The following is a 72,089-nucleotide window of genomic DNA, read 5'->3' on the forward strand; positions in this document are numbered from 1 at the left end:
GCTGACCCCCCCTGTGTATGACCTCAGCCTGGCTTTTGTTACGATTCCGATATTTCCCATTATTTGTATATACCATTGTTGTTTGTGGGTTTGGGTTGGTTGTGCACTGTTATATTCACTTACTTGTCACCTATGTAAATAAACACCATTATTATTCACTTACATGTGTTTCTGGTTTCCTCTGTGCAGTCCACACAGTCTGGTCTACTAATTCCCTGACACCAGGAGATTGACAATCACTTCCTTCATTCAATCCTGCTTGTATTAAAGAGGTTGCTAAACTTTGTTCAAACACCCATCTAACCACCTGCTACCTGGATCCTGCTCCCCTGCAAATGCTACGCTCATCCTCTGACTCTATTCTACACTCTCTGACTCACATTTTCAACCTCTCATTTCTGGCATCTTCCTCAACTCTCTAAAACATGTGCTAGTCAGCGCTATCCTTAAAAAGCCCTCCCTGGACCCCACTAATCTTAACAACCTACACCCCATCTCCTTACTCCACTTCTCCTCCAAACTCCTTAAAAGACTGGTCGACAACTGACTGAGCAAACATCTGACTATGAACAAACTTCTTGGTCCCCTTCAGTCCAGATTTTGCCCTCAAACAGAAAATGCTCTCCTTAAACTCACAAATGACCTACTAACAGCCAAAACCAACAGACACTATTCTGAACTATTTCTCCTGGACCTCTCTACCACCTTTGAGACAGTAGATCACCCCCTCCTCCTCAAAAAACTCCACTCCTTTGGTCTCTGTGACTGTACTCTTCCCTGGTTCTCATCCTACCTATCTCACCACACATTCAGTGTCACTTACAACTCTACTTCCTCCTCTCTTCTTTTCAGGGCTGGGCTCAACCCTTCCTTCTCAGAGCTCTGTTCTCAGCTGTCAGTTAATTGACCGCACTCTTCATTCCACAGCGACTCACCTGGTCTTCATTTCCTGCTTGTCTGCTAGCTCTGCTAGCTATTTAAACTGCATGGATCAGATCTTCTGTGCCTTCACATTGGTCAACATATATGGACTCTCTGCTGTGTTTTCCTGTGAAAGACTTTTGCTTGGCTGACTTCTCTTCTGGTTCCTGATCCTTTTTGCTGCACCTGACTTTGCTAATCTCTGGACTCCCATTTCTCTGGCTTGTTCTGGCTACCCGTCCTGGTTAGCAAACTCTGGCTATGTTTTGACTATGTTTGCTCTGTTTATACCATGTTACTATTTTATTAAATTGTGTGATGTTTACTGCACGTCTATCCAGGGGTCAAGTCCTGGGGAAAAAGGTGTGGGAACTCCCACCCAAGATCCACACCCCTACCTAAAAAAAAAAAAAAGTACGCTCATATGCATATATATTTCACAGAAAATACAGTACAACAGTTATTGTAAAGTGCCAGTTTACAAAAACAAATTAAAGCCGCGTACACACGGGCGGACTGTCTGGCCAACTAAGTCCGTCAGACAATCCGACGGACAGTCCGTCCTACTTTTGAATGAACGGACTTGACCACACACGATGAACAGACAGTCCGTTGAAAGCTTGTGCGATGACGTGTACAGCACGTACGACGGGACTAGAAATAGGACGTCCAATACACAGCAATGCAACCTTTCGCCGTGTAAATCCTTTCTGAGCATGCGCCATACTTAGTCCGTCCAACTTGCCTACTCACGAGCGGACTGTCCGCTGAAACCAAAGTTGGACGGACAATATTACGGAAATTCCGAAAGACTTAGTCCGCCAGGCTGTCCGCTGAAAAAGTCCGCTGAAGTCCACACACGAACGGACTGTCCGCTGAAATGTGTTTCAGCGGACTAAGTTGGACAGACAGTCCGCCCGTGTGTACGTGGCCTAAGTTAACTTGTCAAACAGAATAATCAACACAATGGGTGATGATCTTTCCCTTGCAGGGAATTTCTAACACAAATACACCCTGTTCCAAATTCTATGTTACACAGCCTATTAGAAAATATCCCACAAACTGGAATAATGTTGCCCTTGCCATGCAAGATTTTCGGCAACGGATCAAAAAACTCACAGATCGGATCGTTCCTCGGATCAGAGTCACCGATCGGATCATTTTTTGGATCAGCAAATAATAATTTAATTTGCAAAAACCTGTGAAAATGCCACCACCATATAGTCCCCACTGTAATATACATCTGTAATATCCACGTCATCTCCCCCAATGTAATATTGGCTGAGCATGGATGGGTATGGCTGGATATTGGCAGAGTAAGTATTGTCAGGGTAAGTATTGGCAGGGTATTGCAGAATATTGGCAGGATAAGTATTGGCAGGGTATTGCAGAGTATTGGCAGGGTATTGCAGATTATTGCTGGGTATTGCAGATTATTGCTGGGTATTGCAGATTATTGGCAGGACATTGCTGGGTATTGCAGGGTAAGTATTGCAGAGTATTGGCAGGGTCCAGGGCACATAATCAGAGGCTAGCATTCAATCCTCTCCAAAAGCCTCTGTCCCGGCTAGGTCTGTCACATGCCTTTAATACCAGAGCTGGCCATTATGGATACCTTGTAATGCTGTTTGGTCTTTGCAATGCCCCGGTAGTTTTCCTGGAATTTATCAACAATGTCCTCTGAGATTTGTTGCAGCTATGTGTGGTGGTTTATCTCAACGATATCCTCATATTTTCCAATTTCCTAGAGAAATGTTTAGAGAAAGTGCCAATTATTATCGGAAGTTTATTCGTAACTTCTCGTCTATGGTCAAACCCCTGACTGATATGACCAGAAAGGATGGTAAACCACAGAACTGGTCTCCAGATGCCATTAATGCCTTTGAGAGTCTCAAGGCTGCCTTTGCTTCTGCTCCTATGTTGGTACATCCTGATCCTCATCGTCTTAAAGAGGAAGTAAACCCTGATGAGTTTACTTCCTCTTTCATTCCCTGCAAAGGCAAAGCATAATGGACTACTATGCATCGCATAGTAGCCCATTATGTGTCACTTACCTGACACAAGAACCAGCGAAGTCGCCGCTGTCCCCTGTAGTCCTCCGCATCCATCTTGCTGGTGGCGTCTCGCAGCTCCGCCGCTGTCATTCGGCGGAGCCGCGATGACGTCACTCCCGCGCATGCGCACGGGAGCCGACACGCGCGGCAGATCCATTGTTGGAAATGCCGCGCTCAGTGCGCCTGCGCGACGCTGTCTACGGCGCATGCACCGTAGACAGCGGTGCCTGTCTTCAGGCAAACATCTCCTAAACCGTATAGGTTTAGGAGATATTTCTTGGACCTACATGTAAGCCTTAATCTAGGCTTACCTGTAGGTCAAAGTGGTTTGTAAGGGTTTACAACCACTTTAACTCTGAGAACACTATGCATCCTTGTGGCTACTTTTCCAAGAAATTTTATCCTGTGCAATGTAATTATGAGATTGGGGACAGAGAGTTGTTGTAAAATCTATAAGGTACCACAGTGCCACTTCTTATTCTGACCACCATAACAACTGGTCAGATCTCTTACCTTGGGCGGCATTTGCTCACAATAGCACTTCCAGATTGTCTCCATTCATGGCAAATTATGTTTTCCAACCATCCATGTTGCCTGACTCATTTGTTCCTCAGCATTCCTGAATTGGAGGAGCGTCTCTGTGGTCTCCGTTTCACTCGGGTACAGGTCCAACAGTTCTTGCGATGTGCCAATGATAGGTACAAACTCCATACTCACCGCAGATGCCTACTTGTTCCTTCTTACCAAGTTAGGGACAGGATCTGCCTGTCATCTTGCAACCTCTGACTCTGTGTTCCCTGTTCCCTGTTGCCTCATTAAAATGGGCACCATGGTTTATTGGGCCCTGCTCATTAGAGCTTACAATCTAGAATGGAGGGTCAAGTGATACAAAAGTGAATAACTTTGGGGGGGGGGGGGGGGGTTGGGTGAGCTGATTGAAAAAAGGAAAATACATTTGTTAGGTGTGGGGAGGTTAGGCTTCTCTGAAGAGGAGAGTTTTCAGGAATCATTCGAAAGCTAACAAAGTAGGAGATGATCAGACAGATTGGGGTAAGGAGGTTTATAGGATGTGAGAGGCTCTGGAAAATTCCTGAAGGTGAGCATGGGAGGGGGTGATGAGGGAGCTAGAGAGCAGGAGGTCTTGGGAGGAATGAAGAGAATGATTAGGTTGGCATTTTGAAACTAGGCTTGTGATGTAGAGGGCTGAGTTGTGGGTGGCTTTGTAAATTATTGTTAGTATTTTGAATTTAATTTTTTGGGTGACCAGAAGCCAATGGAGGGATTGACAGAGAGTTGTAGCAGACACGGAGCAATTGGTAAGGTGGATGAGTTTGGCAGTAGTATTAATGAACGACTGAAGGGGGTAGCCTATGTAAAGGTAAGCCTAATGCCAATGAGAAGGGAGTTGCAGTAGTTGAGGCGAGAGATGACCAGGGAGTGAATTAAGCGCTTTGTGGTGTTATTGTTAGAAAGGGGCATATTTTGGAGATATTGCAGAGGTTGAGGTGGCAAGATTTGGACAGTAATTTGACATGGGGCTTAAAAGATAGATCAGAGCCCAGGATTGCACCTAAAACCTTGGCATGCAAGGATGGGGTGTGCCATTGATTTTGACAGAAAGATCAGGGGAAGGGGCACGTGGGGGAGGACAATAATTTCGAATCATGTTGAAACCATTTCGAATGTGGTTGAAATAATGTCGAATCATGTTGAAATAATTTTCAATGCGGTTGAAATCATTTCGAATCATGTTGAAATAATTTTGAATGCGGTTGAAATCATTTCGAATCATGTTAAAATCATTTCGAATGCGGTTGAAATAATGTCGAATCATGTTGAAATAATTTCGAATGCGGTTGAAATAATTTCTAGCACCAAGTGATCCCGAGATACGTGGCCCCAAATTCGGGTCACAAAATGTCAAGCACTTTTCTGCAGCAGAGAATGACATTTTGTGACCCGATTTTGGGGCCACATATATCAGGGTCACTTATAGCTAGAAACCAAAATTTGGTATGCAAACACAATAGTACTAGCACTACAACATATCCAAATTTGGAGTTTCTAACACCAAGTGACCCCGAGATACATGGCCCTAAAGTCGGGTCACAAAATATTTTCGAATGCGGTTGAAATAATGTCGAATCATGTTGAAATCATTTCGAATGCGGTTGAAATCATTTTGAATCATGTTGAAATCATTTCGAATGCGGTTGAAATAATGTCGAATCATGTTGAAATAATTTCTGATGCGGTTGAAATAATTTCTAGCACCAAGAGATCCCGAGATACGTGGCCCCAAATTCGGGTCACAAAATGTCAAGCACTTTTCTGCAGCAGAGAATGACATTTTGTGACCCGATTTTGGGGTCACATATCTCAGGGTCACTTATAGCTAGAAACCAAAATTTGGTATGCAAGCACAATAGTACTAGCACTACAACATATCCAAATTTGGAGTTTCTTGCACCAAGTGACCCCGAGATACATGGCCCTAAAGTCGGGTCACAAAATATTTTCGAATGCGGTTGAAATAATGTCGAATCATGTTGAAATCATTTCGAATGTGGTTGAAATAATTTCGAATCATGTTGTAACCATTTCGAATGCGGTTGAAATAATGTTGTAATTCGGTAATTCGGATGCATCCGAATGTCCGAATAATGAAAATTCGTCCGAATTTCGAATCGGAACGAAACAAAATGCACATGTCTAACCCCAACAGAGAAAGGAAGAGGAGAGGAGGAAGTAGAATTGTAAGTAACGCTAAAGGTGCAGTTGGATGAGAAGGAAGAGAACCAGCAAAGAGTCATGGAGACCAAAGGTGTGGAGATTTTGAAGAGGAGCTGGTGGTCAAACGTATCAAAGGCAACAGAAAGGACCAGGAGTAAGAGTACAGAATAGTGTCCATTGGTTTTGGCTGTTAGTAGATTGTTTGTTAGTTTTAGGAAAGCAGTTTCTGTGGAGTGTTGAAGACGAAATCCAAACTGAAGGGAATCAAGATGGCTATTCTCAGTGAGGTGGTTGCTAAGTTGGTTGTAGACCAGACCTGGATAAAAAGGGGAGCAAGGAGAAGTTTTCTAAGATTGGTGAGGTGCAGTGAGGTCTTTTTAAGTATGGGGCTGGCTAGTGCATGTTTAAGAGAATTGGGAAAAGTGCCAGAAGAGAGGAAGAGATTGAAGATGTGGGTTAGAGAGTGTAGAATAGAGCCATAGGGTAAATTTAGCATTTGCGAGGGGACAGGATCCAGAGGGCAGGTGGTTAGCTGGATGTTAGCAAGTAGTTTAGCAACTATAGTGGTGGGGTTGAATGAGGGAAGTAATGATTGTACCTGTGGACATGAAGTGTAAAGCGTAGAAGGTATCTGTACAGCAGAGAACTCCTTATGAATTGTAATAATCTTATGTTTGAAGTGATTGGCGATCTGCTGGGCAGTGAGTGAGTTTGTGGGTGGACGAAGTAGAGCATTGAAGGTAGAGAAGAGTTGACGAAGACTGGATAATAAGTCTCTAATAACAGTGATAAAATAGGTTTGCTTGGCAGTGAGGAGGCTGGAATTGTATTTTTGGAGGGCAGATTTATATTGGTAGAAATCTTTCTGAGACTTAGCCTTATACCACAGTTGCTCAAGAGCACGGCTATGTTTTTTCAGCCTTCTAGTGTCATCTGCTTGCCAAGGTTGAAGAGGCTGGTGCCTGATTCTGTGTGTAGTGACGGGGGCCAGTGTGTCCAGGGAGGATAAAAGTGAAGCGTTGTAAACAGAAGTGGCTAGGTTTGTGCAGTAGGAGAGCAGAGAAGAGATTGAGATGGCAAAGGTTTCTACGGGTAACTATTAGTTGGTTGGAGGGAGAAGAGGTGGATGAGAGGAAGAGAGTGAAACTAATAAGGTAGTGATCAGAGAGAGGGAAAGGATAGTTGGAGAGGTTGAACGGAGTGCATAGGTGAAAGAAAAGAAGCTCAAATATATTGCCTTCAGAGTGAGTAGAATCATGAATCCATTTCTTCAGGTTAAAGAAGGAGGTTAGACTGAGAAGTTTGGAAATAGCAGGAATGTTACTATTAACAGGGATGTTGAAGTCACTGAGAATGATTATGGGGATTTCATAAGAGAGAAAGTATGTTAGCCAGGCAGAGAACTTATCAAAAAAGGTTGATACCAGTCAAGAGGGCAGGTAGATCACAGCTATCCTTAATGAAATTTGAGAGAAAAGACGAATGCAGTGTGCCTCAAATGAGGAGAGTGACAGAGAGGGAGGTGGGTGAAGTACCTGAAAGGTGCTATGTGGGTATATAAGGATCCTACTCCCTTTCCCTCAGGAGTTAAAAAGGATGGCTGGCTAAACAGAGCAAGATTCTCACTTCAGAAACAGAGTTACAAGAAGGCAGGTTATAAGGATAAGAACAGGCCGTAATTTAAGGTAAAGCCGCGTACACACGGGCGGACTGTCTGGCCAACTTAGTCCGTCAGACAATCCGACGGACAGTCCGTCATACTTTCGAATGAACGGACTTGACCACACACACCACTTTTTGAGCGGACTAATACGGCGTACTAAGTCCGACATACTATCCGCCCTACTTTTGAAATGAACGGACTCGCCCACACACGCGGAGGAAAGTCCGCTCATTTCGAGCGCGTCTCCAGGTAGGCGGGGCCCGCGAAGGAGACGTCGCTGACCCCGCCGCCTGGTATGGACTTAAAGGGGAATCCCAACGCCGACCAACCCATGTGACATAAAGCCATGTGACACAGCCCCTTGTCCCTATATAAGTGGCCGCGCAGTGCGTCCCTGGCATTCCGGCCGGAGAGATCGTCGAGGCAACATCTCCTGGAGAAGAAGAAGAAGAAGGAGGAAGAAAGAAGAAGGAGGAAGAAAGAAGAAGGAGGAAGAAAGAAGAAGGAGGAAGAAAGAAGAAGGAGGAAGAAAGAAGAAGGAGGAAGAAAGAAGAAGGAGGAAGAAAGAAGAAGGAGGAAGAAAGAAGAAGGAGGAAGAAAGAAGAAGGAGGAAGAAAGAAGAAGGAGGAAGAAAGAAGAAGGAGGAAGAAAGAAGAAGGAGGAAGGAGGAAGGAGGAAGGAGGAAGGAGGAAGGAGGAAGGAAGAAGGAAGAAGGAAGAAGGAAGAAGGAAGAAGAAGAACGGAAGGCGGCGGCGGCGGCGACAGAAGACCGGGCCACCGCCTGTAAAAGAGCTATAAGAAGGCGTGGTGGCCCGGCAGAAGAACCGAAGAGGGGGACAAGACCCCCGAAGTCGGGAGAAGAGGCCGGCGGCGAGGAAGAAAGCCGGACTCCTCCGCTAGCAAAAGAGCTACAAGAAGATAGCGGAGGAGTCCGGCGAGAAGACCCCCGAAGACGGAAGACCCCCGGAGCTGTGCAATAAAGTATTTTATCTCGTGTGTTGTGTTTTTTTTGGTACTTTTATTTTACAGGTGAATGGGTAGGGGTACATTGTACCCCATACTCATTCACATAGGGTGGGGGGCCGGTATCCGGGGGCCCCCTTATTAAAGGGGGCTCCCGGATTCCGATAAGCCCCCCGCCCGCAGACCCCGACAACCAACGGCCAGGGTTGTCGGGAAGAGGCCCTTGTCCTCATCAACATGGGGACAAGGTGCTTTGGGCTGGGGGGCCGCGCGGCCCCCCCTTCCCCAAGGCACCCCCCCATGTTGAGGGCACGCGGCCTGGTACGGCTGAGGAGGGGGGGCGCGCTCGCTCGCCCCCCTTTCCTGGCCGGCCGGGTAGCGTGCTCGGACAAGGGTCTGTTGTGGACTTGGGGGGGACCCCCACGCCGTTTTTTTTCGGTGTTGGGGTTCCCCTTTAAGTCCATACCAGGCGGCGGGGCCAGCGACGTCTCCTTCGTGGGCCCCGCCTACCTGGATACCCGCTCGAAATGAGCGGACTTTTCTCCGGGCGGGAAAAGTCCGCTCATTTCAAAAGTACGGCGGACTGGCATACACACGGGCGGATTGTCCGCCGAAATGCGAGTACGACGGACAGTATTTCGAACATTCCGAAATACTTAGTCCGCCATACTGCACGCTGAAAAAGTCCGCTGAAGCCCACACACGAGCGGACTGTCCGCTGAAATGTGTTTCGGCGGACTAAGTAGGCCATACAGTCCGCCCGTGTGTACGCGGCATAAGACATAGAGAGAAAATAAAGAATTGCAATGTGGACAGTCTACAGATGGTTAAGCAGAAATAACATACCATAGCTAAATACAAACTTAAGGAGAGAAGTTTTCAGTATCGCAGTTATGGGTGGAGTTGCAGCAGTAAGAAAATACCTGTGGAGGGACAGATGAGATGAGACATTCAGATGATGACTGCAGAGTCAGAAGTGCTCCCACTTATAGAAATACTCCCACTTTGAGAAAGAGCCCCAGCAGCAAATGTGACCCCCTTGCAAATGCTCCACCTTACAAACCGCTTGGTGTCTGCTACCCCTATCTGTCAATCCCTCCATTGGTTGCCACTCAACCAACAAATTAAATTCAAGATACTAACTATAACTTACAAAGTCATCCACAACCTGACCCCCAGCTATATCACTAACCTGGTCTCAAAATACCAACCAAATTGTTCTCTTTGCTCCTCTCAAGACCTCATACTCGCCTCCAGGACTTCTCTTGAGCTTCTCCCATCCTCTAGAATGCTCTACCCCAATCTTTCCAACTATGTCCTACTTTGTCCAATTTAAGACGATCCCTGAAAACTCATCACTTCAGAGAAGCCTATCTCACCCCCACTTTACAACTGTACATTTATTTTCTCCATCAGCACATCCCCCACAATTACCTCTTGTATCTCTTGGCCCTCCCTCTTAGATTGTAAGCTCTAAAGAGCAGGGCTCTCTGATTCCTATTGTATTAAAGTGTATAGTAGTTGTACTGTCTTCCCTCAAGTTGTAAATTGCACATAAACTGTTGGCACTATACAAATCCTGTATAATAATAAAAATAATACTGTATGCAATTGTTTTTAATGCTCATATGCTAATTAAAATTATTTATTTTATGTTGAAGTATATTATTTTGATATTAGGTAAAATCTATCATGGCGTGAGGATCTCAACACATTAGACATGATATGCCTAAAAATGGAGAGGCAGCAATCATGTTAAAGGCAGTCCTGCTTCACGAATATCAAATTTAATAAGGGGGCTAAAAACATTTAAACATACAATATCAGCATATTGCTGAAGGGCACCATGCTGTTCTGGGAAGGCAAGAAGGGACAACCTGGGCTCCACTTACCTGGTTAAGTGAGTTCAAGAAAATTCAAAGGGGTTTATTTACCAAAGGCTAAAAAACTCTTAGTTTTGCAAGGGAAATTGCATTTTGCTTATTGAATGAGGCCAAACTCCATCTTCCCATCATGTGCAAACAAAAAATGCATTTTTTGTTTGCTTCATGTGATTAGGTATTCTTTGCAAAGTGAAATTTCACAAAATTCACTAAGCTCTGGGGAAAATTGCCTTGAAAAGTGCTACAGTTTACCATCTGCATGTTGTCAAGGGTATATGCCCATCTGTCTATCTGAGAATAGAGATGTAAGAAGGTCATGTCTGTAGAATTTTCTTGATGGATACATGCCTATAATTCTGATGTGCTTGTAAACATTTTGCTGGATTTATTTTTAAATATAGTGTTATCTCAGGCGATGCATGAGGTGAGTGTGCTTTCTCTATTTGCCATTAGTAAACCACATGAAAAATTGAAAAACCTTTATCATGATTGAAACACTACTGCTTTTTTTCTACCAGTTTAATTGATACTTAATTAGAAAAAAAATAATGATATGGAGCATTGCCTTCTTTCTTCTGGGTCCCCCATCAAATTTTGATCCTAAAAAATAAAGATTTAAATATGAGAAAACAGAAGCTCTCCAATTAATTCTTCACAGCTATGAGCTCTGGAGAAAGGTGAATCGCCTATAGCATCAGACTTTTGGCTTGTTCTGGATGGATTTTATTTATTTATTTATTTTTTTGCCACATTTTCCAATTAAAGTTTCCAGACCACAATGATTATGGTATGTAAACAGTTTCAACAAACTAATTACCGTATATACTCGAGTATAGGCCGACCCGAATATAAGCCGAGGCCCCCAATTTACCCCCAAAAAAACTGGCAAACTTATTGACTCGTGTATAAGCCGAGGGTGAGACATGCCTGTCCATCCCTGTGTGTGTGTCCGTCCATCCCTGTGTGTCCGTCCATCCCTGTGTGTCCGTCCATCCCTGTGTGTCCGTCCATCCATCCCTGTGTGTGTGTGTGTCCATCCATCCATCCATCCCTGTGTGTGTGTGTCTCCATCCATCCATCCATCCATCCCTGTGTGTGTGTGTCTCCATCCATCCATCCATCCATCCCTGTGTGTGTGTGTCTCCATCCATCCATCCATCCATCCCTGTGTGTGTCTCCATCCGTGTGTGTGTGTGTGTGTGTGTGTGTGTGTGTGTGTGTGTGTGTGTGTGTGTGTGTGTGTGTGTGTGTGTGTGTCCAGCCTACCTTTGTCCCGAGCCTCCGTCCCGTGCCTTGCCTCCTTGCCTCCGTCCCGTGCCTTGCCTCCTTGCCTCCGTCCCGTGCCGTGCCTTGCCTTGCATCCGTCCCGTGCCGTGCCTTGCCTTGCATCCGTCCCGTGTCGTGCCTTGCCTTGCCCCCGTCCCGTCCCGTCCCGTGCCGTGCCTTGCCTTGCCTCCGTCCCGTGCCCTCTTCGTCGGCGGCCATTGTAAAATTCAAAAGCTGCGCCGCCGCCTTCGCCTGTGATAGGCGGAACACTGAATTTCCCAGCAGCCTGTGTTCCGCCTATCACAGACGTCGTATCATCCTCGTCCGTAGTACGAGGATGATACGATGTCCGTGATAGGCGGAACACAGGCTGCTGGGAAATTCAGTGTTCCGCCTATCACAGGCGAAGGCGGAGCCGGAGGCGCGGCTTTTGAATAGAATGGCCGCTGTCTGTCTGCTCGACACGCTGATCGAGCGGGCAGACAGCGATGACTCGAGTATAAGCCGAGGGGGGCACTTTCAGCCTCAAAAAAGAGGCTGAAAATCTCGGCTTATACTCGAGTATATACGGTATGAAAAAAAGATCCTTATTGCTGGAGGAATGCCAATGCCCATCTTTCTTTAGATGCATGCAAGAAGATTCTTACCCTCCCTCATGCTGCATGAAGATATCAGACTTGATAAGAAAGGAAATTGTGTCTAAATGAAGTAATTCTGTACGCCACTTATCACACTCCTTTTAACCTTCTGTCAATTAAATGCTTTTCTGTTTAAATATTTTTGAAGAATTTACAGCATTTTGAAATGGGGCATTTGACCAAATGATCTTACTGCCAACCAATTGAATCTGAAGCATTTGTCTATTGAGTGGTGATAAAAAAAACAACGTTTAATTTCTTTGTTGGATAACCATTTTTCTAAATAAGTTTTGCGTTTTCACATTTACACATTTAGTTTATTCCAATTTCACTTGCTACTTTTTTCCACAAGAACAAACTCAGTCTGTCTGATATGGTGGAGTGCAGAGCATTTTAACTGACAGCATAACAGATAATCACATACAAAATATTAAATTGTATCTGTTACTATCCTTTATATATCTATTCTAGGGTTTGGCAGTTGTTTAAAGGCAAGCAAATATAAATGCTTTGTGACATAAAATGAATGATCTCCCTGTATAGGGACAGCTTGGAGTTTGAATTGATGCATGGGAGAGAGTACCAACATCAGCATATCAGGAGGAAAAAAACAACAGCTTTTCCATGTGCATTGAAAAGTGGACCTGCAAATTCCCCAAAAGTGGATGATGGAAGATGATTTGTTTTGCAGATGACAGGGTAAAGTATTTTTTTCACACTATAATATAATAATATCTACTGGGATGCAGACAATTCTTTGATTCTTTTTGAGGCTGGAACAGTAGCGCATAGATTAAAGTGTAAAATTAATAAAGTGGCACATTTCTACTTATAAATTATGGTTGCTTTGTCATTGTAGTAAGATAGCAAAAACAGAAGTTGTATCAAACCATTTATAGAAGGAAGGTTTTGAGGAATTGCAATTGCTCTGTTAAACTGATGACACCGTCTATTTTTTGTCCCAAATCTTCAACAGAAAAATAAAATCTCTGTAGAATTCAACAAACAAGTCTATGAAGCTTCAGAATAAGACCACTAAACAGCCGCAAAAATAACCTTAACAGCAGCCTCAAAAGCTTTCTCATGGTGAATAAACACATTAAGAGGCATATCTTTTGCTTGGAGCGGTACAGAAAAACAACTTCTGATCGGCTGTAAACCTCCCAACTCAGAAGTGTTTTGCAAATGAATTGTATGTGAGCAATCACTTTTCCCACAGTGTCTTGAAATGAATCTCAATAGGACTGCTTAACAATTGCATCTTATGTAATTCAAATGTTTACCTAAATTCAGAGAATAGAGTAACTGTTTGTTTAAAAATACGCTTTAAAGTATGACACAAGAACAAAAAAATGCAAACTCTTTCTTAAAATATTTGGTTGCTACTTCACTGAGAAGTACAGTTTATTTAACAATGTATTTGCAGTTAAGACGTGTATGTTGATGGTACACTACATACATATACTACATTTTAGAAAATGTTACTACAGATGCCTGTCTCTTTCTATTCTGGCAAAATCAGTGTTCAAAATGAAAGTCATAAAAGGTTCTGCAGGGAGGATAAGGTGAGTACACAGCTCGTAAATCATTTAAACATACAATTATTACTCTCATACTTAACCCATCTGAGTAGTACTATATGGTTCTATTAGTTACTGTTCTGTCATAGACTGTCTCACATTTTACATATCATATGAAAATTCAATTAAATTCTTCCTGATGTGCAACAATGAGACACACCTTACAAACTCGAAAGCTAACTAAAAACCACCCAAATCACACATTTATATAGCAGAAGACGTAGAATAAAAATATTACATGGCTAATTTTATGTTTCATGACAGTTATACAAAAGTTTACCAAAACAATGTAGCCAACCTTTTCATGGCCAAATGGGAGGAGGATGCCATCTATACATATGCCAGGCCTGAACTTATCCTTTGGGCAAGGTATATAGACGACATACTCCTATGGAAGGGAAATCTTGATTTGTTAAAATACTTTATGACCGAACCAAACTCAAATGATCAAGGTATTTATCTTTCAATGGAAGCCAATGAGAGATCTATACACTTTTTAGATTTGGAAATTAACCACTTCAATACAGTGCACTTTTCCCCTTCCTGCCCAAGCCAATTTGCAGCTTTCATCTCTGTTGTTTTTAAATGACAATTGCACAGTCATGCTACTCTGTACCCAAACAAAAATTTTTTGGACTTTGTTCTCACAAATAGAGCTTTCTTTTGGTGGTATTTGATCACCTCTGGGATATTTTTTCTGATAAACAAATAAAAAAAAGACTGACATTTTTGAAAAAAATATATTTTTTCGTTTCTGGTACAAAACTTTGTAAATAAGTACGTTTTCTCCTTCACTGATGGGGACTGCTGAGGCTGCACTGATGGGCACTGATAAGGTGGCAATTATGTCCAATGATTAGGTGGCACCAATGAGGTGGCACTGATGAGCACTGGTAATGGGAACTAATACGCAGCACTTATTGGCACTGATAGATGGCACTGATGGGCACTGATAAGTGGCACTTATATGAAGCACTGATGGGCATTGATAGGTGGCACTGATGGGCACTAAAGGGTGGCACTGATGGGCACTAATAGGCAGCACTGATTGGCCCAATAGGTGTCACTGATGGACACTAATGTGTGACACTGATGTAAATTGATAAATGGCACTGATGGCATCAATTATTGACAGACACTGGTAGGCATTAGTGATGGATGCTGATTGACATCAATTGTGGGCACTGATTGACATCCCTGGTGGCCATGCGTTGCATACTTGGTGGCCGCAGGTGGTGGGCATCCCTGGTGGTCCTAGTGGCAAACCCGGTGGTCCTGGGTGGGCATCCTCAGGGGGGCTGTGCTAATAATCAACGCAGACCCCCCTTTTAGCAGCCAATTGGCTCTCCTCTACTCGCGTCTGACAGTGAGTGAGGAAAAGCCGATACACGGCTTTTCCTGTTTATAATGTAATTAGCTTTGATTGGACACAGCTGTTCATATGGTAAAGAGTCTCCATCAGTGACTCTACCTACCTGCTGACTGCACATCGGCCTTGTGTAGTGTGTCATTGCTGGCGTGTACGGAGAGAGAGTTAGCTGCAGTGTATTTCATATATATATATATATATATATATATATATATATATATATATATACTGCATACAGTTTTGCTAGATCTCACTGCAGTCCATTCCTGGTGTACTCACTGTTTCTACTATACTTCTGGCAGGCGATTCAGTTAGCATCAGTGTATTTCATATATATGAACAGTCAGTCTAGTGTGTATATATATATATATATATATATATATATATATATATATATATATATATCCACTACATACAGTTTAGTTAGAAACAGTACACCATTAGGTATATATATTCAGTCAGTCTAATATATATATATATTCACTGCATACAGTTTAGCTAGATCTCACTGTGGTCCCTTCCTGGTGGGGTTTCTACTACTTCTAAAGAAGGAAAAGCAAAAACTTATCCTGCGCTCTGATGTCAAGGTCCGTATGTGGTGTAGCCAGCTTCACATAGTAATGTCTATCGTCTTGCGGCCCTCCTCAGAATAATGGGTATTCAGACACTAAAAGGAAACAAAAAAAGGAGGGCACACCGACCTAGTGCATTACCACTAATAGAGCTTTATTCAATAAAACACAGAAAAATATATACTTACAAATGAGTATTGATAGAAGGCATAATCAATAAAGCAGGGTCAAATTTTCCGAACATCAACAAGCCTGGACCAGATGTCAAGTAGATCAAGCGATACCACAAAAGATGGCTGACGCGTTTCAGGGGAGAACCCCTTTCTTCGGGGCCTAAACGGGCAATGGTTTCTCACATACAGACAGCCCTATATATGTGTGTGTGTCTCAGTGTGCGTGCGGCCGTGCACCCCAGGCTCCACCCGAACTATCCCTACAAGCCACACCCCAAAAATAAAAAAAAGTGGAATTTGCTTATTAATTAACTACATTAAATTAGACATTATTGTTATATGGCAATAGAACCATTTTATGTATACAATATAATAAATTACATAATAATAATAATAATAATAATAATAATAGTAATAAGTAGTAGTGCATAGATACATCAATACTCAAAACTCAAGTCAGACATCACAAAAACTCACCAAACCTGATCTCTATGGTAATATGCATAGGAACACTATCATCCAACACCAGCCCATAGTGGAGTAGTAGTGTCATGAACCAGATGTGACCAGAACTGTGTGACTGCGACGAAGTGAACCAGACACAAATAAGTGAAGGTAAATTTATTAAGCAAACGCATACAAATGTGAACACACCACCAATACAAACTAAGTGAACAAACTAACAACCAAACAGTGCAGATAAGCAAATAAACCAGTATAATGTAACAAAGGGAGTACCAGAATCGTAGTCAAGCCAGGCCGGGGTCATAAATAGGAGGTAGCAGAATAGGGGGACAAGGAGAAAGGGAACAGGTACAGGAGGCAGGATGCAGGGATCAGGGATGCAGGGATCAGGTAACAGGGATCAGGTAACAGGGATCAGGTAACAGGGATCAGGTATCAAACAGGCTGCAGGTCAGGGCTCAAGGACAATACCAAGACGAAGTGTATATGAACTTGCCGGGTATTTATAATGGCTGCTGTCAGTCATGTGACGCCTGACTGCAGAGGGCAATACCTGCTCCATACTGCCAGGATCCCTCCGCTGGTGGACACCAGTACTGCGGACCAAAGATGACATAATTCCAGCAGGAGACACCTGCTGGTGGATCGCAGTACTGCATGCCAAATGATTGATAATACCAGCGGAGGGAACCTTTCCTGACAGTACCCCCCCTCAAAGGAGCGACCTCCGGACGCTCCAACTAGCAGTTGCTGGGGAAAGTCCACTGCGTCAAGCTGGGCTATGGGCAAAGTCACATTAGGTTGGGTAACAGACACTTCAAGCAGAGCAGCAGACAGAACCACATCGGGCCGGGAAGCTGGCACGTCAGGCTGGAAGGCGGGCAGCGGCACGTCAGGCTGGAAGGCGGGCAGCGGCACGTCAGGCTGGAAGGCGGGCAGCGGCACGTCAGGCTGGAAGGCGGGCAGCGGCACGTCAGGCTGGACGGCAGGCACATCAGGCTGGACAGCAGGCACATCAGGCTGGACAGCAGGCACATCAGGCTGGACAGCAGGCACATCAGACTGGAAGGCATCGGACTGCAATGCCGGGACATCAGACTGGAAGGCATCAGACTGCGAGGCCGGGACATCAGACTGGAAGGCATCAGACTGCGAGGCCGGGACATCAGACTGGAAGGCATCAGACTGCGAGGCCGGGACATCAGACTGGAAGGCATCAGACTGCGAGGCCGGGACATCAGACTGGAAGGCATCAGACTGCGAGGCCGGGACATCAGACTGGAAGGCATCAGACTGCGAGGCCGGGACATCAGACTGGAAGGCATCAGACTGCGAGGCCGGGACATCAGACTGGAAGGCATCAGACTGCGAGGCCGGGACATCAGACTGGAAGGCATCAGACTGCGAGGCCGGGACATCAGACTGGAAGGCATCAGACTGTGAGGCCGGGACATCAGACTGGAAGGCATCAGACTGCGAGGCCGGGACATCAGACTGGAAGGCATCAGACTGCGAGGCCGGGACATCAGACTGGAAGGCATCAGACTGCGAGGCCGGGACATCAGACTGGAAGGCATCAGACTGCGAGGCCGGGACATCAGACTGGAAGGCATCAGACTGCGAGGCCGGGACATCAGACTGGAAGGCATCAGACTGGAAGGCATCAGACTGGAAGGCATCAGACTGCGAGGCCGGGACATCAGACTGGAAGGAATCAGACTGGAAGGCATCAGACTGCGAGGCCGGGACATCAGACTGGAAGGAATCAGACTGCGAGGCCGGGACATCAGACTGCGAGGCATCGGACTGCAAGGCCGGAACATCAGACTGGAAGGCATCAGACTGCAAGGCCGGAACATCAGACTGGAAGGCATCAGACTGCAAGGCCGGAACATCAGACTGGAAGGCATCAGACTGCAAGGCCGGAACATCAGACTGGAAGGCATCAGACTGGAAGGCCGGGACATCAGACTGGAAGGCATCAGACTGGAAGGCCGGGACATCAGACTGGAAGGCCGGGACATCAGACTGGAAGGCCGGGACATCAGACTGGAAGGCCGGGACATCAGACTGGAAGGCATCAGACTGCAAGGCCGGAACATCAGACTGGAAGGCATCAGACTGCAAGGCCGGAACATCAGACTGGAAGGCATCAGACTGCAAGGCCGGGACATCAGACTGGAAGGCCGGGACATCAGACTGGAAGGCCGGGACATCAGACTGGAAGGCCGGGACATCAGACTGGAAGGCATCAGACTGGAAGGCATCAGACTGGAAGGCTGGGGCATCAGACTGGAAGGCAACAGACTGGAAGGCCGGGGCATCAGACTGGAAGGCATCAGGCTGGAAGGCCGGGGCATCAGACTGGAAGGCATCAGACTGGAAGGCCGGGGCATCAGACTGGAAGGCGTCGGACTGGAAGGCCGGGGCATCAGACTGGAAGGCGTCGGACTGGAAGGCCGGGGCATCAGACTGGAAGGCATCGGACTGGAAGGCCGGGGCATCAGACTGGAAGGCATCGGACTGGAAGGCCGGGGCATCAGACTGGAAGGCATCGGACTGGAAGGCCGGGGCATCAGACTGGAAGGCATCGGACTGGAAGGCCGGGGCATCAGACTGGAAGGCATCGGACTGGAAGGCCGGGGCATCAGACTGGAAGGCATCGGACTGCAAGGCCGGAACATCAGACTGGAAGGCATCAGACTGGAAGGCATCAGACTGGAAGGCCGGAACATCAGACTGGAAGGCATCAGACTGCAAGGCCGGGACATCAGACTGGAAGGCCGGGACATCAGACTGGAAGGCCTCAGACTGCAAGGCCGGGACATCAGACTGCAAGGCCGGGACATCAGACTGCAAGGCATCAGGCTGGAAGGCGTCTGGCTGCAAGGCCGGGACATCAGGCTGGAAGGCGTCTGGCTGCAAGGCCGGGACATCAGGCTGGAAGGCGTCTGGCTGCAAGGCCGGGACATCAGGCTGGAAGGCGTCTGGCTGCAAGGCCGGGACATCAGGCTGGAAGGCGTCTGGCTGCAAGGCCGGGACATCAGGCTGGAAGGCGTCTGGCTGCAAGGCCGGGACATCAGGCTGGAAGGCGTCTGGCTGCAAGGCCGGGACATCAGGCTGGAAGGCGTCTGGCTGCAAGGCCGGGACATCAGGCTGGAAGGCGTCTGGCTGCAAGGCCGGGACATCAGGCTGGAAGGCGTCTGGCTGCAAGGCCGGGACATCAGGCTGGAAGGCGTCTGGCTGCAAGGCCGGGACATCAGGCTGGAAGGCGTCTGGCTGCAAGGCCGGGACATCAGGCTGGAAGGCGTCTGGCTGCAAGGCCGGGACATCAGGCTGGAAGGCGTCTGGCTGCAAGGCCGGGACATCAGGCTGGAAGGCGTCTGGCTGCAAGGCCGGGACATCAGGCTGGAAGGCGTCTGGCTGCAAGGCCGGGACATCAGGCTGGAAGGCGTCTGGCTGCAAGGCCGGGACATCAGGCTGGAAGGCGTCTGGCTGCAAGGCCGGGACATCAGGCTGGAAGGCGTCTGGCTGCAAGGCCGGGACATCAGGCTGGAAGGCGTCTGGCTGCAAGGCCGGGACATCAGGCTGGAAGGCGTCTGGCTGCAAGGCCGGGACATCAGGCTGGAAGGCGTCTGGCTGCAAGGCCGGGACATCAGGCTGGAAGGCGTCTGGCTGCAAGGCCGGGACATCAGGCTGGAAGGCGTCTGGCTGCAAGGCCGGGACATCAGGCTGGAAGGCGTCTGGCTGCAAGGCCGGGACATCAGGCTGGAAGGCGTCTGGCTGCAAGGCCGGGACATCAGGCTGGAAGGCGTCTGGCTGCAAGGCCGGGACATCAGGCTGGAAGGCGTCTGGCTGCAAGGCCGGGACATCAGGCTGGAAGGCGTCTGGCTGCAAGGCCGGGACATCAGGCTGGAAGGCGTCTGGCTGCAAGGCCGGGACATCAGGCTGGAAGGCGTCTGGCTGCAAGGCCGGGACATCAGGCTGGAAGGCGTCTGGCTGCAAGGCCGGGACATCAGGCTGGAAGGCGTCTGGCTGCAAGGCCGGGACATCAGGCTGGAAGGCGTCTGGCTGGAAGGCCGGGACATCAGGCTGGAAGGCGTCTGGCTGGAAGGCCGGGACATCAGGCTGGAAGGCGTCTGGCTGGAAGGCCGGGACATCAGGCTGGAAGGCGTCTGGCTGGAAGGCCGGGACATCAGGCTGGAAGGCGTCTGGCTGGAAGGCCGGGACATCAGGCTGGAACTCCGGCTCTGGCACTCCGGGCAGGGACAGATTGGTAGGTGTGGAGGCAGGTTGGGTTAATGGTATGATCATTTTGGTTGGGAAAAACTTTCGCTTTTTCTTTGGCTTAGCTACTGAAGCTCTGTAGGTGACTGCAGGACTGTAAATAAGGGGTGCAGCAGACTGGAAAGGAGGATTGTGATATGGCAGGGAAGAGGTACCAGTAGCTGGGGAAAGAACTTGTGGGTTTGTAGACAGTGGAGAGGAGGCAGGTGGGTTGAATGCAGGATAAGTACAGGGAGTAGAGACTGGATATGAGTATTTGGTTGGGAGCAGCGTGTACTGGGCTGCAACTGAGGTTGACATGGCTGATGGGGAAACATACTTTTGGGTAGGCTCATACCTGATGGCAGAGGTGGATTGTTTGGCTGGGGCTGATTGCACCATGTCAGACCATGCTGAAAGTATGGGTTGTACAAACTGAAGTTTTAAGCCTCCCTGTCTAACCAAAGACTGAGCAGATACAATGCACTCAGCAATCACCTGTGGGGAACAGGCTGAGTAGTGTTCACAAAAATCAGCAGGATCATCTTCAAAAAGCCATACTAAAGATACAACCTGATTCATATCAAAAGGAGGAGTGAAATCATCACGGCCATCTGGGATACAGGGCAGGGCTAGCTCAGTACAGATCTTTATCAAAGGCTGCACCTCCCCAAACAATATATAACCCTGATCAACCAGGGAGTGAGCCAAACGCATAGCTGCAAACAACTGGTCACTAGACCATCCTTTCAAAGCCTGGCGGCAATAATCACCACTCTCAGATGCCAGCAGAGAAAAATAAATGATCTCATCAGCATTCATGTTTGCAACCAAACTGAAGCAAATGGTTCCCCTGTGCAGCCACTTCTGGTCAGGAATGGCCTTGGTATTCTGTCATGAACCAGATGTGACCAGAACTGTGTGACTGCGACGAAGTGAACCAGACACAAATAAGTGAAGGTAAATTTATTAAGCAAACGCATACAAATGTGAACACACCACCAATACAAACTAAGTGAACAAACTAACAACCAAACAGTGCAGATAAGCAAATAAACCAGTATAATGTAACAAAGGGAGTACCAGAATCGTAGTCAAGCCAGGCCGGGGTCATAAATAGGAGGTAGCAGAATAGGGGGACAAGGAGAAAGGGAACAGGTACAGGAGGCAGGATGCAGGGATCAGGGATGCAGGGATCAGGTAACAGGGATCAGGTAACAGGGATCAGGTAACAGGGATCAGGTAACAGGGATCAGGTAACAGGGATCAGGTAACAGGGATCAGGTAACAGGGATCAGGGATCAGGGATCAGGGATCAGGTAACAGGGATCAGGTAACAGGGATCAGGTAACAGGGATCAGGTAACAGGGATCAGGTAACAGGGATCAGGTAACAGGGATCAGGTAACAGGGATCAGGTATCAAACAGGCTGCAGGTCAGGGCTCAAGGACAATACCAAGGCGAAGTGTATATGAACTTGCCGGGTATTTATAATGGCTGCTGTCAGTCATGTGACGCCTGACTGCAGAGGGCAATACCTGCTCCATACTGCCAGGATCCCTCCGCTGGTGGACACCAGTACTGCGGACCAAAGATGACATAATTCCAGCAGGAGACACCTGCTGGTGGATCGCAGTACTGCATGCCAAATGATTGATAATACCAGCGGAGGGAACCTTTCCTGACAAGTAGCGAGGACTCTAAAATAGTGGTAATAGTAATAGTAGCAACAGTACCAATATTTCCTTATTGCTCTAATCATACGAGATGCCAGGGTCATGGGGTGGATGAAGAGGTCACATCCACATATTCCAAAATACCTACAGTGGAACGCACGCCGTACCCCATATACAGGAAGTGCGGGTGGAAATGCGTTCCGGCTGCCCCACATGTCACTTCCGCTCATGCGCACGCAAGCAGAATGCCTGCGTGCATGACTGCCTACACTAGCTCATGCATAAAGACTAGATGCATGCGCCGATAGTGCGGCCCGGAAGTGTGGATGCGTGCGTTCCACCCGCTACTTCCGGCCAGCACAATTATACAAGAAATGTACACAAAGGCACTGCCCGCAAGTGCGGACAGTGTCAAAACTGAATTGGCAGCTGGCACTAAGGGCATAAGGGGGAAAACAGAGGGAGACCAAATGGAGTAGGAAAATATATATAATATAATAAAGTTAAATTAAAACTTAAAAAAATAAAGAAAATAAAGAAATAAAAAAAAGTATATAAATATTAATTTTCTATAAAAAAAGGGGGGGCAAAGACAACCCCACAGAGGGGGCAATGGAGGAGCCCAGCCACACACACACACACACACACACACACTGATTATATGTAATAGCAAACCATGAATACAAATTAAAATTTAAATTAGTACTTAAAATGATTCAAACATTTTTAATTCAAGTTCAAGAAATTCTTTTGAGATTGAGGGACTAATTGATTAGTCAGTCCTCTGATTGATTCATTAAAATAGTAATGGATGTATACCTCGCTCCCCTAGAAAAAGGTATATAAATAGATAGATAAATAGCAAAAATAAAAACAAAAACAAAAATAAAAATAAAAAGAATTACATAATAGTAATAATACAAAAACTAGCTATATCCATATAGACATATATAATAATAATAGCACATTACTAGTGCATATAAATGACTCAGGGGGACTTATTTAGAATGACTCCCTGCCGAGAAACCATATACCCGTTACCAATTGCATAGAGTTACAGAAATACAAAAAAATATACAAATACAAAAATACAAAGAAAGAAGAAATAAGACAAGATAAAAACAGGACCAAAAACAAAACTGGTAAATCTCCCTAACCTGTTAGTACCTACAACTAAACCAAACAGCTGCCTACCTATTCAGAGGGATCCCTAGTAGATCCCAACTAAAGAACCCTATGCTTGACAGAAGCGATATTCTAGTTCTACACAGCACTAAATTATTGGATATAGTGCTAGACCTTATCAGAGAGATGGGGCCCTCATATGGCAGATGGATCCAGTAGGCAAGCCCGGTCATCATTGCCATTACCTAACCTCTCCCAAGGACTCACAGAAACAGCAGATCTCATAAGAGATTATGTAATTCAATTTCTTTGTTCAAGCCCTTTGGGGCCATAGTCCCTAAGGTAAAGATCCAGTGGGCCTCTCTACTGCACAGTAGCTGCTGTTTTTTGCCATTATCCAAATCATTCGGTATGGTCTCGATACCAAAAACCTTAAGGCCATCCACATGGACCACGTGGACCTCCTTAAAATGTCTCGGTACTGAATATTTATACTTCTTCATCAGAATGTTGCTTCTATGTTCATTCATTCTGGTTCTCATTGGCCTTGAAGTGCGACCGAAATACAGGAGGCCACATGGGCAGAGGAGGCCATAAACTGGGGTACCGCAATTTATAAATTGCTTGATCTTGTGGATTCTGCCATCAACACCCACTATATCCTTCTTTCTATGGCACATATGTGTACAATTCCTGCAATTGGTACTCCCACATTTGTAGCTGCCTTTTTGATCGAATACCGTTGTCCAAATGCTGCTTAACCAGTTGCCGACCGGCGCACGCCGATGTACGTCGGTAGAATGGCACGGGCAGGCATAAGGACTTACATGTACGTCCCTTGCCTCCCGCGGGTCGGGGGCCCGATCGGGCCCCCGCCCGGTGCCTGCGGCGGTCGGTTTTCGTCCGGGAGCGATCCGGGACGAGGGGGCGGCCATTCATTCATGGCCACCCCCTCGCGATCGCTCCCGACGAATAGAAATCCCCGGTGACATCACTTCCTCTCCTGTAATGTAAACACAGGAGAGGAAGTGATGTATTCTCTCCTCCGTGTCGGTATTTTTCATTCCGACACGGAGGAGAGCGGATCGGTGAGTTGCACCAACACTCTACACACACAGTAGAACATGCAAGGCACACTCACACCCCCCCTTTACCCCCCGATCACCCCCCCAATTACCCCTGCCCCCCAGTCACAGTGACACCAATGTCATTTTTTATTTATTTTTATTTTTTTTTGCATTGGTGTCATTTGTGACTGTAATAACTGTTAGGGCAGTTAGAGTTAGCCCCCTTTAGTTCTAATGTACCCCCCTAACCCCCCCAATAAAGGTTTAACCCCGTGATCACCCCCCGTCGCCAGTGTCACTAAGGCTGGGTTCACATTGCAGCGGTTTATGAGAACGAATGTGATTCGCACCGCACTGCAGTGCAAATCACATCCGATCTCTGTGCGATTCGAGTTCAGCCATTCGCCGCACCCGCCGCACCCGCCACACCCGCCGCACCCGCCGCAAATTTGCACGGGACCCTTTTTTTGGCCCGCAGCAGAATCGGATCGCATGGGTGTTCACACCATGCGATCCGAGTTTGCAGATCGCACTGCGATATGCAAACTGATCTGGGGGTGTCAGTAACATTTCACTGACACTCCCAGCAGTTCGCATAGGGCAGTGTGAACTGCCGCCGGGAGGCATGCGATGCGGGAACCCGCCGCGGATTCGCGGCGTTTCCGCATCGCTCCAGTGTGAACCCAGCCTAATAAGCGATCATTTTTCTGATCGCCGTATTAGTGTCACAGGTGACGCTAGTTAGGCAGGTAGGTATTTAGGTTCGCCGCAGCTTTTTATAGCGCCAGGGACCCCATATACTACCGCATAAAGCCCCCTGATTGCCCCCTAGTTAACCTTTTCACCAGTGATCACCATATAACTGTTACAGGTGACGCTGGTTGGTTAGTTATTTTTTTATAGTTTCAGGGCACCCGCCATTTATTACCTAATAAAGGTTTAACCCCCTGATCACCCGGCGGGTGTAATTTGTGACTAATAACTGTTAGGGCAGTTAGGGTTAGCCCCCTTTAGTTCTAAGGTACCCCCCTAACCCCCCCAATAAAGGTTTAACCCCGTGATCACCCCCCGTCGCCAGTGTCACTAAGGCTGGGTTCACATTGCAGCGGTTTATGAGAACGGATGTGATTTGCACCGCACTGCAGTGCAAATCACATCCGATCTCTGTGCGATTCGAGTTCAGCCATTCGCCGCACCCGCCGCACCCGCCGCAAATTCGCACGGGACCCTTTTTTTGGCCCGCAGCAGAATCGGATCGCATGGGTGTTCACACCATGCGATCCGAGTTTGCAGATCGCACTGCGATATGCGAACTGATCTGGGGGTGTCAGTAACATTTCACTGACACTCCCAGCAGTTCGCATAGGGCAGTGTGAACTGCCGCCGGGAGGCATGCGATGCGGGAACCCGCCGCGCATTCGTGGCGTTCCCGCATCGCTCCAGTGTAAACCCAGCCTAATAAGCGATCGTTTTTCTGATCGCTGTATTAGTGTCACAGGTGACGCTAGTTAGGCAGGTAGGTATTTAGGTTCGCTGCAGCTTTTTATAGCGCCAGGGACCCCCATATACTACCGCATAAAGCCCCCTAATTGCCCCCTAGTTAACCCTTTCACCAGTGATCACCATATAACTGTTACAGGTGACGCTGGTTGGTTAGTTATTTTTTTATAGTTTCAGGGCACCCGCCATTTATTACCTAGTCTCACTAGTGTACCCCTAAATTTAGGGGTGTCTACTTTCCAAAATGGGGTCATTTGGGGGGGGTTTGTGCCATCTTGGCATTTTATGGCCTTCAAAACTGTAACGCCCTTAGAAAGCCTGAAGGCGGTGCTTGGTTTTCGGGGCCCTGTACGCGGCTAGGCTCCCAAAAAGTCCCACATATGTGGTATCCCCGTACTCAGGAGAAGCAGCAGAATTTATTTTGGGGTGTCATTTCACATATGCCCATGGCATGCGTGAGCAATATATCATTTAGTGACAACTTTGTGAAAAAAAAAAAAAAAAAAAAAAGTTTGTAATTTTCCCGCAACTTGTGGCAAAATATAAAATATTCCATGGACTCAACATGCCTCTCAGCAAATAGCTTGGGGTGTCTACTTTCTAAAATGGGGTCATTTGTGGGGGTTTTGTGCCATCTTGGCATTTTATGGCCTTCAAAACTGTAATAGGTAGTGAGAAGTGAACTCAAAAATTTACGCCCTTAGAAAGCCTGAAGGCGGTGCTTGGTTTTCGGGGCCCCGTACGCGGCTAGGCTCCCAAAAAGTCCCACATATGTGGTATCCCCGTATTTAGGAGAAGCAGCAGAATTTATTTTGGGGTGTCATTTCACATATGCCCATGGCATGCATGAGCAATATATCATTTAGTGACAACTTTGTTAAAAAAAAAAAAAAAAAGTTTGTAATTTTCCCGCAACTTGTGGCAAAATATAAAATATTCCATGAACTCAACATGCCTCTCAGCAAATAGCTTGGGGTGTCTACTTTCTAAAATGGGGTCATTTGTGGGGGTTTTGTGCCATCTTGGCATTTTATGGCCTTCAAAACTGTAATAGGTAGTGAGAAGTGAACTCAAAAATTTACGCCCTTAGAAAGCCTGAAGGCGGTGCTTGGTTTTCGGGGCCCCGTACGCGGCTAGGCTCCCAAAAAGTCCCACATATGTGGTATCCCCGTACTCAGGAGAAGCAGCAGAATTTATTTTGGGGTGTCATTTCACATACGCCCATAGCATGTGTGAGCAATATATCATTTAGTGACAACTTTGTGTAAAAAAAAATAAAAATTTTTTTTTTTGTCATTATTCAATCGCTTGAGGCAAAAAAATAAAATATTCAATGGGCTCAACATGCCTCTTATCAATTTCCTTAGGGGGTCTACTTTCCAAAATGGGGTAATTTGGGGGGGTTTTGTACTGCCCTGCCATTTTAGCACCTCAAGAAATGAGATAGGCAGTCGTAAACTAAAAGCTGCGTAAATTCCAGAAAACGTACCTTAGTTTGTAGATGTGACAACTTTTGCGCAAACCAATAAATATACAATTATTGACTTTTTTTTTACCAAAGACATGTGGCTGAATACATTTTGGCCTAAATGTATGACTAAAATTGAGTTTATTGGATTTTTCTAATAACAAAAAGTAGAAAATATCATTTTTTTTCAAAATTTGCGGTCTTTTTATGTTTATATCGCAAAAAATAAAAATCGCAGAGGCAATCAAATACCATCAAAAGAAAGCTCTATTTGTGGGAAGAAAAGGACGCAAATTTTGTTTGGGTACAACATTGCATGACAGCGCAATTACCAGTTAAAGCAGCGCAGTGCCAAAGTGTAAAAAGACCTCTGGTCATTTACCAGCAAAATGGTCCGGTCTGAAAGTGGTTAAGCCACTATTTTTAATCCTCTTCAATGTTACTCCTCAGATCCTTGGGTCTCCTGAAGACCACATTTGGGCATGGAGCAAGATTACTCATCAGAATGGGGTCTGATTCTAATATCTTCCAGTTCTTTTTAAAGGATTTTTTGTATTGCAGGGGCCTGATTGCTAAACCTAGTACATGATCGCCATGGGGTTCTAACTTTTTCACCCCTTTCCGCCCTGCCATTGTCGTACAATAGCAAATATTTCAGACAGGCTTCCTCAATATGCTCCTCCTTGTATCCCTTTTCCTTGAATTTACAAGACTTTGTTCTTCATAGTCTCGTTTAAGGGTACAGGTCCGCCTCAATCTACAGAATTTGCCAAAAGGGACATTTCAAATCCATCTGGAGTGGTGATGACTATGAATAAATTCTTCCCTCATCATTAGCACGCAACACCAAATCCAGGAAAACCAGAGACACATCATCAACCACATGCGTAAATGTAATTCCAAAAGGATTTTCCACACAATGTGTTAAGAATCCTTCCAGTTCTTCATCAGTGCCACTCCAGATAATAAGGACATCATCAATATATCGGGAATACAGTATTAGATTCCTTACAAATGGATTATTGGCCCAAATGTAGTTCTGCTCCCAGTAGCCCATGAATAGATTAGCATAACTAGGGGCAAACCTAGCCCCCATAGCTGTGCCTTTTATCTGCCCATAGAAGGCTGTTTGTTTACATCACATGACGGCCATGATTGGACACGGCTGTCATGTGATCAGGAGGGCCAATCACAGAGCCCTCCTGCCGATCTGAGATGCGCCATGTCCGGGTGACACGAGCACATTGGGATCGATCCCGCTCCTTCTGAAGGACGTTCCTGAACGTCCTATCAGAAGTAGACGGCTCCCACCAGGCCGTATATATGTGCATTGGCCGGGTGGGAAGTCGTTAACAAGCTGAAGTTAGAAGCTGATTGGATACCATGCACAGCTTCACCAGATGTCAACACCACTGTCTCAGTATTTACTATGCAATGCACACAACTTTCACAGCAGATATATGGCTATTTCTCCAACATGGGGGATTTTTATAAGCATTAGATAATCTCCTCTTTAAGGTCTCCTCAAGAGATTTCATTTTCTGCACTCTCTGTGGGGACGGGATGACTTCTAAGACTTTCCCCGTGTAACAGTGGTCAAGGAGGGTTGCCAACAAATAGTGATCCTTCTTCTTGATGCCACATATTCTTGGGTCCTCTCACAGGCTTTGAAGCACGAGGGAGCCGATGCACCACAAGTTTGTGGAGGCATGCGAAGCAGACTCCTCTGGGTTACTGAGGATTACAGTATCTGGGACTGTTTCCTCCCAGTATGTACTACTCCCAAGGGTTCTGGGGATGGAAAACCATCTCTTAAGGTTTGACGTATGTCTTCCTCTGCTTTAATGCCTCCAATACTGCCAGAATCCTCCTCCTCCCTCTCCTCTTTTGTGTTCTGTAGTGTAGGAAGAATGGTATCTGCATAAAGCGGGCCTTCAGAGGAAAGGAAGTCCTCCTCTTCCTCCAGCTGCTCTGCCTTGAGTATCCTGCCCATAATGCCATGCAGAGTCTGCTCCAGCAGGAACACAACAGGGATTGTGCCACTGATGCATGCATAGTCATGGCTCACCATCCTTGTGGCCTCCTCAAATGGTGACAGTATAGTCCATGCATCCTTAATCAGCAGCCATTGGCATAGTGAAAAAGGTAGAGCCAGCCTGAGCCTGTCATTGTGTCATACTCACACAGGTACTCAATTATGGCCCTCCGTTGCATGGGCAGCAGCTGCAGCATTGCCAACATTGAGTTACACCTGGTGGGCATGTCACAAATCAGGCAGTTTACGGGCAAGTGGAATTCCCACTGAATTTCAGCCAATGATCACTTGTGTATGACTGCCTGAAATAGCTACAGACTCTTCTGGCCTGCTTTAGCAGATCTTCCAACCCTGGGTACCTTTTTAAGAAATGCTGCACCACCAAATTAAGGATATGTGCCAGGCGTGGCACATGTATCAACTTACCCTGTCTAAGTGTGGACAAGAGGCTTGTGCCATTATCACACACCACCATTCCTAACTCTAGCTGGCATGACGTGAACCACCTCTGGGCCTGCCCCTGCAGAGCTGCAAGAATCTTTGCTCCGGCATGGTTCTTGACCCCTAGACACACCAACTGAAGCACTGCATTGCACCTTTTAGCCTGACTCATTGTATAGCCCCATTGAATGCTTAGGGGGTACTTGTGGTTCAAAGGACAATTCAGCAGAGGAGGGCATGGAGGAGGTAGAGCTGACAAATCTTCCATCATCACTATAAGCTGTATGGAGATGTGGCAGGACAACAAGCTGCAGCACTGAGCCCTGTCTTGCATCCTTCCGAGTTGCAAGCAGAGTTACCCAGTGAGCTATGAATGAAATATTTCATGCCTGACCATACTTACTGGGCCTACTTACTGGACCACATGACAGCAGTAATGTGGACTTTGCGACTGACTGCCTTTCCCAACGATGCCACAACATTGCCTTCCATGTGATGGTACAGACCTGGAATGGCCTTACGTGAAAAGAAATAGCAACTGGGAACCTGCCTTTGTGGTACATCACATTCAGCAAATTCACGGAAGGGGCAAAACCCACCAGATGGAAATGCAGAAATTGTAAAGCAAGCAGCTTTGACTAGCTGGCATTTAGACGCTGGGCATGTGGGTGCTAGTGACTTTATTTTTTTTTTGCTACAGCAGATGGGGCAGAGAAATTTGCCGGTTAAAGTCTATAGCTAGTGGGGTGCTACTTAAGCCCCGTACACACGAGAGGACTTATGTCCGACAGACTTCCGAAGGAGTCCTGCTGGAGTTCTGCCGGAGTTCCGACAGACTTTTCGACTGAGCGGACTTGGCCACACACAATCACACCAAACTCAGACGGATTCGAACGTGATGACGTACGACTGGACTCGAATAAGGAAGTTCATAGCCAGTAGCCAATAGCTGCCCTAGCGTCGGTTTTAGTCCGTCGGAATAGCATACACACAAGCAAATTTTTCGAAGGGACCGAGTCCGGCGGAGTTCCGTCTGAAAAATTTGAAGCATGTTCCATTTTCTAAAGTCCGTCAGACTTTTGCGAATCAAAATTCTGTTGCAGCCCACACACGATCGAATAGTCTGACGGAATCATTCCGTCGGACTTTGGATGTTGAAAAGTCCGCTCGTGTGTACGCGGCATTACAGATGTGCCTCAAGAACCTGGGACACCATGCGCTATACCATAATCCCTGTCAGTGGAGGCTGCTGAGAGATCATGAGGTATAGCAGGGTAGACTGAGGTAAGGAGTAGAAACAGAATTGCATCCCTTTTGTGTGGCTTTCAGGTGCTCTTGCCAATGAGCTGAGTGGTGGGAGGTTAAATGCCTTGTGGAGGTTAAAAGCATGTGGTACCCAAATAGCTGGTGTTTTTGCCACCTTTGATGTGCTTGAGACAACATTTGCAAATTGCAACAGTGCGATCAGCTGCACATGTGCAAAAAAGCCCAGACAGCTGAGCTGTAGGAAGTGGGCCAGGAGTTAACATCTCCACAATGTAATGAAATAGGGTGGCTGATCTCTAGTCTTCCATGATGGCTGCCTCATTGGGGTTGTGCCTCACTCTCCCTTTCCTCCCCTGCTCTATCCGGCACCAAAGTCGCATCAGTGACCTCATCATCATCATCTCCTCCATCCTCATTACCACTAGAGACAACTTGGCAATATGCTGTAGCTGGGGGAACATGACTGCCAATTTGTGTACATGTTCTCCCCTCTCCGTAGGCTCATGTTCCTACATTTCTCAACCTCAGAACAAGCATATGAATCAAGCGATGACTATGCATGGTATAGTAATGCATGGTAATATACTGTGTTAAACATGCAGTAACTAGGGATGAGCCGAACAACCCCCCCCCCCCGGTTCAGTACGCACCAGAACCTTCGAACGGAATGAAAATTCATACAAACTTTTAACCCCATTAAAGTCTATGGGACTTGAATGTTCAAAATCAAAAGTGCTAATTTTAAACGCTAATATGCAAGTTATTGTCCTAAAAAGGGTTTGGGGACCTGGCCCCTGCCCCATGGGACATGTATCAATGCAAAAAAAAACTTTTAAAAGGGTCAATCTTTTCAGGAGCACTGATTTTAATGACACTTAAAGTGAAAAAAAGTGAAATATTCCTTTAAATATCATGCTTGGGGGGTATCTATAGTATGCCTGTGAAGTGGCACATGTTTCCCATGTTTTGAACAGTCCCTGCACAAAATGACATTTCTAATGGAAACAAAGTCATTTAAAACTGCTCGCGGTTTTAATGTAATGTCTGCTTCCGGCTATACGGATGAAAATCATTGAGAAAAATTGAATGGTTAGCCCCCCGCACATTACCAGCCCTTTTGGGTCTTGTACGGATATTAAGGGGAACCCTGTACCCAAATAAAAAAAAGGAAAAACATGGAGCCCCTAGGCCCTATAAACTCAGAACAGCAGTATACAGGCAGTGCAAACAAGACAGGGACTGTGTAGGTTTGTTGTATTAAATAGAATCTGTTTGTAATTTTAAATTGGTACATTTTTAAAGTGTAGCTCCACTCAAAAAATCAATTTTTAAGCTTTTTGGAAAACATAGGGAAGGGTTATCCCCCCTGTATAATTTGTTTTACCGTCCGTCTTTTTCATCTCACTTCCTGTTGTCTCATTCCGTTTGCAAGTAGGTTGGATGTTTGAAAGTAGGGGCCTGCCCTATATGCTCTGCAGAAATTTGGGCCTAAGGTGTTGGTGTTGCCACAACACTTTAAGCACTCAAAGTGACTCTTGGTGGGAGCTTGAACGCCCTACTGTGTACTATTATATCAAGAATTGTAATTACATGCCATTGTCGAACAGTGGTAGAAAAATTGGACATTTGGTGGTAGTGGTGGTGGTGCTGGTGCCACAACACTGTAAGTCCTCACAGTTACTCTTGGTGGGTGCTGGAATGGGCCCTGCTGTGAAATATTGTAATTACATGCACCTGTTAAACAGGGGCTGAAAAATTGGGCCTTAGGCACTGGTGCCACAACACTGCAACACCTCACAGAAACTCAAGTTGGAAAGCAGGAATAAGCCCTGCTGTAAATTATTGCATCAAAAATTGTAATTACACGCCCCTGTTAAACAGGGGCTGAAAAATTGGGCCTTAGGCACTGGGGCTGATGCCACAACACTGCAACCAGTCACAAATATTGTAGTTGAGCATAGCAACAAACCCTCCTGCAAAATATTGCATCAAAAATTGTAATTACACGCCCTGTTAAACAGGGGCTAAAAAATTGGGCCTTAGGCACTGGTGCTGGTGCCATGACACTGCAACCTCTCCCAGATACTCTAGTTGGAGTGCAGGAATGAACCTTGCTGCAAAGAATTGCATCAGAAATTGTAATTACATGCCCCTGTTAAACAGGGGCTGAAAATTGGGTGATCCAAGACTCATTGATTCATCTTTATGAAGGTCAGTCGATCAACCGAGTCAGTGGACAGGCGCACCCTGTGATCGGTTACAAAGCCTCCAACAGCACTGAATGTGCGTTCCGAAAGAACGCTGGATGCAGGACAGGCCAGTAGCTCAATTGCATACTGTGCAAGCTCTGGCCAGTGATCCATCCTCAAGACCCAGTAACCCAGAGGATTTTCGGTGGGAAAGGTGTCCAAGTCGGACCTTGCCTCTAGGTATCCCTACACCATGTAAATCAGAAGCTGGCGATGATTGCTGGAACCGATCATACCTTAAGACTGCGGACTAAAAAATTGTCTGAATGCATCTGTCAGATGGCCACCTTCTCCACCGATCCTTCTGTGACTGACCGAACCCTCAGCAACACGTTGTCCAGGACCAGGAGTTTGTAACCTTCCAGTGTCTGGGAACGCGTTGCACAGATCTTTCTGCAAGGCCTCCCAGAGATGTCTCATCCTCTGCTCCCTCTGTGACGGCAAGATAAGGTCTGCAACCTTACCCTTGTACCGTGGATCAGGAGAGTTGCCAGCCAGTAATGATCCCTCTCCTTGATCCGCTGAATACAATCCTTCCACAGGCTTTGCAGGATCAGGGAGACCATGCAGAGTAGGTTAGCTGAGGCATTCGGTCCAGAGTCCTCTGGGTCACTAAGGACGACATGATCCGCAGCCACCTCCTCCCAGCCACGTACAAGTCCACGGGTATCTTTGGACTGTAAATGATCCCTAAAAACTGCTGCTGCTGATGATGAGTGGCAGGCTCCACCTCCATGCTGACACAATCCTCCTCCTCGTCCTCTTCCTGCGTGATCGGTGGGACAGTAGGAACACTGTCTGGATAAAGGGGGCCTTGAGAGGCAAGGAAGACCTCCTCTTCCTGCCTCTTTTCTGCCTCAAGTGCCCTGTCCATTATTCCATGCAGCATGTGCTCCAACAGGTGGACAAGAGGTACAGTGTCACTGATGCATGCACTCTCACTGCTCACCATCCTCGTGGCCTCCTCAAATGGTGACAGGACAGTGCATGCATCCCTGATCATGGCCCACTGGCGTGGGGAAAAAAACTGAGCTCCCCTGATCCTTTCCTGGTGCCGTAGTCATACAGGTAGTCATTGATGGCCCTCTGCTGCATGTGCAGCCACTGTAGCATGGCCAACGTTGAGTTCCACCTTGTGGGCATGTCCCAGATAAGGCGGTTCTTGGGCAGGTTCAACTTCTTTTGGAGCTCAGCCAGCCAAGCACTGGCATTATAGGACCGGCGGAAATGAACACAGACTTTTCTGGCCTGCCTCAGGACAAGCGTGTCCCATGGCCACGTGCTGATGACGATGCACCGCGTCCACGACCAGCACTGTTGCCTCTAGACACAGAGCCTGCTTGCCCTCTTTTATTGCCTTGTGACTGACACAGGAAAAATGGGCCACTTTACAGGCATACTATAGACACCCCCCAGGCATGATATTTAAATGAATATTTAATTTTTATTGTTTCACTTTAAGCATTAAAATAATCACTGCTCTTGAAAAAACAGTAGTTTTCAAAAAAATGATGTGCATTAATACATGTTCCCTGGGGCAGGACCCAGGCCCCCAAACACTTTTTATGACAATAACTTGCATATAAGCCTTTAAAATTAACACTTTTGATCTTTCCTGATCGTGTCCCATAGACTGTAATGGTGTTCTGGTGTTCTTTCAAATTTTTTGCCTGTTCAGATATTCTGGTGGGAACCAAACCAGGGGGTGTTTGGCTCATCCTTACTTAGAAACAAATACATTATTCATACACTTTGATTGGCATATAAAACAGTTTGGATTCCTACACAGTGTTTTTAATTTACAGCTGATTTAGATCAATGACACCTTTTGCTCCTAACAATACTGTCCCGTATACCTCTCACTAAACAGAGACATAACTTGTGTGTGGCACAGGTTTATATAAAAAATAAACTGACAGTAGAGAACGGTTAAACTGCAAAAAAAAAATGCCTCTCTTTGTTGGCCTTCCAAACATACTAATGGCCATCAGGGAGATGAACAACACCAGGAATTGGGGTAGCTTCAGGTGTATACTGTGCAGGGGGCACAATACACTGACTGTAACTGCTGCAGCTGCCTATGGTATAGGACAAGAACAACACTAGCAATTGGGGTAGCTTCAGGGGCACACTGTGCAGATGACACAGTACACTCAGGCCGCGTACACACGCGGGGACTGTTCGCCCAACTTTGTCCGCTGAACAGTGTTTCGGCGGACAGTCCGCCCGTGTGTGGGCTTTCAGCGGACAGTTTCAGCGAACAGTCTGCTGAACAAAGTTTTTCGGAAATTCCGAAAAACTGTCCGCTGAAACTTGGTTTCAGCGAACAGTCCCCTCGTGTGTAGGCTTGTTCGTCAAACTAAGTTCCGCGCATGCTCAGAAAGGATTTACACGCCGAAAGTTGTAATGCAGTGTATAGGACGTCGTATTTTCCGTCCCGTCGTACGTGCCGTTCACGTCATCGCGCACGGTTTCAGCAAACTGTTCGTTCGTCGTGTGTGGGCAAGTCCGTCCATGCTAATTTTGAGCGGACTGTTTGCTGAAACTGTTTGACGGACAAAGTTGAGCGAACAGTCCCCGCGTGTGTACGCGGCCTGACTGTAATTACTGCAGCTGCCTGCCTGTTGTATAGGATCTGAAGAACACGAGCAATTGGGGTAGCTTCAGGTGTATACTGTGCAGGTGGCACAATACACCGACTGTAAGGCCGCGTACACACGGGCGGACTGTTCGCCCAACCTTGTCCGCTGAACAGTGTTTGGGCGGACAGTCCGCTCGTGTGTGGGCTTTCAGCGGACAGTTTCAGCGGACAGTTTGATGGACAAAGTCTTTCGGAAATTCCGAAAAACTGTCCGCTGAAACTGTGTTTGAGCGAACAGTCCGCCCGTGTGTAGGCTACTTTCGAAATGAGCAAACTGTTCCCGCTCGGAGGGAAGTCTGCTCATTTCGAGCGCGTGTGAAGGTAGGCGGGGCCCGCGACGGAGACGTCGCGGGCTCCGCCGCCTGGAATGGGCTTAAAGGGGAACCCCAACGCCGAAAAAAATCGGCGTGGGGGTTCCCCCAAAGTCCACAACAGACCCTTGTCCGAGCACGCTACCCGGCCGGCCAGGAAAGGGGGGCGAGCGAGCGCGCCCCCCCTCCTGAGCCGTACCAGGCCGCGTGCCCTCAACATGGGGGGTGCCTTGGGGAAGGGGGGGCCGCGCGGCCCCCCCACCCCAAAGCACCTTGTCCCCATGTTGATGAGGACAAGGGCCTCTTCCCGACAACCCTGGCCGTTGGTTGTCGGGGTCTGCGGGCGGGGGGCTTATCGAATCCGGGAGCCCCCTTTAAGAAGGGGGCCCCCGGATACCGGCCCCCCACCCTATGTGAATGAGTATGGGGTACAATGTACCCCTACCCATTCACCTGTGAAATAAAGTACAAAAAAAAACACAACACAGAGAAAAAATATTTTATTGCACAGCTCCGGGGGTCTTCCGTCTTCGGGGGTCTTCTCGCCGGACTCCTCCGCTATCTTCGTGTAGCTCTTTTACTAGCGGAGGAGCCCGGCTTTCTTCCTCCCCGCCGCCGGCCTCTTCTCCCGACTTCGGGGGTCTTGTCCCCCTCTTCGGTTCTTCTGCCGGGCCACCGCGCCTTCTTGTAGCTCTTTTACAGGCGGTGGCCCGGTCTTCTGTCGCCGCTGTCGCTGTCGCCGTCGCCGCCTTCCGTTCTTGTTCTTCTTCTTGTTCTTCTTCTTCTTCCCCAGGAGATGTTGACACGTCGCTCTCTCCGGCCGGAATGCCAGAGCCGCGCTGTGCGGTCACTTATATAGTGACAATGGGGCGGTGTCACATGGTATATGTCACATGGGTTGGTCACATGGGTTGATGTCACATGGGGACTATGACATCGTAAGGGGGCGGGGTCACCATGTGACCAACCCATGTGACATATACCATGTGACACCGCCCCATTGTCACTATATAAGTGACCGCACAGCGCGGCTCTGGCATTCCGGCCTGAGAGAGCGACGTGTCAACATCTCCTGGGGAAGAAGAACAAGAAGAAGAAGAAGAACAAGAACGGAAGGCGGCGACGGCGACGGCAACAGCGACGGCGACAGCGACAGCGGCGACAGAAGACCGGGCCACCGCCTGTAAAAGAGCTACAAGAAGGCGCGGTGGCCCGGCAGAAGAACCGAAGAGGGGGACAAGACCCCCGAAGTCGGGAGAAGAGGCCGGCGGCGGGGAGGAAGAAAGCCGGGCTCCTCCGCTAGTAAAAGAGCTACACGAAGATAGCGGAGGAGTCCGGCGAGAAGACCCCCGAAGACGGAAGACCCCCGGAGCTGTGCAATAAAATATTTTTTCTCTGTGTTGTGTTTTTTTTTGTACTTTATTTCACAGGTGAATGGGTAGGGGTACATTGTACCCCATACTCATTCACATAGGGTGGGGGGCCGGTATCCGGGGGCCCTCTTCTTAAAGGGGGCTCCCGGATTCCGATAAGCCCCCCCGCCCGCAGACCCCGACAACCAACGGCCAGGGTTGTCGGGAAGAGGCCCTTGTCCTCATCAACATGGGGACAAGGTGCTTTGGGGTGGGGGGGCCGCGTGGCCCCCCCTTCCCAGAGGCACCCCCCCATGTTGAGGGCACGCGGCCTGGTACGGCTCAGGAGGGGGGGCGCGCTCGCTCGCCCCCCTTTCCTGGCCGGCCGGGTAGCGTGCTCGGACAAGGGTCTGTTGTGGACTTTGGGGGAACCCCCACGCCGATTTTTTTCGGCGTTGGGGTTCCCCTTTAAGTCCATTCCAGGCGGCGGAGCCCGCGACGTCTCCTTCGCGGGCCCCGCCTACCTGTACACGCGCTCGAAATGGGCGGATTTGCCTCCGCCTTACGTGGGCGAGTCCGTTCATTTCAAAAGTTGAGCGAACTGTTTGTCAAACAGTTCGCTGAAACAGTCCGCTCAAAAAGTGCCATGTGTGGCCATGTCCGTCCATGCTAATTTTGAGCGGACTGTTTGCCGAAACTGTTTGACAAACAAAGTTGGGCGAACAGTCCGCCCGTGTGTACGCGGCCTAACTGCTGCAGCTGCCTGTGGTATAGGACCAGAACAACACCAGCAATTGGGGTAGCTTCAGGTGTATACTGTCAGGGGGCACAATACACTGACTGTAACTGCTGCAGCTGCCTGTAGTATAGGACCAGAACAACACTAGCAATTGGGGTAGCTTCAGGGGCACACTGTGCAGAGGACACAGTACACTGACTGTAATTACTGCAGCTGCCTGCCTGTTGTATAGGATCTGAAGAACACAAGCAATTGGGGTAGCTTCAGGTATACACTGTTCAGGTGGCACAATACACCGACGAACTGCTGCAGCTGCCTGTGGTATAGGACCAGAACAACACAAGCAATTGGGGGTAGCTTCAGGTGTATACTGTGCAGGTGGCACAATGCACCAACTGTAACTACTGCAGCTGCCTGTGGTATAGGACCAGAACAACATGAGCAATTGGGGGTAGCTTCAGGTTTACACTGTGCAGTGGACACCATACACTGACTGTAACTGCTGCAGCTGCCTGTGGTATAGGACCAGAACAGCACCAGCAATTGGGGTAGCTTCAGGTGTATACCGTGCAGGGGGCACAATACACCGACTGTAACTGCTGCAGCTGCCTGTGGTATAGGACCAGAACAACACTAGCAATTGGGGTAGCTTCAGGGGCACACTGTGCAGGTGCCACAATACACTGACTAACTGCTGCAGCTGCCTGTGGTATAGGACCAGAACAACACAAGCAATTGGGGGTAGCTTCAGGTGTATACTGTGCAGGTAGCACAATGCACCGACTGTAACTGCTGCAGCTGCCTGTGGTATAGGACCAGAACAACATGAGCAATTGGGGGTAGCTTCAGGGGCACATTGTGCAGATGACACAGTACACTGACTGTAATTACTGCAGCTGCCTGCCTGTTGTATAGGATATGAAGAACACAAGCAATTGGGGTAGCTTCAGGTGTACACTGTTCAGGTGGCACAATACACGGACTAACTGCTGCAGCTGCCTGTGGTATAGGACCAGAACAACACAAGCAATTGGGGGTAGCTTCAGGTGTATACTGTGCAGGGGGCACAATACACCGACTGTAACTGCTGCAGCTGCCTGTGGTATAGGACCAGAACAATATGAGCAATTGGGGGTAGCTTCAGGTGTATACTGTGCAGTGGACACAATACACCGACTGTAACTGCTGCAGCTGCCTGTGGTATAGGACCTGAACAGCACCAGCAATTGGGGTAGCTTCAGGTGTATACTGTGCAGGGGGCACAATACACTGACTGTAACTACTGCAGCTGCCTGTGGTATAGGACCAGAACAACATGAGCAATTGGGGGTAGCTTCAGGTGTATACTGTGCAGTGGGCACAATAAACCGACTGTAACTGCTGCAGCTGCCTGTGGTATAGGACCAGCACAACACCAGCAATTGGGGTAGCTTCAGGTGTACACTGTGCAGGAAGCACAATACACCGACTGTAACTGCTCTAGGTTCAATCTCAAGAAATGTAGACACTGTCCCTGCCTATCCTTCTCTCTATGAACGCCGCAACACACTAAACAAGGCCACCACGCAGGCGGCCTTATATATAGTGTGGGGCGTGTACTAAACCCCCTGAGCTATAATTGGCCACAGGCATCCTGCCTGTGGGCAATTTTGGCTCTCCTCGCTGCCGGTGCTGTGATTGGCCAAGCATGCGGATCACTGTGCATGCTTGGCCAATCATCAGCCAGCGATGCACTGCGATGCCACAGTGCATTGTGGGCTGTGAGCGGCACACGAATATGGCGCGAACGGCCCACAAAGTTCTGGCTTTGCCGAACGGGCGAACACCCAGTGTTTGTGCCGAATATGCATTCGACTCGAACACCAAGCTCATCCCTAGCAGTAACGCACTGAAATATACTGTGTTAAATGGCACGTAACACACTGAAATATACTTTGTTAAACGTGCACTAATGCACAGAAATTTACTCCATTAAATGTGCAGTAATGCACTGAAATATACTGCGTTAAACGTGTAACTGCTGAAGCTGCCTGTGGTATAGGACCAGAACAACACCAGAAATTGGGGTAGCTTCAGGTGTATACTGTGCAAGGGGCACAATATACCGACTGTAACTGCTGCAGCTGCCTGTGGTATAGGACTAGAACAACACCAGCAATTGGGGTAGCTTCAGGTGTACACTGTGCAGGGGGCACAATACACTGACTGTAACTGCTCTAGGTTCAATCTCAATAAATGTTTACACTGTCCCTGCCTATCCTTCTCTCTATGAACGCAGCAACACACTAGACAAGGCCGCCACGCAGGCGGCCTTATATAGTGTCGGGCGTGTACTAAACCCCCTGAGCTATAATTGGCCTCAGGCATTCTGCCTGTGGCCATTTATGGCTCTCCTCGCTACCGGTGCTGTGATTGGCCAAGCATGCGGGTCACAGTGCGTGCTTGGCCAATCATCAACCACAGTGAAAAAAAAAACGCAAAACGCGGCAAAATCATGGCAAAATCGCAGTAAAATCGCATGTTCAAAAACGCGTCAAGCACCGCAAAAAGCACTGCAAAAACAACTGCAACATGCATAAATGTGAATCGAGCCTACCACACAGAAATGTACTGCGTTAAATGTGCACTAATGCACAGAAAAATACTGCATTAAACATGCACTAACGCACAGAAATATATTGTGTTAAACGTGCACTAACACACTGAAATATACTGCGTTAAACGTGCAGTGAAATATAAACAGCACATAATGCACAGAAATATACTGCATTAAATGTGCAGTAATGCACAGGAATATACTGTGTTAAATGTGCAGTAAGGCACTGAAATATTCTGCGGTAAACATAAATTTATGCATTGAAATATACTGCGTTAAACAGCACTTAACACACAGAAATATACAGCGTAAAACGTGCACTGAACTATACTGCAGTAAACCTGCCCTAACAAAATAAACTGACACCAATGTAAAAATGAATGGTCACTACACTCACACTGACTGAACTATCACTAGATTCACACTAAACTGATATTCTACACTGACAATAGAATCAGGATAGCACACTATAGCAGTGTTCTATCTCTCTCCAGGCTGATATCACACTACAAATGACTGCTATTGAAAGAATAACTTTATAGTATGGGACGGGACTAAAAGCAATGAGCCATGATTGGATAGAGTCATCATTACTTTCTTCAATCATGGCTCTGACAGTGCCATGTTCCCTGATTGGACAAAACTTTCATTGCTTCAGCTAGTCAGGGCTTCCAATGCACTGTGCAGTGGAGCAGTGCATTGTGGTTATTCGGCGGGCTGAACAAACGGTCAAGCACCCCGATAATTCAGGTGTTGTTCAAACGTACAAACAGCCAATGTTCTGGCCAAACTCATGCTCAGACTGTTCGCCCATCCCTATCAAGGACAAAATGGTGTAGATTAATTAACAGCAAAAAGTTTAGGCATGATTCACACCTATGCAGGAAGCAGGTTGCATATTTTGTACTTTTCAATACACATTTTTGATTCATTGAATTCTATAGAAACAAAAACAGAAAAAAGTCCCTGGCCCTTTCCATAAAATGAACAGAACTGAATTGTTTTTGTTCTTTTTGGTCTATGGTGGAAATAATGATAGGATTGGTTGGCACTTTTGTTTTTAAAAGCTGTATTACAAGTGTCAATCCATTTCCCCCAGTCTATTTACTTGACATGAACACTCAGATGATATATTATTCTAATATGCTATATTGGGGGCATGGCCTGGACGGAGACCGAGATGGCTGCTTAACTTGGGAGCTCCCGCGTTCTGGGGATATATTACCTGCTCATACGGGAGCCTACCACCCTTTCCTGCTATGCACAGGTCAACCAGAAGCTCGTCTACATCCCGCACCCCTAAGGATTCCCAGACCCTTCAGGGGAGACACATTCCGGAGATATTCCGATCGCAGAAACACCAGGTACATGTGCCTTCATAGGCGCAGTCCCCAGCCTCGCCTGACGGACTGCCGCCCGCTCAAATGCCTGGAGCGTCTTCATCTACCCCTGGGAGGGCCCTTCCCCCTAGCCTCCTAGACTTGGAGAAAGTTTCCCAAGACATTAAATGCACGGTGCTTGCTGTCGCCCGCTGCATCGACAGCGTGGAACATACTGCCCAGAGTCACGCGGCAGCCATTCGTCAGGTACAATCTGCCTACGATTCCCAACTCTCCCAGGTGTTTGAGCTCCATAGACACGTAGGCACGCCATATTTAATGACCTCATGGAGCACTCGGCAGACTCCCCCATAGACATGGAAAGAGCTCACCGCGCCCTCCGTCCCCCACCCAGGGATTCTGAGAGATATTATTTGTTTTATTGTAAACTTCCCCCTCAAAGAAGAAATTCTCCGCAAGGCACGGATAAGGGGTTGTATCCTGTTTAATGGGCAGAGGTGAAACTGTTTCAGGACCTCTCGCAGATCACCCTCCAGAATAGGAAGGCCCTGCGACCACTGCTAGAGGCTTTGCGCTCTAGAAACATTCAGTACTGCTGGAGATTTCCCTTTGGCCTGTCTGCATCCTCCAGAGGGCGCTCCGCCCTCCTCCGCACTCCTGAGGATCTTCCAGCCTTCTGTGATCAACTCGACCTTCCGCACATCGAGCTTCCGGACTGGTACTCGATCTTCTTCCTGACGGAACCCTGGCGTCCTGTTTCTCTCAACCCCTCGCCGAAAGCCGTCCGGCAGAGATCCCGTCATCATAGACCTGGTCCGATGTCACCGAATGCCCGCTTGCTACGCCGCGACCTGCGCCAGCGAAGCCCCTCTCCTCCGCTAGCGAGAGGTGAGGTCCTGGAGGACTGAAGGATTCCGATGTCGCCTGAGACCTGCCGCTTGTGAGTACTTCCCTCAGCTTACCAATCCCACCTGCCCCCACTCCACCCGAGACTTTCCTTTCCCTCTCTCCTACTCCCGCCCGTGCCATTGCGGCCTTTTCAGGCTGAACACCCCGGCCAACAGCCTCCCCCACCTTCCGTGCCTATACGGGACTTCCGAGACTTCTGTGTAACACTCCATGCAGCCTTTCTTGCACCTGCTAGCATGCGGCTGCATATCCCGCCCCCCTGGCATTGGCGATGCTACTCCATCGGGCGTTTCTCCGGTCCCCCTGGAGCCCGGAGTGGCTCAGGAACTGCCATGCTGCACCCGTTAATCTGCCTTTGTACTCCAGACTGGTCTCTGCCTCCGTGATGGTCTTCCCATGCTACCTCGGGCCCCCGCCCGGATTTAAAAATGTTTTTGCTCCATGGATATACGCTACATCTTCCCTATGACTATTATTTTTGATGAAACTTTCCCTACACCATCTTCAGAGGTCCCGGGGCTTGGTTGGCCCTACGATTCCCAGGGGGGGGCCCTGTCCCCCTTCTTTTTTGAAGTTCGGAATGTTCACCAGGCTGTCCCCCCACCCCTCCAACCGAAGCAGGAAAGATGCGAGCCCTACTGTTTGTTGCTTCCCCCTCAGGCTTGCTCCAGACGATGTGCATTTGTTTTTACCCCACCCTCCGGACTGGATTTTTGCTCCAAGGCTGCTCTTTCCCCCCCACTCCCCCCTTTCTCCTTTCCCTCTCCCCTATCCCTCCCTCTCCTCCCCTCCCCCCTGTTCCTCCTCCCCCCATCTCCCCCCCATCCCTTCCTTCCCCCCCCCTCTCCCCTTCCTCCCCTCCTCCTCGGGTCTGGCTCCCCAGCCCAAGGTGGGTGGTTTCCTTAGCCTCTTCCCTGGGGGGATTGGTACCCGATTAAGATACTCTGCAGGTCTTCCTTCTTGGCCGGACCTCATATGTTGATTAGGTTCTGATTGTTGGTCGAACTGTTTCTATAATGTTTCCATGTTGTTGATGCTCTGTGGCTCATGGCCCGTTAACCCTGCTTGTTAAGTTATATTGTTCTCTAGGTTTATTTTTATTGTTTATATGCATGTTTTCTTTTCAGGCTCCCTCCCACTGGTAGGTTCCCTACTACGCTTTGACCCGCCTCACCGTAGGTGAGGTCCCTCCTATCTCTATCTCGCCCCCCCGACCGCGGCCATCCCGTGGTCCCCGCCCATTCTACAGTCCCCACACAGCGGTCTCTCAGAGACAAGGCTGACATACCAGGCTCTCCCCTCTGTCCCTCCAGGTGGGTAGCTGGACTAACCCTACCTCTGGTTTATTTTTCCCCCGGATCCCCACCCTCGCCTCCTCTTTCTCTTCCCTTCCATTTCCTCTTTTTTCCTTCTCCCTCTTTCCCTATTCTTCCCTTTGGCCCTCCCTGCTCTCCCCCCTTGTCCAGTTCTCTCATCCCCCCTCTTCCTCTCTTCTGACCTCCCCCTCCCCCTCTATCCCCCCTTCTTTGTCTCCCCTTAGGGGCGTAGCCCTTGCCCCTCCTTCTTCCGTGCAGAACCCAGCATCTCCACCCCCGGGTGACAGCTTCTCCCGCCGTATAGCCTCTTACGATGCAGCCCACTCCACCAATTAGCAGCCCCCTGCAGCTGAAGTGTGTATCCCTTAATGTGAAGGGTCTCAACCTGCTGCAAAAGAGGTCCCAGGTTCTCTCCTCCCTCACTAAATTCAAAGCACATTTTATTCTCCTGCAGGAGACGCACTTCCGTTCTGACGTCATCCCTAGGCTGTCGAATCACATATACCGGTCTGCCTTCCATGCCACCAATCCTGATGCGAAATCGAAGGGCGTCTCTATTCTTGTTTCTAAACATGCTAATTTTCACATTACCGACTCCCTGATAGATCCAGAGGGCAGGTATATCTTCCTTAAGGATACCTACGCGTCCACACCGATCACGTTGGCCAACATCTACTGCCCCAATGAACACCAGGTGACTTTTTTCCACAAAACCTGCCCCCTTTTATCCTCTTTCCAGAGCGGACTACTCCTTCTGGCCGGCGACTTCAATGTGCCCCTTAACCCCCTGCTAGACATGTCTACGGGGACGTCCTCGTACAAGGCCCTACACCAGATCAAAGCCCAACTCCAAGCTCTATCTCTCCACGAAGCTTGGCACACCCTTTACCCCTCCACTAAAGACTATACCTACTTTTCGCCCCCCCCCCACCAAAAATACTCCAGAATTGATTTCTTTTTTCTGTCCCAGACTGACCTCCCCCTCTTACAACACTCCTCCATTGAACCCATGTTCCTCTCTGACCATCATCCCATCACACTCACGCTGTCTTTCCTCGAATCCTGTCCCAAAACTAAAATTTGGCGTTTTGACCCATCTCTACTAAAGGACCCACTTGCCCTGGAACGTATACGCACGCGTATTCGGTTATACTTTCAAGAAAATGCCGACTCCGATGTCTCCCCGGTTTCCCTTTGGGAGGCGCACAAGTGCGTGATCCGAGGAGAACTGTTAGCTATGTCCTCACAGGCCAAAAAACTCCACCAGGAACGTGTGTCTACTCTTCTGAAGAAGTTGAAAACATTGGAACTGTCTCACAAACAAACACAAGCACAGACTACCCTTCAAGACCTGATTCGCACCCGCACTCTACTCGCGGAGGAGTTGGGCAGGCGCACTAGAAGACGGTACATCCTTGGCCAAAGGATCTTTTATGGACATGGCAACAAGTGTGGCCGCCTCCTGGCGCGCTCAGTCCAATCAGCCAAACTGTCTCCCACTGTCCATAATTTACGTAGTCCTAGTGGCCCTCTACTGACCAAAATTGAGGACATTGCGAATGAGTTTGAAAACTTTTATGCCAAACTGTATAACCTTCAGCCACATCGACAGTCCCAGACCGCTCGCGACGCCCACAACACTCTCATCGTGGATTTTCTCTCTCTGCACGGCCCCAAGTCCATTCCCCCTCAGTGTGTGCAATCTCTTGAAGCACGGTTTTCACCCCTCGAGCTTGACACCGCTTTGAAACAAATGAAAATCTGCAAAAGTCCGGGACCCGACAGGTTTATGCTCCAATACTACAAGACCTTCCTAGACATTCTCTCCCCTAACCTTCTACACACTTTTAACGCCCTGGCTGATCCACAAGTGCAACCAGATAGGATGTTGGCGGCCCACATCACCGTAATACCTAAGGAAGGCAAGGACCCCCTTCTAGCAGCAAATTAAAGGCCAATATCGTTGTTGAACGTGGACATAAACATTTATGCCAAGATCCTCGCCAACAGGTTGTTGCCCCTGATCTCTGGCTTGATCCCTAATGACCAGGTGGGCTTCGTCCCGGGCAGGGAAGCCCGGGACAATACCACCCGTGCTCTGAACCTACACCATTAGCTCACTTCTTCCAAAACCCAAGGCTTCTTTCTTTCACTAGACGCTGAGAAGGCGTTCGATAGAGTGGCCTGGGACTACATGCGAGCAGTCCTGGCAGCAATGGGACTGGGTGATCGCATGCTCGCTTCCATAATGGCATTGTACTCCGGCCCCACCGCGGCGGTGAGAGTTAATGGCCACCTATCGAACGCCTTCCCCATCAGCAACGGAACTCGCCAAGGCTGCCCTCTTTCCCTGCTGATCTATATCCTCACCTTAGAGCCCCTTTTAAACAAACTCAGAGCGAACCCAGATATCAGGGGAGTGCTGGTGAAGGGCAGGAAGTTTAAGGTCTCAGCTTTTGCTGACGACATTTTGCTCTCCTTGACGTCACCGCGCACCTCCCTGCCATCACTCCTTCAGGACTTGGAGGCCTTCGGGAAGATCTCAAACCTCAGAATTAATTATACCAAATCTCACGCCTTAAACGTCACCTTACCCCCCCCCCCAGTGGCCCACTGCCAAGAATCGTTTCCCTTTCAATGGGAACGTACCGCAATCTCCTACTTAGGAATTAAAATCCCGCACCGTCTCTCAGACCTTTACTCACTCAATTTTCATGCCGCTTTGGTTCAAGCCCAAAACTACCTTAAAGACTGGCTGCATTTAAATGTGTCATGGTTTGGCCGTGCAGCCTTGATCAAAATGATTGTTCTACCCCGTTTCCTATACCTGCTCCAAACCATTCCTATAGCCTTACCTGCTTGCTTCTTCTCCTCCTACCGGAAGACCTGCTCTTCCTTTCTTTGGAGGGACTCCCCTCCAAGGATCAAGTATGCCCGACTTACTTTACCCAAATCTAAAGGAGGCATCGCGCTTCTGGTTTTATATAAATACTATGTAGCCTGCCACCTCACCAGAATTGCGGACTGGAATATCCATCCCCTCGAAAAGTTATGGGTCTCCCTGGAAAACGCTTTTTCTCCCACTCCTGTCCACCTTCTTCCCTGGTTGCTCCCGAAACAATGGCCACAAATGCTAGCCACACACCCGTTTATTTACACTTCGCTGACGTTATGTAAGAAAATCCCTGCCAGCACAGCCCTCGCTCCGACCCTAGGCCCACTAAGCACACTGAGAGGCAATCCCGATTTCCCCCCTGGAAATTCACCTAACTTCCTCAAGCAGGAATGGCCCTTTGAGGATGTCCTTGCCTCTCACTTTTACCCGGGGGGTAGGATCCCCTCCTTAGATACACTTAGGAACCTCTTGAGAACCTCGTCCTTCTCGTTCTGGACGTGCAGACAAATTAGCCACTTCCTATCCACTCATGCCGCCCCAGACAGTTGGACGAGACGACTTACCCCATTTGAGGATCTATGCAACCGTAGGATGCCTCAAAAACACCTCATCTCCCTCTTGACCCTCTCTCCGTCGCAATCCTCCTGGCATAGAGACCTGACGACCTCTTTGACACCAGGGGAATGGACCAGGGTCCACGAATACGCACATGGTGGCTCTCTGAACGTTGCCATCCAGGAGAATGGCTATAAAATTCTCACTAGGTGATACAGGACCCCCTCCTGCCTCCACAAATTCTCGCTGCCATACCGAACATCTGCTGGAGATGTAACGCAGACGTAGGGACCATGATGCACATTTGGTGGGCCTGTCCAGGTATCCAACCCTTCTGGAGGGAGGTCCATAGACTCATCTCAGCAGTCCCCACCTTTGCTTTAGACTTTACACCGGCGCAATTCCTCCTCCACCACACATCTCTATCTAAAAGGGTTTACTTCAAATCCCTGGCCATGCACGTGGTCAATGCTGCAAGACTGTGTATCCTCAGGCACTGGTGGACTACCCACGCCCCAACTTTGGGTGAATGGTTTGTGACCATTTTAGGGATTGGTGACATGGAAGAGTTGATCCACATCTCACAAGAGAGATTGGAGAAATTCTCGCTTACCTGGACCTGCTGGTCTCACTTCACAACTACCCCAGAATATAAGCAACATGTCCCTCCAGATTGAGAGTTGACTCTCCCCTGGGGACTTGCAACCCCTTCCCTCTCCACCTCATGGAAATAGGGTGAGGTGCTACCCCCCTTTCTTTCTTCCCCCCCTCCTCCATCCCCCCTTTTTTTCCCTTTCCCCCTCCTGGTCCCTCTGTCCCCATCCCCGCTGCCCCTCCTCCCTTTACCTTCTTTCCTTTCTCCCTTCTTTCGTTGCTTTTCCCTAACCTACCCTCTGGCCTGTACACTTGCCCCCCAGCGATGCGGGCGTGCGTGGGTAGCCGCCTGTGTCGCCTCTCTCAGCAGTAATGGTCATACACAAGTGACATTAGAATTAAGGTTCGCATAAACTTTAGGTTGGGCCTCTCTCCCCCTATACCTAACTGGGTACATCCAGGAGGCTCCTCCTGTCTTATCATAAATTGTGTCTTTGACTGTAATGTACGCTGTACCTGTTCAATTGCAAGTACCTGTTTCTGTCTTTATTGTAACCTCAATAAAATCTTTATGGAAAAAAAAATATGCTATATTATCCATGTATATACAATTATTTTAATAAACATTTATACTATTATTACTCGTGTTACTCAGTGGCTAACTGACCCAGGGCGACTCTCCTTTTTTGTATATGTATATAGGGATGGAGGTATATCACTGGTGATTGCAGATCTTTCATTTTGTTTCTATTGAATCTGGGTGAAAGACACCCATTTAGCCCAAAAACTGGCCTGCTGTCACCACCAGCCACTGTGTTTCACTAATATATTCCATATACATGTTTTAGCCTTTTGATCTTGCCTCCAATAGTGGTGGTGTTCTGTGGCCTTTGTTGAGGAGGACGCTTGTATCCAAAATCGTTGAAGGCCTGCATGTCGAATCATCTTTGCTCTCTATGGCAACCTTAAGAATCACAAATGTAAGACAGAAAGAAGAGGGGATTTAAGTTAACTATCTGTTTACTTTAAAGTCATTGTGTGGTGTTGTAGGGAGTTTAGGTTTTGAGCACTGGGAGAGCATATTCTGGAAGTCAAACTATACTGCTAAATCTCCTTATTCATATAACTGTGACATCTACCCTGACATTCCTACACAAAAATAATATACCACAAAGCACCTGGGGCCAGTGGCTTGCATTTTCAGAGACATTATAAAGTGTTGTTATCTGAATCAGCTGTGAAATAATGACTAGACAACCTGTGGTGAGATGGTCCCCATCTGTTATCTGCCATTACAAGGGTGGATGTGCGAAATAAGACTCAAACCATTTGTGTAAGGCTGAGTGCAGGTTAAGCCTGTATTTGTAGGAGTCAGGCTGCATAAAGCCTGCCCTCCTCTGCCTCCTCCTCGTGGACATCGGGTCTCATCCCGCTCCACGAGAGGACATCTGCTCGTTTCTCCCTCCCCTGGCATGCTGCCGGTGGAGGGGGAGGTTAGTCTGCTCGGCTCCGGTCTCCTGGAGGGAGCCACTTCTCCCACCCGCCTCCTGCTCCCGGTGCCTCGGCCGGGGGGAGGTTAGGTTGCCTGCCTCGGCCGGGGGGAGGGGGGTTAGTCCGCTTGGAGGTTGCGGGGGAGCCGCTTCTCCCGCCCTCCTCCTCCCGGTGTGTCTACCGGGGGAGGGGGGAGGTTTTGATCGCCCTGCTTCTGCCGGGGGAGGGGGGTTAGTCTGCCTGGGGGCTGCGTGGGAGCCGTTTCTCCCGCCCCCTCCTCCCGGTGTGTCTACGGGGGGAGGGGGGAAGTTTTGATCGCCCTGCTTCTGCCGGGTGGAGGGGGGTTAGTCCGCCTGGGGGCTGCGGGGGAGCCGTTTCTCCTGCCCCCCTCCTCCCGATGTGTCTACCGGGGGAGGGGGGAGGTTTTGATCGCCCTGCTTCTGCAGGGGGGAGGGGGGTTAGTCCGCGGACCAGGACAGGCTGAAATTTAGTGTATTTCTGTGGATAAAAAAAAAAAAAAAACTTTGCCTAGATCTGAGCATATTGGAGGGAATGTATCTGGCAAGTTGACAACTAACTCCTACATTTCTAGAAAAAAATCAGGAGGCTTTTTTATCTAGTTAAAGATCTGTCATGGTTTTTTGTCTTCCCCCCGAGCTCCACGTGGGGGGTCTCCCCCCCAAGTTCCAAGTGGTGGGTCCCCCCCCAGCTCCATGTGGTGGATCTCCCCCCCCGCTCCTGAGCTCCACGTGGCGTGCCTCCCCCCGCCTGAGCTCCACGTGGCGTGCCTCCCCCCGCCTGAGCTCCACGTGGCGTGTCTCCCCCCCGCCTGAGCTCCACGTGGCGTGCCCCCCCCACCTGAGCTCCTCGTGGCGTGCCCCCCGCCTGAGCTTCACGTGGCATGCCTCCCCCCACCTGAGCTCCACGTGGCGTGCCTCCCCCTGCCTGAGCTCCACGTGGCGTGCCTCCCCCCGCCTGAGCTCCACGTGGCGTGCCTCCCCCGCCTGAGCTCCACGTGGCGGGCCTTCCCCGCCTGAGCTCCACATGGAAGGGCCTGAGCTCCACGTGGCGGGCCCCCCCACCTGAGCTCCACGTGGCGGGCCTCCCCCCGCCTGAGCTCCATGTACCATGTGCTATTTGTGTTCTTGTGCTATTTATGTTCTTGGGCAATTTTTTTGGCGTTCTGGTGCTATTAATATTCTCGTGCCATTCATGTTCTGGTGCTATTCACAGTTTTCTCATGCAGTTTTACGTTCTGGTGCATTTTATGGTTTTCCCATGCGATTCGGTCCCATGCGGTTCCGATCTCAGGCCATTCACGTTCTCATAGCGATTACGTTCTCAAAGCAATTACGTTGTCACGCATTTGCGTTTTCATGCATTTGCATCTTCTTGCAGTGGCATTTTTCATGCATTTGCGTTTTCATGCATTTGTGTTTTCATGCATTTGCATCTTCTTGCAGTTGCGTTTCTTGCAGTTGCGTTTTCTCGAGCAGTTGCGTTTCTCAGGCAGTTGCTTTTTCATGCATTTGCATCTTCTTGCAGTTGCGTTTCTCAGGCAGCTGCGTTTCTCAGGCAGTTGCGTTTCTCAGGCAGTTGCGTTTTCATGCAGTTGCATCTTCTTGCAGTTGCGTTGTTCATGCATTTGCGTTTTTCATGCATTTGCATCTTCTTGCAGTTGTGTTTCTCAAGCAGTTGCGTTTCTCAGGCAGTTGTGTTTCTCAGGCAGTAGTGTTTCTCAGGCAGTTGTGTTTCTCAGGCAGTAGTGTTTCTCAGGCAGTTGCGTTTCTCAGGCAGTTGCATCTTCATGCATTTGCGTTTCTTGCATTTGCGTTTCTTGCATTTGCGTTTTCATGCAGTTATGTTTTTGTTTCGTTTTACGTTTTCATGCAGTTATGTTCTCGTTTCGTTTTACGTTTTCATGCAGTTATGTTCTCGTTCATTTACATTCTCATGCAGTTATGTTCTCGTTTCGTTTTACATTCTCATTCAATTTGACGTTCTCATGCTTGTTGGTTTCAAGCATGTTGCTTACGGTTCTTACGCAATTTTGTTTTTCATGCGATTTGGGTCTCTCATGTGATTTACTTTTCTTATGAAGTTGTTGTTTCTCACACAATTGATGGTTTTCCATGCAATTTTACGGTTTCTCATGCAATTGCGTTTCTCGTGCGTTTCGCAGGCAGTTGGCGGTTTTTAAACGATGTACAGTTCTTACGCATTTATGGTACTCATCAATTTATGGTTCTCAGGCATGTTACATTTCTCATGCAATTTACGTATCGGATGTGATTTACGTGTCTCATGCAACTTCTTGCGTTTCCCAGGTTTCTGACGTTTCCCCATGTTTTTATAGCGTTTTCTGACGTTTCCCGTGGTTCTGACGTATTCCCGTGGTACAGTTGACGGTTCATGCAACTACGGTTTCTCGTGCATTTTTATGGTTTCTCTCGCTTTCCAGGCTTCTCTCGCTTTCCAGGTTTTCTCTTGCTTTCCAGGTTTTCTCTCGCTTTCCAGGTTTCTCTCGCTTTCCAGGTTTCTCTAGCGTTTCAGGTTCTCTAGCGTTTCAGGTTTCTCTAGCGTTTCTGGTTTCCTATCGCATTCCAGGTTTCTCTATCGCGTTCCAGGTTTTCACTATCACGTTCCAGGTTTTCCCTATCGCGTTCCAGGTTTTCTCTTGTGGTTTTATCGTTTCTTGTGCATCCTGCTTTTCCTAGGCAGGTCATGTTTTCTAGCAGCCTCGGTTCTTACGCCGCTCACTGTGATCAGATCACGCTACTCAGGTTTCTCGTTCACCACGTTTCCTTATCGCAGGTTTCGTTCTTGTTGCGGGTTTTTCTTTGTCTGATCTCGGGTCTCTCGCTAGTTTGTGTTCCTGATCAGTTGGGTGCCATTCCTCACTATCTTTAAATTTCCTAGCTACGTCCGGTCAGGAGTGGCACTGGGGCATAGAACGATTGGTTAGTCAGCCTTTCGCTGATCCGCAGCTTGTTCTGGCTCATGGGCTTTCGTGGGTCCGGGGCCCTCTCGGGGCCCGGGTCAGTATCTGTAGGCTCGGGTCTCAGAAGCAGGTTCCAGTGTCGCACTTTCTTTTCAGTTCCAGTTGGGGTAGATTGGTTTTCCATTTGGCTGGCACTGCAGCCTTGATCATTGGGTTTTGTTTTAAATTCCAGGAAGGCCCGTGACTCTGCTTGGCAGGTTTCCAGGTTAGGTTTCCAGTCCTGATGGTCAAACATCTAGTTCCTTTTTGCTTTTCTGTTTTGTTTTGTTTTAGTTTCCTTTTTGCCTCCTCCAGCTTGTATCAGCCCTCAGCACTTTCTGGGCGTATCGAGTTAAGTCGCAGCATTTCATGCTGAAAGATCTGTCAGGTTGTTTTATTTTTCTGCACTTTCGTTTGAAGGCTTCCAGGGTTCCAGCGGTGTGGACTCCCTGCTGTGCTCAGCTGACTTTCCATTGTGGGTTTTATTTCATGACGTTCGCGTACTCTCAGGTCTCCTTTTGCGTTGGTCACCGGGTTGGGGCTCAAGGGGGGCTATAGCTGGCTTTGTGGTTCCTAAAGCCAAGGGAGTGGTGCTTCTGGCCCAGGGTCTCACTTACTTTAGCCAATCTATTAGTTGGCACCCCAGCCTTTTCTGTTACATCTGCATGCTCGCAGGATGTGGCTTTCGGAGCGGCACTGTTGTCAGGTCCCTGGAGCCTGGCAAGGTGTGGTGCTTGGTGTTGGGTTGAAGCAAGCGTGTGTGTGTTTCATTTGTCTAATGCTGGGTTGGTCCTCTACTGCCTTTCCTAGCGCTTCCTTCTCTGCGGACAAATACATAACTCTTTTGCTGCCGCCCCAGGTTAGACGTTATTCACTGTGTCATCTGGTTGTTGAGCTTTCTTCCTACTGTGTTATTTTTGCCCCCTTTTAGGCATACTGACCACGTGACCCTGGCACACTTCAGGTCTTTGTTTCCTTGTTGCTCGTTGTTCCTTTCCTTACTATCCACAGAGTGACTCCGAGTACAAGTGTAAGGCTGACCGCAGGTTAAACCTGTATTTGTAGGAGGAGTCAGGCTGCATAAAGCCTGCCCTCCTCTGCCTCCTCCTCGTGGACGTCGGGTCTCGTGTCCCACCCACCCATTCCCTTTTTTCTTTTAATTTCATTCATTACATTTCATACTTGGGTATGACCCCTTTTAGGCATACTGACCACGTGACCCTGGCACACTTCAGGTCATTGTTTCCTTGTTGCTCGTTGTTCCTTTCCTTACTATCCACAGAGTGACTCCGAGTACAATTTCTTTTAAGCATCCAGTGTAAAGAAGTTACTGAGAGCTGGACTACACTACAACATCTTTAGTAAAATAGATATGTGTCAGTGTGCCACCTTAAAGCAGTGTCTATGTTGAGGGAGAGGCAGTACTGTGAAGAGCAACAATGTCTTTAATAAGAGTCAGCTGGAAGAGTTTAAACAAATTTGCAAATAATTTGTTCCTTTCTGTATACAACTGTTCCTATACTAGGGGCTTTACCCTGCCAAAACCTTTATAACCAACTAATTCCTAAGCTTAACCTGGCCATAGGTGGATAAGAAATAATATAACAAGGACCGGTCAAATTTTGATCCCTCTACATACATCCCTCTCAAACCATCAGTGCAGCTGTCATGCTTAACACAGGTAGTCAGACACTATAGCTAGCTTCTGTGTTTTTCATTTATAGCTTTCCCATAAGGCAAGCAGGCCTACTGGTACTTGGTTTCCCCAGGATTACACAATTCTATAGTGCATGTCCACCATGTTGGGGCAGATGCAAACTGTGCAAAGCAAACAGGTACTTGTGGTTGGCAGACAGGCAGAGTGGTTCAATGACAGTCCAGGTAAAAGGCAGGCAGAGTTTCAATGAATAGCCAATATCCAATCTGAGGTCATACACAGGGAAATCCAATCTAGCAGAGCAAGGCAGAGAAACGGGTTGCTTGATCAGGTATTACACACTCTATCACAAGCATGAGACTGCAAGCTTGGCTGGCTTATTTCAGGTTTGGTCTCCTCAGAATCTGGCCACATCAATCACCTTGCAGGTGGACAGACAGGCACGGAGAATGCCAAAACCGGGATCTGGGAAGGACGATCAGGAGCACTAGATGGTCCTGACAGCAGCTTTGATTGTGTGGATGGGGAAATTTGTAATTTTTTTCATCAGCCCATTGGCTGATCAAAAAAATGAATACTTGTATAGCCAGCTTACCATTTTTACCTGCATCTCAGATTTCTGCAGATATGTTCTTTGCTTTAGTTTAGGGCCCACAGTACAGGAACAATTGTACAAACTCAGAAGTATGGATGAGCCGAACACCCCCCGATTTGGTTCGCACCAGAACATGCGAACAGACAAAAATTTATGCAAACATTCGAACACCGTTAAAGTCTATCGGACACGAACGTGAAAAATCAAAGGTGTTTATTTTAAAGGTTTATATGCAAGTTATTGTCATAAAAAGTCTAAGGGGGCCTGGGTACTGCCCCAGGGGACATGTATCAATGCAAAAAAAAAAACGTTTTTAAAAAGACTGTTTTTTCAGAAGCAGTGATTTCAATAATGTTTAAAGTGAAACAATAAAAATGAAATATTCCTTTAAATATTGTGCCGGGGGGGGGGGGGGTCCCTTTAGTCTGTCTGTAAAGTGGTGCATCTTTCTCATGGTCTCGTGTTTTTACTGTGCCGTAGGAAAAAAATGTCATGTAAAATTGCTCACGGCTGTAATGTATTGCCGAATCCTGGCAATATAGATAAAAATCAAGAATAAAACTGGCCAAAAAAAACAAAAAAACAAGGGAATTCCAGCCCCCAGATCACACCATGTGAATGGGTATGGGATACATCATAAGTGTCAAAAAGTAAAAACCACAATACACAGTTTTTGACAATTCCTTTATAAAAAAAAAAGTGCCCCGCAATGTCCATTCATCTTCAATCATGACACCAATGGACCCGAAATCTAGAAAAAAGAAACGAAAATATTCTGCCACCATGGGAGGCATCCTGCCGACTTCTGTCATTTCACTGTGCCAGCTGTTATATAGGCAAGGGGGGGGGCCACCAGGTGAAGTAACCAGATGACCCCGCCCCTCTGATGGCTCATGCCATTTTTTTTCTTAATTCTGTCATAGGGTTCTGCTTCATTACTTCAATACACTGTATTATATACTGTACACTGACTGCACTGTACATATATACAGTGCCTTGCGAAAGTATTCGGCCCCCTTGAACTTTTAAACCTTTTGCCACATTTCAGGCTTCAAACATAAAGATATAAAATTTTTATTTTTTGTGAAGAATCACCAACAAGTGGGACACAATTGTGAAGTGGAACGAAATCTATTGGATAATTTAAACTTTTTTAGCAAATAAAAAACTGAAAAGTGGTGCGTGCAAAATTATTCGGCCCCTTTACTTTCAGTGCAGCAAACTCACTCCAGAAGTTCAGCGAGGATCTCTGAATGATCCAATGTTGTCCTAAATGACTGATGGTGATAAATAGAATTCACCTATGTGTAATCAAGTCTCTGTATAAATGCACCTGCCCTGTGATAGTCTCAGGGTTCTGTTGAAAGCGCAGAGAGCATCATGAAGACCAAGGAACACACCAGGCAGGTCCGTAATACTGTTGTGGAGAAGTTTAAAGCCGGATTTGGATACAAAAAGATTTCCCAAGCTTTAAACATCCCAAGGAGCACTGTGCAAGCGATCATTTTGACAAAAACCAAGACCTGGCCGTCCCTCTAAACTTTCAGCTCAGACAAGGAGAAGACTGATCAGAGATGCAGCCAAGAGGCCCATGATCACTCTGGATGAACTGCAGAGAACTACAGCTGAGGTGGGAGAGTCTGTCCATAGGACAACAATCAGTCATACACTGCACAAATTTGGCCTTTATGGAAGAGTGGCAAGAAGAAAGCCATTTCTCAAAGTGATCCATAAAAAGTCTCGTCTAAAGTTTGCCACAAGCCACCTGGGAGACACACCAAACATGTGGAAGAAGGTGCTCTGGTCAGATGAAACCAAAATTGAACTTTTTGCCCACAATGCAAAACGATATGTTTGGCGTAAAAGCAACACAGCTCATCACCCTTAACACACCATCCCCACTGTCAAACATGGTGGTGGCAGCATCATGGTTTGGGCCTGCTTTTCTTCAACAGGGACAGGGAAGATGGTTAAAATTGAGGGGAAGATGGATGCAGCCAAATACAGGACCATTCTGGATGAAAACCTGTTGGCGTCTGCAAAAGACCTGAAACTGGGACGGAGATTTATCTTCCAACAAGACAATGATCCCAAACATACAGCAAAATCTACAAAGGAATGGTTCACAAATAAACGTATCCAGGTGTTAGAATGCCCAAGTCAAAGTCCAGACCTGAATCCAATCGAGAATCTGTGGAAAGAGCTGAACACTGCTGTTCACAAACGCTCTCCATCCAACCTCAATGAGCTTGAGCTGTTTTGCAAGGAAGAATGGGCAAGAATTTCAGTCTCTCGATGTGCAAAACTGATAGAGACATACCCCAAGCGACTTGCAGCTGTAATCACAGCAAAAGGTGCAAGGGGGTCGAATAATTTTGCACGCCCCACTTTTCATTTTTTTATTAGTTAAAAAAGTTTCAAAAATCCAATAGATTTCGTTCCACTTCACAATTGTGTCCCACTTGTTGGTGATTCTTCACAAAAAATAAAAATGTTATATCTTTATGTTTGAAGCCTGAAATGTGGCAAAAGGTTGAAAAGTTCAAGGGGGCCGAATATTTTCGCAAGGCACTATATATATATATATATATATTACACTGCCTGCCCTGCACATATGCAGTTCAATTTTGAGCACCAGTTCTCAAAAAGGATATCAGGGAACTGGAAAAAGTGCAGAGAAGGGCAACCAAACTGATAAGAGGCATGGAGTAGCTCAGCTATGAGGAAAGATTAGAGGAACTAAATCTATTCCCTCTTAAGAAGAGGAGATTAAGGGGGTATGATCAACATGTACAAATACATAACTGGTCCGTATCGTGAACCCTGTGCAATTAGAGACACGCACCCATACTCACTCAGGATGGACTGGTGTCTTTATTCAACCTTACTAACTATGTAGCTATATATATTAGACTGCCTGCACTGTATATAAAGTCTACACTGAATGCAACGTATATAAGAGGGCCAGTATGGTGGCCCGTAATTATGGGAGGAGCCCGGAGGGTATATAATCAGACCACCCACAACGGTCTGTGTCGGTTCCAGTGCAAGGTACTGCACATCAAGGGGCCGACTCTTCTCAGCTCCCTCACGGTCGACTATCTGTGCGTCCAATCGCAGGTGCACTTCGGCTTCTTCATTCGTGGTCTTCGTCGGCGGTTCCCGCTCATGGTTGCAGATAAGTAGTATCCAAATCTTTTCATATCATGTGCAAACTTGCGGCTTATCGTGCTTACTATCCTGCACCCCTTTCGCAAAACCTACCTCTGAGTTGTTGACACTCATGTCCCGACATCTTTCGGCACAGGCATAGTACATTCATAAATTCCTTCTACCAAACATACGATTCATTCATAGATCCAAGCCTTCGAGTCGCTGTCGGTCGTTCTCCAATATCACTCGCCATAGGCTTCACTAGTTATAAGACTCACTGCTCTCATCCTTTTTTGAGATAAACAGGTATTGTTTGTATGGGTTTCTGTGGCTGATTGAGGTGTAATTAAACCCACCTGATGTCTTTCCTGCACTTGACTAGCCTGGGGGGATGGGTGGTTGATAGGTGTTTGGTTTCACAGTAAGGAATGGCATACACTCTACAACCAATTCGTATCAGATACTCCTTACTACCAATTTATATCAGATTCATCTCATACATTTTTTAAGCTGATTCGTGTCAAATGCATTGCACAGGCTGACTCTGCCAACTCACTGCGTGTCCACGTAGTTATACCTTTGAGATCGGTCGTATATCTTCATCGATTGTCCCACGCTCGGACCGCTACACATTCACTGTTGTAGGTAGGACTTTGTTGTTACCGCTCCTCTAAACTCTAGTAGTTACGTTATCATGTTCGTTTATCATGTTCGTTTTGCAAAAAGTCGCACTTACACCACCGTAAGTCTTTCTATGTCATCTTTCATGTATTTCATGCTTTCTACCCAATGCGGGTTTACTTGAGCCGTTCACTTCACGGCGATGCGGTCAAATCCGACATTCAAGCCCCTTACTCACCTCGCAACTTCGCTTCTATGTTTCGGATCCTCTGCAATCACAAAGCCCCTTCAACCGCCATCACCATTTAGTTGATTCGAACCCAGCCATATCATCGGCAATACGGTCAGATCTGTCATACGAGCCCCGTAGTCACCTCACATCTATGGCCGATTCGAAAATAGTCGCAACTTCGCTTCTATGTTTCGGATCCCTGGCAATCACAAAGCCCCTTCAACCGCCATCACCATTTAGTCGATTCAAACCCAGCCATATCATCGGCAATATGGGCAGATCTGTCATACGAGCCCTGTAGTCACCTCGCATCTACGGCCGATTCGAATCTAGTCGCAACTTCGCTTCTATGTTTCGGATCATTGGCAATCACCAGCCCCTTCAACCACCATCACAATTCAATCAATCCGAACCCAGCCATATCCTTAGCGATACGGTCGGATCCCATATATGAGCCTCTCAGTCGCATCTATGGAGGATTCAAGTCTAGTCGCAGCATCGGCACAACGATTCCAGTCCTTGCCAAACGCAACTCTAACAACCAAGCCGAATCCTGTTGTATCTCCGACTCAAATGAGTCAAATCTTTCGCAGACTATTCCATAGCTATAGCCCAGTTCAAACTAGTCACATCGACTGTACGAATTCAGCAGTACTTACGTTTGACTTTCTCAGTCTATCCATACATGATCATACACAATTCTCTCCACCAATTTGCTCAGTGTTGCGCACGGTCATTCCTACATAATCACATTTCCTCTATAAACCTTTTCTTTCGCCTTTCAACAAAGCTCCTTGCAATCGCTGCAAGCATCAATGCAATGGCTCAAATACGGCCACTCATCTCCAGTAGCAACACGGCTGCTCTCCTCATTTCCTACACACTTATAATTTAATTTATAGATTTAAATAAAGCTGCTTTCTTGCAATCGCTGCAAGCATCTCTGCAATAGCTTAATACGGCCACTCATCTCCAGTAGCAACACAGCTGCTCACCTCACTCATCCATTCATTCATTCTCACCTCATAATTCAAATAAGGCCGCTTCCTTGCAATCGCTGCAAGCATTTCAGCAAGTGGCTCAAACTGCCACTCATCGTCTCCAGTAGCAACACGGCTGTTCATTATTTTCTCTGTCGCTTTCCCCTTTTTAGGCCAGTTAGAACACCAGTTAGTCCACCCTGCACCAGGTTTGGACAGTATCTCCCAAAAAAACAAAAAAAAAACAAAAAATAAAAGCCCATTGTCGAGGGCTTGCATCTTCACCAGGGGGCCAGCTTTGCCCCAAAGAGCTCTTTGCAATCCCCCTTGTCAAAATGAAATTCTCATGTCACCTTACTACAGGCTCCCGGTCAACTCAGTTCGACTTCACAACTAGTGCATAAAGTCAGGTGTTTAGTTCAATGGGATTCCCCCTTTCTCTTAAACACTCTTTCACTACATATTTTTACTTCACATACAGAATTTGACCTGCTCCTGAGGCGTTAGCAACTGTCACATACTTCTGTGCACTTCACTCTGTTTTCGAAGCACAAGCCTTCAATACGCAGACAAGGTCGCCTAATCTCCATACTTGCTGGCAGTGCAAGCATTAGTAGACCGAACCCACATCAATTAACTACAGATCGCAACATTCCTACTTAGTATACCAGACTTCAGCTACCCACCCCAGTCCGCCCTGGGGCGCTCTGGTTCATTAGTCTGTGCCGAGCACAGACTGACACCCGAGCTATCGGTTACCTAGCCAGTCACCTCCTGGCTCACCTCGGTTGTCACGCATTCTTTTGAGTTTTCTAAAGTCACACTCAACAGCGCTCGAGCGCAAACCAACTGTCACTATGGCTGTCGTTCCTTGTCCTATTCTTCTTGTTTCCTTCCGCCTTTCATCTTATCTACCCAACGCAACTATCCCCTCCTACCTTTGCAACTTGCCTCAAACATACGCACCCCCCCCCCCGTGCTTTTAGTTGACGCCATGTCGCAGGCAGACAGTGAGGACTTTGCCTCAGCCCTGCCATCACCCTTTATGGGCTCAGCAAGCGGCGGTTTACAGTCTCACAAGAGCTTGGACCAATAAAAAAAAAAAAAAAACTCATAGCAGAACGGTGTCGCAGGTGTAAATCCTACCCTGCCGCAGCCAGGAAACCAAGCCTTTAGGCTACTGTTTGCACCGCCAGTGGCACCCCTTCCAGACTACTCAGCGGCACTCCTGGGTAACCACACTGTCAACAGCAGTCGCCGAAGTCCAAGCAGAGTGACAGCCCTGGAGGTACGCCCAGCCGTGCCCCTACCAGCTCCAGTCACCACCGTCATTCCCGTACCTTCACTTACAGATACACCCAACTTCTGCACCATCGTCTTCCCTGAACACCTTGTCCTAGCAGGGCATCTAGGAGGACATCTTGGATGACAACGACGTTAACTTAGCATCCCTCCTCATAGCAGTACACAACTTGGCCTAGAACAAGTCATATTCGCAGGGAGATGTCTCCGTTATCCTGAAGGCCAGAGACCCTTTACTTAATCGCAAGATCACTGTCACAGAGTTTATGCTGGCCTTGGGGACAGTCAGAGACATGTTAGGCAGAGCAACCCCAACAGGAGGGTAGAATTGGACCCGTATCTGCATGCAGCAGGTCACAAGTACGCAGGGTGCCCATCCTTTGACTATCACCGCTCATTTTCAGCCAAGGCAGCAGCCAGACTCAAGGGGATCCTTTACCTCCCATCTTTTAGTGTTTCTCTTCCAGGTAAAGACCCTGACTAAATCCTTAAATTAAGATGTGCCAGCTATAGCAGATCTGCCCATGGGAGTCGAATTTCTCACAAATTGGAATGACATGCCAATGTGCATTCCCTCAGCATCTCTCTCTTCATCTCAGGTAGTCATGGTCACCACAGCCTCCACAGGTCCTGGCCTCAAATTTTGGCCAAATTGGGTTCATAGGGCCATGGCCGTCAGAAATCCTCTTGATTCCTGGGTTCAGTTAGTCCTCCTCTTTGTTCAACCTCTACCCCATTGTCGCAGCAGCTCAAGTCTGGTGCAACAACTGGGCAGGACAAACAGTGACGTTCGCCACAGACAACCAAGCCACAGCCAGTATTATGAATAAAGGAGGTCCTAGTAGCCTGCCATCGTGGCCTTCCTGCGCAGGCTGGTGCCACTATCCCCACAGCACCAATCTAACGCCCTATGCGTCCACATCCCAGACAAACGCAATAATCTGGCCGACGCACTACCCGTTAACTTTGCTTCGTTATTTTTTGCAGGAACCTGGACCCGACCATGTCTCTTATCCCACACTGGTAGTAGCTAACCTCGGATTCACACAACACTTTCACAATGCTACCTGCCTTATTAATCTTTCACTATCTCACAACACCCTGAAGGCCTACCGTGCAGCCTAGAGGTTCTATGTCAGGTTACTAGCCTCAAACCCCAGAGCAATACCAAGAGTTCTCCATCACATCCTGGTCTTCATATTATGCCACCACACACAGTTGGCATTGTCACACAATACCTTAGACCCCACTCAGCTGACATCCAGTATTTCATCCCCTTATGAGATCCTAACAAACCGTTTGCCGCCCATACGGTCAAGACCATGTTGTGTGGTATTCACAGGCAATGACCCCAAATCAGTATCAAGCGGCTACCCGTCACCAGCGCCATATTCCGAGACGTGTCTTTCATCCTGTCACATTCCCCTTTGGCTAAATTCAGCCTGGTCGTTCAAGCAGCCATCTACCTGGCTTTCTACAGCTTCTTAGGCCCCAGTGAATACTGTCACCATCCCAGTTGTAAAGTGTTACGTAGACGCCACCTCACACGCCATCAGACTTCATCTTGCTCCTCAGGGTGTCCAAAACACAATAGTCCGGTCCAGGGGTTGACATCAAACCTTTCCAAACTCTCAAAGCCTGGTGCCCCATGTCTATCCTAGATCAATTTTTGGCCCATATGTTTGATCCCTCGCAAGACAGCCCATTACTACCGTTCCCGATTAGTACCCCAGGCAGCAACCAGTTCCTTAGTCACGTCAGGTTCCTTTTGAGCAAATTAGGCCAGGACCTTGGTCATTTTCTTGGACATTCTTTCGCATTGGAGCAGCATCAGCAGCCTCACGAAATGGGGTCCCAGTCCACACGATCAAAGATGGGCAGGCGGGAATCCACCTGCTTTACTCGATACATCTCCAATCCACAAGTGGAAATGTCCTGAGCCTTCAGCAACTTTGCCCCGTAGTGTCTTGTTGTACATAAATTAATAATTACCTCCCTAAACCAAGTCTTTTGCGGCCTTCTCTTGGCATATCGCCCAGCAGACCAGGGCTCACCGCCCAGCTCACCAGGGCTTACCTTACAGCAGACCAAGGGCACAATTCAGGTCTATTTTATGTTGTTAGTCTTGTGACATGTTTATGTGTTCTTTCATATCTCTTAGAGCGGAGGGCTCCGACCATAAATAAGAGGGCCAGTATGGTGGCCCGTAATTATGGGAGGAGCCCGGAGGGTATATAATCAGACCACTCACAACGGTCTGTGTCGGTTCCAGTGCAAGGTACCCACCCACCCATTTCCCTTCTCAGAGTACTTCACTTAAAACACGTTTCTCTACAGAAACATCCATTTACTTTCTTAAGGTATGCGGCCTTCTCTTGGCATATCGCCCAGCAGACCAGGGCTCACCGCCCAGCTCACCAGGGCTTACCTTACAGCAGACCAAGGACACAATTCAGGTCTATTTTATGTTGTTAGTCTTGTGACATGTTTATGTGTTCTTTCATATCTCTTAGAGCGGAGGGCTCCGACCATAAATATATATATATACACAGTATCTCACAAAAGGCCACCCCTCACATTTTTGTGAATATTTTATTATATATTTTCATGTGATAACACTGAAGAAATTACACTTTGCTACACTGTAAAGAAGTAAGTGTACAGCTTGTATAACAGTGTCAATTTGCTGTCCCCTCAAAATAACTCAACACACAGCCATTAATGTTTAAACCGCTGGCAACAAAAGTGAGTACACATGCTTGACTAGTCCATTACCTTTACCCTCAGCTTCTTTAGCAAGGCAGTTGTGGTCTTGGAGGTGTGTGCCGGTAGCACTAATGCAGCTCCAGACCATGACACTCCAATCACCATGCTTGATTGTAGACAAGACACACTTGTCTTTGGACTCCTCACCTGGTTGCCGCCCCACACGCTTGACACCATCTGAATAAAATATGTTTCTCTTGGTTTCATCAGACCACAGAACATGGTTCCAGTAATGCATGTCCTTAGTCTGCTTGTCTTCAGCAAGCTGTTTTCAGGCTTTCTTGTACATCATCTTTAGAAGGGGCTTCCTTCTGGGACAACAGCCATGCAGACCAATTTGATGCAGTATGCGGCGTATGGTCTGAACACTGATATGCTGACCCCCCACCCTTTCAACCTCTGCAGCAATGCTGGTAACACTCATATGTCTATTTCCCAAAGACAACCTCTGGATATGACGCTGAGCACGTGCACTCAACTTCTTTGGTGGACCATGGCAAGGCTTGTTCTAAGTGGAACCTGTCCTGTTATACTGCTGTATGGTCTTGGCCACCATGCTGCAGCTCAGTTTAAGGGTCTTGCCAATCTTCTTATAGCCTAGGCCAGTGATGGCAAACCTTGGCACCCCAGATGTTTTGGAACTAAATTTCCCATGGGAAAGGTAGTTCCAAAATATCTGGGGGGGGAAAGGTTTGCCATCACTGGCCTAGGCCATCTTTATGTAGAGCAACACTTATTTTTTTTAGATCCTTGGAGAGTCCTTTGCCATGAGGTGCCATATTGAACTTCCAGTAACCAGTATGAGAGAGTGAGAGCGAAAACACCAGATTTAAACACCAGATTTAACACACCTGCTCCTCATTCACACCTGAGACCTTGTAACACTAATGAGTCACATGAGACCGGGGAGGGAAAATGGCTAATTGGGCCCAATTTGGATATTTTCACTGAGGGTGTACTCACTTTTGTTGCCAGTGGTTTAGACATTAATGGCTGTGTTAAGTTATTAGCTCTGGTGAATTCCATGCCCAAGAGGGTTAAAGCAGTGCTGGAAAATAATAGTGTCCACACAAAATATTGTCACACTGGTCCCAATTTGGACATTAGTATGCCTGTAAAGTAGTGCATCTTTCCCATGTTTATAACAGTGCCACAGCAAAATTACATTTCTAAAGGACAAAATGTCATTTAAAATTGCTCTTGGCTGTAATGTATTGTCGGATCCCAGCAATATAGATAAAAATAACAAAACTACAAAAAAGGCATGGATGTCACTCTCAAAATCCCTACCAGGCCCTTCAGGTCTGGTATGGATATTAAAAGGCAGCCAAATCCTTAAAAAAATTACGTGGGGGTCCCCTAGGCCCCCAGGCACTATATACTCTGAACAGCAGTATATATACTATACAGCCTACCCTATATACTCTGCATAAAATTGGGCCTTAGGTGTTGGTGGTACCAGAACACTGTAAGCCCTCACAGTTACTCTTGTTTGGTACAGGAATGGGCCCTGCTGTGAAATATGGTATGGGAGCATCATGACATAGTTACATAGTTACATAGTTAGTCAGGTTGAAAAAAGACACAAGTCCATCCAGTTCAACCTTAAAAACAAATAAATAAAATAAAAAATAATCGTACAATCCAGATACCCAATTTTATGCCCACAATTGATCCAGAGGAAGGCGAAAAAAAAACCCAGCAGAGCATGCTCCAATTTGCTACAGCAGGGGAAAAAAATTCCTTCCTGATCCCCCAATAGGCGATCGGATTTTCCCTGGATCAACTTTACCTATGTTAGTACCTAGTTATATTATGTACCATCAGGAAAGTATCCAAGCCTTTCTTAAAGCAATCTACTGAACTGGCCAGAACCACCTCTGGCGGGAGTCTATTCCACATTTTCACAGCTCTAACTGTGAAGAAACCTTTCCGTACTTGAAGATGAAATCTCTTTTCCTCTAGACGTAAAGAGTGCCCCCGTGTCCTCTGGGTTGACCGTACAGAGAACAACTCAACACCAAGTTCACTATATGGACCCCTAATGTATTTGAACATGTTGATCATATCCCCCCTTAATCTCCTCTTCTCAAGAGTGAATAAATTTAGTTCCTCTAATCTCTCCTCATAGCTGAGTTCCCCCATGCCTCTTATCAGTTTGGTTGCCCTTCTCTGCACTTTCTCCAGTTCCCCGATATCCTTTTTGAGAACTGGTGCCCAAAACTGAACGGCATATTCCAGGTGAGGTCTTACTAATGATTTGAACAGGGGCAAAATTATATCTCTTTCTCTGGAGTCCATACCTCTCTTAATACAAGAAAGGACTTTGCTCGCTTTGCAAACAGCAGCTTGGCATTGCATGTTGTTATTGAGCTTATGGTCTACCAAAACCCCCAGATCCTTCTCCACTATGGATTCCCCCAGTTGTACTCCCCCTAGCATGTATGATGCATGCATATTCTTAGGCCCCAAGTGCATAACTTTACATTTATCAACATTAAACCTCATCTGCCACATAGTCGCCCAATTAGACAGTGTATTGAGGTCGGCTTGTAAATTGGAGACATCCTGTAAAGACGTTATTCCACTGCATATCTTGGTGTCATCTGCAAAGACAGAAATATTACTTTTGATCCCAGACCCAATATCATTTATAAAGATGTTAAAAAGTAAGGGTCCCAACACTGAACCTTGGGGTACACCACTGATAACCTTAGACCATTCAGAGTAAGAGTCATTAACCACTACTCTCTGAATTCTGTCTTCTAGCCAATTTTCTATCCATTTACAAACTGATATTTCCAAACCAGTAGACTTTACCTTACACATGAGCCATGTGTGGGGAACTGTATCGAATGCTTTTGCAAAATCCAAGTATACCACGTCCACCGCCACCCCTCTGTCCAAGGTTTTACTTACCTCCTCATAAAAAGAAATCAGATTTGTCTGACAACTTCTGTCTTTCATGAATCCATGTTGTCTGTTGCTTAAAGTGTTTTTGTTCAGCAAGAACTCGTCGATGTGGTCTTTTATTAAACGCTCCAGTATCTTCCCAGCTATAGAAGTTAAGCTAACAGGTCTATAGTTACTTGGTAAAGACTTTGATCCCTTTTTAAATATAGGCACCACATTGGCCCTGCGCCAATCCAGTGGGACTATTCCCGTCATTAATGAGTCCCTAAAAATTAGATACAATGGCTCTGAAATTACAGAGCTCAATTCTTTTAGGATCCGTGGGTGGATGCCATCAGGGCCAGGTGCTTTATCCACCTTTATTCTGTCTAATGCCCCGTACACACGAGCGGACTTTTCGACATCCAAACTCCGACGGACTGAGTCCGTCAGACTATCCGATCGTGTGTGGGCTGCAACGGACTTTAGCTTTGCTAAAGTCTGACGGACTTTAGAAATGAAGCATGCTTCAAATTTTCCCGACGGAACTCCGCCGGACCCGGTCCCCTTCGAAAAATTCGCTCGTGTGTGTGCTACTCCGACGGACTAAAACCGACGCTAGGGCAGCTATTGGCTACTGGCTATGAACTTCCTTATTCGAGTCGGGTCGTACGTCATCACGTTCGAATCCGTCGGAGTTTAGTGTGATCGTGTGTGGCCAAGTCCGTTCGGCCGAAAAGTCTGTCAGAACTCCGTCGGAACTCCGGCAGAACTCCTTTGGAAGTCTGTCGGACATAAGTCCTCTCGTGTGTACGGGGCATTAGTATTTCTGGACCATATCACTTTTGAGCCATTGTGGATCATTTGGGGCTGTGTCACTATCACCCCCATTATGGACATGCGCTCCCCCATGCTCTTTTGTGTACACAGAGCTGAAGAAAGTGTTTAATAAATTAGCCTTCTCTTTGTCCCCAGTCACCAACTCTAGATTGTTTTGTAAAGGGCCTACATGCTCAGACTTGACCTTTTTACTATTAATATATTTGAAGAATTTTTTGGGGTTTGTCCTACTATCTTTTGCAATCTGTCGTTCGTTTTGAATTTTTGCATCCTTGATTTCCTTTTTACATATTCTGTTAATTTCTTTGTAACATTTAAATGACACTAGTGATCCTTCATTTTTATATTTTTTAAAAGCTCTTCTCTTACAGTTTATAGCTTTTTTAACTTTGGCCGTGAGCCACATAGGTTTTGTTTTTAGCCTTTTAAACTTATTGCCCATGGGAATATACTTTGCAGTGAGGTCCCCAACAGTTTTTTTGAAGAATTCCCATTTCTGTTCTGTGCCCATTGAAGCGAATATTCTCTCCCAGTCTAAGTCCTGGAGAGTAGCCCTCATCCTCGGAAAATGAGCTCTTACCCATATGTATTTCTTGTTTAGCGCTAACATCAAAGGAAATCATGTTATGATCACTGCTACCCAGGTGTTCCTTTATCTGGACATTAGTAATAAGCTCTGCATGGTTTGAGATTACCAGGTCCAACAGAGCTTCATTCCTAGTTGTGGGCCTCAATAAACTGGACCATAAAATTGTCCTGTAATAGGTTTATCATTTTTTGCCCTTTAACTGTCCCAGCAGTGCCATTACTCCAGTCAATTTCTGGGTAGTTAAAATCCCCCATTATTATCACTGTCCCAGCCCTTGCAGCCCTTTCCATCTGTGCAAGGAGCTGAGTCTCCACCTCCTCATTCACATTGGGTGGTCTATAACAAACTCCAACGATTAACTTTGAACTACACCCATCTAAATGCAGTTCCACCCATAATGCTTCGGACTCATCACACTCTCCATCCACCAGGTCCTCTTTCACACTTGCTTTGAGATCACTTCTCACATAGAGACAGACCCCGCCACCTTTCCTTTTTACCCTGTCTCTCCGAAAGAGTGCATAGCCAGGAATATTAATAGCCCAGTCATGTGAGGATTGAAGCCAAGTTTCAGCAATACCGATTACATCATAGCTCTCCTCATGCACCACAGCTTCCAACTCACCTATTTTGCTTGGCAGACTTCTGGCATTGGTGAACAAACACATAGGAGGAAGCATCATGACGTAGGAGGCGTGGCCCGGAAGCCCGAACCTCCACGCTCTCCCTCCGCTCTCCCTCGCTGAGTGCAGCTCACCACGCCAATGAAACAGCTGACTGACCGGCCAGCTGATCGATCCACCGCGAGGAGCACAACAACGCAGCGTGGCATGCTTGCCCTAACCCCCGCACACGCCAGCTGATTGGTCCCCACTGCCCGGACCTCCGCTCACCCACCCCCGCCAGTACACCGCTCTGTTGCCTGGGAGCAAAACACATGTCAGCGGAGGATACAGACTGAGGATGGGAGAACAGCTGAACGGACCCAGCAGAGCCTGAGCCATGGAGGTGGTAAGCCTGACAACCTGATAAGGCTTGATGTAGCTCTGTGTGGGGAGCGCTGTGGTAATAAAGGGGGAAGAAGATTTGTCGTTAGGAAGTTGGATTTTTCCACCCCTTTGGAATATGTGTGAGGATTGAAGAGGGTTTACACTATAGAGGGTACTACCCCCTATTGGTAGACTGGAGGAGTGGCACTTATAATCGATACTGAAGAATGATGTGAGAGATATTGGACTGTAACTCTGAGGACTCACTGTTGCCTATCTGACACCCCAGGTAAACAGCCAGAGACAGTAATAAATAAACGGAAGCCAGACTGACGGGGGAGAAATGAATTAAGTGGCATTGTAAACAGTGATTATTGCCTGACTTGAGATGAAATGTTTGGGGGTTTAAAGGTGAATAGCGGATGTTGAAAGCTGCTTAAGTGGAGGACTGGTGACGTCGGGTGACATCTATCATGCTGGGCTTATAAGTGCAAAATCTCTATCGCTCTCAGTAATAACCAGAACCATTGATGTACCGCTGGAGCAAGGCAGAGGAAGAAGGCAATTAATGATTAATAAGACCCCCTTAAACTCTTGTTTAAACATACCTTGGTGCTAAGCTTTATTAACTGATGATATATGCATGTGGACGATGTGGACGGTGCTCGGAAGGATAAAATAGGGTGGCTTCCTTATACGGATATAGTAACGAACTTTTTGTAAAATCATTGAAATAGGACCTGAACTAAGTTCTGTCTGAGTCTGCAACAGGAATGCTTGGGGATAAGGGTATAGGTGGTGGGGTGCTGTATAAAATAACTGCTTAGAGTGGGGTTAGAGAAACGTAAGCTGCGAGGCCGATTGCAGGGCTTATCAACCTGGTAACGTTCCTGCTTACCGAAGATTGTCCTCCCCTGGCCATCATGAGAGGAAAGTCAAGTAAAACTAACATATCGATCACCCCAGTCTCAAGCCTGGTAGGGATACATGGCCGCAAACTCCAGTATAAGAGAAGAGGAGACCGGGAGCCCTAGCCCAGACCCTGCCCCTAGAACAAACCTCGCAATTAAGAGAGATGCTCTTGGAGATGTTCTCGAGAATGGAAACCTCTTTAAAGGCAGAAATCGCTACAATAAGGGTAGATATTGGGCAAGTATTGGGGAGAGTAGAGGAGATAGAAAATAGAGTAGAGGCCCATGAGCAAATGATAGAGGAAATACTAGGGCAGGTATCAGCTCTACGAAAGGGAAATAGAACACTAATGTACAAGTTAGAAGATCAGGCAAAGCGGAGCAGAAGAAAGAACTTACTAATAAAAGGGCCCCCCGAGATCCATAGTAATTCAACGCTCAGAGAATTAGCCCAACAAATATTTAATATTAGACAAGGCAGTCTCAGAACCACTAAGAATAGCACGATCCTCAGGATTAAGGTCAGAAGCTCCGCGAGAAGGGGGAAGGGAAATTTGGTTTGTTGCTGTGTTTTGGGTTGTTTTATTTTTTTGGGCTCTCACTCAATCCTTCCATAGATGTAGCAAGAATGGGTACCGCTGGGTTCACTGGACGCCCGAAAAAGAGAGGAAATTAACCAATTTTCAGAAGTAAAGTTTGGTAGTAATTAATGTAGTTACCGATAATGTAAGAGGCTTAAATACAAAAAGGAAAAGATATAGGATAAACGATGAGTTACAATATATGGAAGCAAATATAGTGTGCCTTCAGGAGACACACATAACACACACTTCAGGTATTAGATTAAACTCAGTGGATTTCCCGGTGTGGATTTATGGGAATTCCCCTTCCTCTTATTCCAGAGGAGTGGCGATTGGCTTTGATAGAACAATAAGATTTGAATTATAAGAGCGACTAGTGGACCCAGAGGGAAGGTACCTGTGTGTAAAAGGTATATTGTTAAATATGAAATGTGCAATTGTAAATGTTTATGCTCCGAATAAGAACTCGGATAAATTCCTAATGAATGTGTTAAAAAAAATAGAAGATTTTACGGAGGGTAAATTGATATTAGCAGGAGACTTTAATTGGAATATGGATGCTAAAAAAAATGCTACAGAGGGAGGGAATAGGCCCCCTGACTATAAACAGAGAACGTTCTTAAAAGCTTTAGCTATTTACCAGCTGCAAGACGCTTGGAGGGCACTTCACCCAAGGGACAGGGACTATACCTGTTTCTCCCTGGTCCATGGCTCTTTCTCCAGAATAGATTATATCATTTTAGAACACCAGTTCCTGTCATCATTGAAGAAAGCTGAAATAAAATCAATAACGGTTTCAGACCACGCACCAGTAAAAATTCAACTGGAGATGGGGGAAGTCTGCGGACTGGGGACAAACAGGAGGCTTAACAAATCACTGTTACAGGA

Source organism: Lithobates pipiens, unplaced genomic scaffold (genome assembly GCF_037356315.1).
Source record: "Lithobates pipiens isolate NorthernLeopardFrog02 unplaced genomic scaffold, aLitPip1_a1.2 Scaffold_18, whole genome shotgun sequence".
Classification (NCBI taxonomy): Eukaryota; Metazoa; Chordata; class Amphibia; order Anura; family Ranidae; genus Lithobates; species Lithobates pipiens.